Here is a 59,417-nt window from a genome sequence, read left to right as displayed (position 1 = left end):
ATATGGCGTGTATTTGCTAATCGGGAGCTAGCTCAGCTGGGGCTAATGATGTAGTATTTGTTTCTTTTGACAGCGAGAGGAGCTCATACGATGGAATTCATTAGTGGGTGGGTTTATACCGTCGCCGCCTTAGGCGGCTCCAATGGACATAGCACACGTTCTTTGATGTTGTGGAAATGATCTGACGCGCGCTTGACCAGACGGGCCAGGCCGGGGACTTGTCAAACCACCGAGAGCTCATTTCTACGTCACGGATGGGTACCGTAAAGGTCATGTCATATCTCTTGACTCTCTGATCATAGGGTTTTAACTTTTATTATTATTATGTCAAGCTTTTCGAAACTCGGCTGTTTATAACTTTTAAATATTCAGTTGGGAAAGAAATCATATATAGCGATTTTTGAAAAGGTAGTAAATGTCTATTAGAATATATCTATCTTGAAAAACGTTCTATACTCATTTCATAATCTCACAAAATTTACCAGTTTTATAAATGTATCCTAACATAAATAGTTGTCAAAACTGCTTCTTAAAAACCATAAACGTCATCTAAATAGTTTGATTTAGTACATACAAAACTAAAATGATCTACATTTTAGATCCGACGTTGGTTATATTACGATGTAGAACTGGGACATGGAAATAAATACTAAGCACACTTGATCATTTGTACTCTGTTTGCGGAAGAGAAGAAAATGAACAACGGTGAACGATATATATGAATCATATCTCTGGCACCCGCAACCGACAAAACGTACAAGATAAAAAAGGAGTCATGAACATGGTACGGGGTTGCTGTTCATGATAGTCAGACTGTCCCCTACGTGGCAGTGAATCACTACCTAGTTGGTGGAAAGTCTCCATGGCAAAGTTCCGCACCGTCTTCGTTCAGGCCTACCGCCAGACTAAGACACAAGCAAGAGTGAAACATGAGCAAACGCCCGACTTCATACCAAACACAAACACATGTGAGTTTAATTTCCTCTAAACCTGTAACATCCTACTTTTTAGAGCATTTAAAATACAAATTTTTTAAATTTTTTCTTTAAATTAAACGTACTCTCCTTTCCTAAAACATTCAAAACCATTTAAATCTACGTATATGTTGTATTTGATTGCTCTAGCTTCCTTTCCTTCTTACCCTTAGGAATATTTCCTTCCTCTAAATCCTAAAATTAATATTTGAATTCTATTCCTTCATCCAAACCTTTATTAAATTTCTTTTGAATATTATCCAAATACAATAATCAAATCCTTGATCCAATCCCTCAACATCAAATCCCAAACCCTCCCAAAAGTCCCATTCTTAAATCTAAACTCAGTCCATATCTCAAACCCACCCAAATTTGAAATCCAATTCAGATTTGGATTTAAACTAAATAGAAAACCAACTTAAAGCGTAACGGGCCGCAACTCCCCTTTCGGCCTACTCTCTCTTTCGGCCCAGTTGGCCTTGCACCCTCCCGCACACACCTTGTGTGGCGGAACACCTCGAATTAACTTGGCTAACGCACATTTAAGTCGCCTAACATGCGATCATATGCTTTAATCAAGTTAACTCGACGATCCGTCGGATTTCATCCGATAAAACCACTTATACAGGACCGAGTTAGCATAACTCACACGAATGTGAGTGGTTCCAGAGAATACAACAGATCATCCAATTAACCAAGTTCAACAATTTATTCCACACTGGCTTGAAAATTCAGAGTTTTACAGGATTCAAAAGCAGCGGAAAAGGTAAAACAGAGCGGCGGAAGCTAGAGTCGGGTCGGATGTCCCTGAAGAGGCTGATCAGGACATCAGTGATCCCGCTCCTCACCGTCCGAGGAAGGATCCCACTCGACCGTCCAACCAGGAGGAAGCTGGGGCGGCCAAGTGCCAACAGCAGCAAACTCAGAAGCTTCAACTTCACCTGAAAGTGATGCCACAAGCAAGGCTGAGCTGCTAAGCTCAACAAGACTTAACCGACTAGTGGGAAACTACTCCACCAACATCTAGACATGCAAGGCTCTTTGGCTGAGGGGTTGGTTTTTGCCAAAAGCGACTACAGTAGTCCTTGCTTTCAATATTTTAGCTCAGATTCTAAGTTCATTAACCAGTCTACATTGGCAACTTATGCTAAACAAACATAGTTTCCAACAACAATGTATAGAACAAGCATCAAGTTCATATCATCATCATGTTCCATCTTTACTCAGTCTAGCATAGCGATCAAGCAGTCTCAAACTGTGAGAGGCAGACGAATCGATTCGAGTTTCTTAACCATGCATGGTGAACCTAATCTCACGACATCCGCGCACCACAAAGGGTCGCTTCCTGTGTCGGCCGTCCCCATCAATTACCAGGCGCGTGTCAGGTCCAAACTTCCCTTGGCATGCAATGCTCCACAGTCCCGATCTCTTATCGTACTGTGACCGCACTTGCACCCACATGATGCACCATGGGAACCTCGTTCCAGGGACAGCAGGGGTATAAGCCACGTCCTAGTTCAATCAGGTACTAGGCTTCCCCATCCCATACTAGGTATGAGATTAGTACTTTCAAACACTTGATCACGAACACCAACACTTTCCGACCTTAAGCAACTTCATATAGACAGACGGGGCGATCCACCGACTACCAAAAGAGTTCACCAGGCCCTGCCCCGTCCACCGTCCTTATAGTTGTAACCAGAAGGAGAACAACCAACTCCTATAACTCGCGAGTGACAGGAAATCACTCGACTTTTACCGAGTCCTATTAAGCAATGCAACTACTCGGACTTATCAACTAGTGTTCAGATCAAGGGAACTAAGTCATGCATCTACAGTTTCAAACAACTCCTGTAACATAAATGCACATACAAACGAAGGAAGGCATATGCAAGTTTAGAAAATTGGGGTCATGCTCCGAGGCTTGCCTTCGAGCGGGGTGGAGGCAAACGGGTCCTCTGCGAGTTCTGCTTCAGCTCCTACGGTCGGCGGCTCAGTTAGTGCTCCGTCTTCTGGCACCGGATGCAGCTCGTAGGTGCCGTCGGCGAAATTTAGTTCTACACGTATGCAAATGCAGGGGTTAACACTTAGACGGTTATTTCAACAACACTTGCAAGCTTTAGCCCAGAAACTTATAGCAAAGCTACATGAAAGGTGTGGAATTCCAAGCTTCAGTTGATAGAGAACAAGACAAAAGGGTCGGGTTGTGAGAAACTTCTGATCTGACCCTCAGACCTAAGGAATAACTGTACCGGGGTCCTCAGACTTAACACAGAGAAGTCTTCGAAATTTTACATAGATACCCTTGGGTCAAAGAAAAAGATACAGCCGAGCCCTCGGGCGAGGCGGATAAGGGTCGGCAAAACAGATAGGGTCGGGCGAGACGGAAAAAGGGGTCAGGCGAAACAGACAGGGTCGGGCGAGACGGAAAAAGGGGTCGGGCGAACCAGGTAGGAGGTCAGCAGCTTACCTTTAGGCCTACTGGTGAAGTCTTGGGGTCAGGAAGGAACAGGCTCAGGCGGAGCGATGAAAGGTGCTAAGGTTCGGGCGGCGGCGATGTCCGGCGGTCCTCCGGCGGCGGCGGTGCTTCTTGTTGACACAAGTAAGCTCTAGCACCGTGCGGAGGAAACAAGCGGCTGGTGGGTTGGGAAAGGCGGGTGTTGAGCGGGAAGGGGAGTTCCTCAAGAGCTTAGGTGGCAGCGCTTGAGCACGAAAGAGGGGAAGATGCGGCAAGGCAATGATGGCAAAGGGAACTCCAGTAGGGTCTCTGGTACTCCCTTTTATAGCTGCGCGGAAGAGAGAGTCCGGGCAGCACGAGGATCAGGTCGATCAGGATGGAGTGCTCTGCCGTGGCGGCGATTGGTCGACGCCTTCATTAGCCGATGAAGCGGAGCTTCGAGGATAGGGTCTTCGGTCATTGGGCACTGAAGACAGAGCTTATGCAGGTGTGGTTTTGCCGGAGAGAAGGATTGGTGAGCGCGAGCGCAGTCTGGTCGCATCAAGCGGCGGATTGGGGGCGGTGACTCAGCTAGCGTGTGGCAGGAAGGAAGGAAAGGGCACTGCAGGCGAGGTGACAGGGTGAGCGGTGACGCTAGCAAGCGCAGACCAGCGACTTTGCCGGGGCATGCTACTGGCGAGCCGGGAAAATGAGTTGTCACTGCTGGATCTGCGGTTGGTGAAGGCAGCATCGTCGTGGGGCGCGCGCGTGGGCAGCGCAGCTGTGGTGGAGACAGAAAAGCCGGAAGGCATTGGGGCGCGCGGCCGAGGATCTGGGTGAGATGATGAGCGCGAGAGGCAAGGCGGTCTGGCGCGGCAGCGGCCAATCTCTGGTCACAGCGGCGACAGGGCACCTGGCGCGGCCGGCGAGGTTGTGGGCGAGACGAGACGAGGCAGAGAGTTTGCAGGGCGCTTCTACGCGCGATTGGGAAGGAGGCGCGCTGATCCGTCTGGTCGTGGCCGGCGACTGGGCGAGGCGGGGCTCGTCGGGGAGGTTAGGCCACGCGGCGGAGAAGTTCTGAAGCAGGGCGCACGCTTGCTGTGGCGCGCTTGACCCGAGAGATCTGTGGGATCTGGTTGTGGGTCCAACTTCCAAACTCTGGCTTTCTCTCTCCCAGCTCCCAAGTTTGGAGGGACACTGGCTTTCGGGATTTAGAGAGAAACAGCGGGTTGTTGGGTTTCAGGGGTCGGGGCTGATTAGAACTGCAGATTTGAGAACTCGTCTTAAGATTAACTCGGCTGACAAACCTGAGTCGTTACACCTTGGCCCGGCTCCTCCTCTCACAGCCCACAACCACCACCAGCCCAACACCCCGCCTCCTAGCCCACCTCTCCTCCTTCGGCCCAGCACCATGGCCCAGGCCTGCTTCCTCTCACCGCAGTCAGCACCGCCGCACGTCGTCGCCCTCTGCCGTGCGCTGCCTCGCTCCACCGCACCACCTTTTACCACACCACACGCCTTTTTACCTCGCTGCTGCTCCAACACGGCTCCCGCCGCACCACGGCTTCACTCTGGCGCCTGCCACCAGACCGCTCTAGCACGCCACTGCGCCTGACTCTGCCGCGCCTGCACCCAGTACAAACCCCCTCCCCTCCTCGCCCGCCCCTTGGCGCCCAAGCAAACCATTCCTCCTTTTTCTCCCTGAAACCGGCGCCAAGGCACCGTGGCACTGTTCCCGACCATTTTATCTGCCGACGCCATCCTCATCCTCACCACCGGTACATGCTCCCTTCTCCTCACTTCCTTCGTTGCTACAGCAAGCCAGCCCACCCTTATCTCCTCCTCGGCAATGTGGCCACCTCCGGTGCCTCCCTTCCACCTATAAATAGCCCCAGCCTCTCTTCCCGACCTCCACACACCAAGCTCTAGGAGCTCAAGCTCCGGCCTCTTTGTGGCCACACCCTTCCCATCTCCCCCTTGCCCTTCCAAGCCCCAAAATGGGTTGCCCGCATTTCCCTCTCGCTCCCCATGCCCTTCACCCGGGCTCTAGTGGTCGGAGCTCCCAGATCGGGGAGCTCCCGAGCTCACCCGCGCTCCTCCCATGGCGGGCAGGCGCAAGGTTGAAGAAGCAGCCGGGGCACCGTTTCTCTCCATGCCGCTCCGTACCCCTCCCTTTCGGATGCTGCAAGCGAGCCCCACCTAGGGGTGATGGCGTTGTCCTATCCCCGTCACGCCCCTCCGCTTGACTCCCCTGCGCCCGATTTTGGTGGACCCACGACCCAAGGGCGGCGTGGTCCACGGGTCGAGGGAACATGCCCATGGAATAGTGCCACGCACCCCTATCCACTCTCGTCAGCACCTATGATATTGCGAGAGCTACCTAGTAAGTGCACACAAACCCTTACTTGGAGCCCTCCGCCTTCTCCAAAAATTTCCTAAAAATTTCCAAAAATACTACATAATATTCTAAGCCTGCCCATGCCTTTCTTTTCCATTTTTAATCTCATATGAGCCCTATTCTATCTTTTTACTAAGATCTTAGAGCCTCAACCTTTTTAGGAAAGATGTCGCACCACCTCCACCCGCCGCCGTGCCCTATCCCCTAGGTGCCGGGCCGGGTCAAAGTCGAGTGCACCGTGTGGCCTCTAGCACCTTACCCGCATCGTTAACAGCATCCAGCCAGCTGTTCCTCACTACCCTATTGTCGCCGCTAACACCTATCGATGCCGCGCATCCGCTGGAACTTATCAGAGCTCCACTTGCCATAGGGTAGGGCCCCGGGATAAAATCGAGCTCATTATGCAAGTTTTCTAGCCCCGAAGTACATCCACATCACTTAGCACCCATATCATACTCAGAGTCCCTTCCAAAACCCAGCTGTTATGTTGCCCGATCCAAACCTCATATATCCACCAAATCTAGCCGATATGCCGCCCAATTGAAACCCTAGATATCCACAAAACCTAGCCGTTATCCCAAATATCATCCAAATCCTAGCCAAAATGCTTCCCAATCAAAATCCTAGATATCAATAAAACTTAGCCGTTATGCCGCCCGTCCAGAACTCTAGGAAATTCATTAGTAATTTGCTAGAAATTCTTTAGATTCCAACCATTCCATCCATTAATTATTTAGAAGCCCATTTCCAAATAACTAATGTATTATTCCTCTTTATTCGGGGATTATTCATTAGATATCGAATAATTCCCAAAACCTCCATCCTTCATTCCCTTTCATTTTCCTTAAACTAGATACTGATTGTTAGAATTGTTTGCTTGTTTACATGCTGGTGTGAACCGAGGATGCGACCAAGACCCGCCCGAAAGCCAAGGATCCAGAAGATTAGAAGCTGAAGGTCCGGCCGTCCAGAGGACACGTAGAAATGCTAGCGTGACCAGGCTCTAACAAGAAGCGGAGAATCCAGAAGGCAAGAAGCCGAGCCCCTGGTCAACATAGAAAATATCGATGAAGGCAAGTCCTAGCACCCACCCCTTGATCATATTTTTATCCTATGTTTACATAGATAATAAAATATACCAAGATAATAATTGGACTTGCATGATTTCTTGAAACCATAGGGACAACCACTCTATTTTCTCCCTCGCCTTGACTTGAAGCCGATTCTAGCCAGAAATCCTATTAATGACCCCGGTCATGACTAGATCGATGATCGAGTGTCATTTAGAAATAGAGCTCCTTAGGAATATCTCAATCATGATGTTTTTATGGAAATCCTAGAATACTTGAGTTTATAATAAAATCTACCAAGTAAAGAGTTAGAAACCATTAAGGATAGGACAAGGGAGTAAGGGGGCAGCCTCGGTAGAGGATCCTGTCCCAAAATCTTACTCCGGTCCATAAGGACCAGCTCACGGGAAAGTCTTTCTAGTGATACGTGCAACCATGCGTGCTAAAAAGGTACAGCCTTCAGGAGTGCCTAACCATGTGAGGCCTTGATTCACACCCTACCAACGGAACCTAGTAAACTATCCTAAGGTGCCATGGTGGGCAACAGGTAGACTGGAGCAGGACCTTCGCAGAGTCTCAGGTCCGGTTGGCATGGGTCATAGGTTGAGGTCAAGAGGACCAGGTGGCATTGTATGCCACATTATGATACATCTCTTTTTCCCGAGATAGTGTCCTTGTGTGGACGTAGTATGGCCCCTGCTTAGACCCCAGCCGTATCTGTGGATGGAGCTAGGAAATGTTGTCTAAGAATAGACGCCGGTGGGTACGGGTCTCATAGGTCAGTACCGCCTGAAGTTAAGGTATGAGCTGACCGAACGTATGGGTAAAGTGTAAACCTCTGCGCAAAGTTATAATCTATCTGGATAGCCGAGACTCATGGTTACAAACCCACATAGTCAAAGCTCTTATCGATTAACCTACAACTTGAGTGTGGTAAGATGGGGCCGGGGCCCTGAGAGATTAATTTGAAATAAGGTATAAGCCAGCCCAGAAGGGTTCTGACGGTCTCTGGTGCTCTTTAAAACTTGGGAACTGGCAGGTAGGGGAGGTAAGATTCCCCCTCCAGGACCAACAATATAATAAATATGCCTTCTTTCTCTAATTTTTCAAAACTCACTCACCCTGTATAAAATGAGTTTCTTCTGGTAAAACAAAACCTCATAACCTTTTCTTGATCATCCATTCATATAATATAATTTCAATTCTACAATTTGATGAGTACCAACCATAAGTGTACTCAGCCTTGCTTTCATTTTTATATGTTTAGGATTCCCGGTGCTATGGTTCATTCAGTGGAATAGGTGAAAACTGTTTTCTATTAATTTATGTGCCTTTTATTTGTTTTAATACTGAACTGTGATCGCTACCTTGAGGGCTACATTCGCTAACCTGAAACACCTTCCAGAGCTAATTCGACGAGTCCGGGCACGTATCCGCGTAGCCAACGCTCAGATCGAAGAACAGGCCCGGAGCCAGTCAACACACTCCAGGTTACCCGGCGGCCCCGAAGTCGATCCGCTCATAGCAGACCCGGTCATCACCAAGGAGACCACGGTAACCACGCAGGGGGGCGGACAGACCCCATTCGTGAATTTGAGGTTTTCATTGCTGAAGCTGATCACGCCAGGACAATCACTTTCCTCAAGGAAGAGTTTGATGACACCATGGACACTCCGTGCCCCTTCTATAAGAACACACGTCACAGTCTCTAGGACTGTGTAGTTGTCAAGAAAGAGCTTGGCGCTCCGGTGAAGTACAAGCGACCTCGACCATAACAACTACCGTGAGGACGACAATCGTCACGACAACTGCCGCCACGACGACCATGACACCCCTTCATCATCAACAAGATTATCAAGCCAGGCACCTATCCCCTGACCAAGGAACATCGAGCACCTGCGGCATTTCTTCCTTTAAGACTCAAAAGCTATGTTCTCTTTTTTCCTTTTTCAAATAAAACCTATGAGGTCATACCTACTGCTTTACTGTTCTTTTTGCCCGAGCTATTCCTAGCACTCGGAGGCTATCCGATCGGTTCAACAAATCACTCTCTTCAAAGCTCGGGGGCTTCCCCCAATCACCGACCTCTGGGTCTCTCATCTCCCAGGCGCCGATCTCTGGATCTCTCATCCTTCTCATCCTCCTCTCAAGGCAATATGATTGACTCGTACGCTCGGCGTCCTAGCTCGCGGGACCTAGACAACCTTGCATTCATCCCTCCTACAAGCTAGAGATCCAGGACTCAGCAGGACGCTGGTCAAGCAAGACTAGGTGCTTAGCGGCTACAGGCCTCGGCTGCATGCTGTCCTATCGTATACACCAAGGGAGGGATGGAGCCTCTTTTTCTCCGCATATGATTAAATCAATTACTTCACATGTTTTACCATTCAGATTGATACACCATAAAGTTCAATTTTTACAGGTCCAAATCATTAATGATGTTCTCTGCTACATCATGGTACTGGTCTGCCAGCTCAGGAAGCAAGTCCACATTGAAGTCGGCTGCGACTCGTGTCACCACACGCTCCAAGGGCAGTCGCGGAAAGTGTGTTGCCAGCAGTTTGAATAAGTTCTTGACGCACTCCACCGTGGTGTCCTTCAGCAGCACCTTCAGCCAACCCGGTGCAGGCTTGAGGCGATCCAGCAGTGGTGTTGGCACAGTTGGGTTAGCCTCTGGTTGGACCATGTCCATCACATAGCCAGCCGCCTTGCGCAGATCCAAGTGCGGGGGATGCCCAGATATGCTTCATAGAGATGAATAAATACCACAATATCTAAAATCGAGTTGGGATTCAGATTTACCAGCTCGATCTTGTAGTAGTGTAGTAGACCTCGGAAGAATTCTCCACACGAGATCCCGAACTCGCGCTTGAAAAAGGACGTGAAGACCACCATCTCTGTCTTGTCCTCTGACTGAAAATCTTGGCTGGCAGTTGGCTTCCAATCTAGCAGCACCTATGGCCCGAGGAGGCCCCAGTCGGCGAAGTGCCTGGATGCGCTCCTAGGTCATCATGGACTTCACCCACACCGCCATCGGATCTGGAATGTTCGCCTGCGTCATTTTTTTTGGTCACCAAGCCTTGTGATTTGGATCTAATGGACGCTAGGGTTTTAATGTGCATACGGCGGCGCGACGGCTCGAGCGACGGTGGCGAAGTGCGCGCGAGCAGATTGGGAATCGCGGTGGCGCGGCCTAGGGTTGACGGGTGCGGTGGCGATGTGCTCTGTGGACTGAGGTGGCAGCGTGTGATGGTGCACGCGTCGGACGGAGTCCGCGGGTTTTCTGTTACACTTTCAGCGGTGTCTACAGCTCTGCCAGCCCTCATCCTTGGGGGCTGGGTGCCTATTTTTGGTCGGCGTACCTCCGTGGCTCTGCCAGTTCTCGTCCTCGAGGGTTGGGCGCCTAATTCAGGTCGGCATGCCTCCATGGCTCTGCCAGTCCTCGTTCTCGGGGGTTGGGCGCCTACTTCTGGTCGTCCTCACGGGCGAGGCGCCTACTTCTGGTCGTCATGCTTCCGCGGCTCTGTTAGTCCTCGTCCTTACGGGCTAGGCGCCTACTTCTGGTCGTCATGCCTCCGTAGCTTCACCCTTCCTTGTGTTCAGGCACTTGGACCTGCTATTGGGATCAACTTTTTCTTCTTTTTTGACCATTGGACCGATTATACTAATTGCTTCAATGCTCTGGGGCTACTCCTATGGAGTGCATCTTGCGACGCCATCCATGTCCTTCATTTCGACCTGTTGGATGCTTGACAGTCATCAAGTCGACACTCAACTTCGCTCTACGCGGATGGCTCTACGTTTGCTCGGATTTTCTTCTTTTTTAAGCATTGCGCAGCCTCTTCGTCACTATGACGCCATCGTAGTTTGAACCAACTACATTTTAAGCTTTGCTGCGATAACCTCAGGTTCCTGTTTGCCTACACATTGCTCGGGGGCTTAAGGGATATGGGTATCCCATGGGTTCCTACCGACCAGGATACTGGCCGGACCTGACAAGTGGGCCCACCCGACCAGAACGCACGAGCCGAGGATATAAAGTTACTTGGAGAAGACATCAAGGCAACAAGATAGACCAAATCTACTCGAATATTGCGGAACGCGTATTGTAGTCCGACTCAGATTACTTTTCATGTAACTACTGAGTAGATTAGATTCAAATTGACTTGTAACTCTTGGTCGTCTGCCTATATAAGGCGGCCAATGGAGCCTCCCGAGGGCAATCCAACCCAATGAATCCCAATCCCATCTATTCCACGCACCAGCGCAAAGCAATACGATCTAGCATACAGGACGTAGGGTATTACTCTCCGGAGGTCCAAACCTGTCTAAACCTTCGTGTTCTCGTGATTACCTTCAAGTTCTTAGCCTTGCAATCGCCCTCACCTATAAATTAACCACTTGGGTAACCTCCTGGTGGACTGCCGGGCTACTAAATCCGACAATAACTATATTAGCCTACTGATCTAGTGACTAATACTGGTGTCAGCGGGACCTTCAGAGTAAGGCCCCCACAAAACCAAACAACATCAGTTTCATTTCTTCAAAGTTCTTTTCCTTGTAGATATGTAACGAGATCTTTAAACCCAAATAGTAACCAATCCGACATAAGAATTCTAGAAGAATCTTGTAGCGATTGATTAAGAAAAATTGGGACCACCTTTTGGCTAGTGAATGAAAATGTACGAAGTCTTAGCTAGGGTTCTCTATTTCGTTCTCACCCTTTTTTCAATCCTTGTCAAAATCACTGAAATTCGTGAAATTTTGGCTAAAATTCGAATAAAAAAGGTGGCCTATCGATGAAAAGTCCAAAATTTTAGTAAAAAATAATTTCGTTCACCATCGAAAAGACCAAAATTTCAGGCGAAATTTTTATCACTGGTCTCAACCCCTTCTAAAACTACAGCGCACAAATTAGTAATTACAAAATCACTAATAATAAAATAACGATGGGCTGGAATGGAAAAATTAGTTAACTGATAATCAATCATATTATAGTATACTCCACATGTTTCTTTATGTGAATAAGCATGAATGCATGATACAAATGCAATTTTTCTAGGCAAAAAAAAAGGTGCGACGATGCTGTTCAGGAATTATACATAAGCAGCATACAAAGCAGTTATGAGATCTATTAAAGGTCATTGTCATCCCTTGTGTAGATTTCCCTTTTTATTTAGCATTTTCATAATTTGCGCAGCACAATTTTTGTGGCACTGGAAGCTATTTAGTTAACAAAACTTATGAATGTTCTAGTTCAGTGTGAAATTCCACATTTGCCACTACTGAAAACTCCAATTCTCCTATGGGTGACAAAACTGATAGGGAAATTCAAAATACCAATAGGGAAAAGAAAAATAATTTCCTGACGGCTAACTGACATGGAATAATTGCTAGAAATAAAGTGGCATAGGTGGCCATCGAATCAATGGATGGACGGTCGGGATGAACTGGGTCATGCAGGCCTTGCGGCTGGGCTGAAATAACGGCCCGTTTAGCAAATCTAACATGTGTTATAATTACCTAAAAGTATAAATACAAATAAATTATCAAAAGGATATATTATTGCATAAAAGTTACAATTAAACTATTTTCATAAATAAATATATGTAACAACTTTGTATTAATTTTTCATGAAAAAAGATAAAATTACCTATTGATCTCATTGAATCTTGTTAGAGAGACATGTGCTCCAAAATGAACACCGAGATACATTTAAATTCTCAAAAGTATATATCATTGCACAAAAAATATAATTAAACTATTTTCATCAATAAACATATTAAAACATTGTTATATTAAATTTTCGTAAAAAAAGGTTAAAATTAGCTACTATCACCTTGAATCTCACTAGAGAGCAACAAGTTAACTATAAACATGTACTTTCAAATGAACACCAAATGAAGCAAAGTGCCACCTCAATTCGATTTTTCTAGTGGATTATTTTTTTGGAGTTATGAGAATGTATTTTGTTCCCTAACCAAAATTTAGGATTTTTCAAAAAAATGGGTATTATTAATTTTTGAAAACTATAAATAAAAACTAGAGTGCCAACTATACAAACATTTGAATTTTGCCTTCCAAATTCGAATGTGGTATTCCAATGTATGTATGAAGTGGCACATATACAATTTAATGATCAATCTTGCAAAACAATAAAGTTAAAACGTGAAGTAATCCCATTACATAGGTAGAAATAAATTTATGTTCTCAAAAAAGTACATTATTGCATAAAATTATAATTAAAATTACTTTTATCAAAAACCATACTTAACTAAGGTTATGTTAAGTTTTCATGCAAAAAAACATAAAGTTAGGTACTAACCATAAGAAAATGAGTAATTCCATGCGCTGCAAGTACACAAGGAAATGATTAATTTCCCTGTGAGTTTGATTATTTCCCTGTGCGTTAGGAAATGCGAATTTCCCTGTGGGTTTGGTCATCTCCTTGTGCGTTCTTTACGAACCGACAAGGAAAACGAGTAATTTCCCTGTGGGTTTGGTAAATTTCCCTGTGCGGTATTTTAAAACCGACAACGAAATGCGAATTTTCCTGTGTTTGGTCATTTCCTTGTGTGTTCTTTACAAACCGACAAGGAGGAAATTCCGTTTCCGTGTGCGCGCAGTTTGCATGCGGATGACGATAGCAGTAGCACAGGGAGACGTGCTCTGCTCGAATAGGAGCAGGATGCATGGCGGCCTACTGTCCTGCTGCCCATTCTGTAGCCTGGTGCACGTGCATGGACTTTTCCGTTGTTGAACTCGATCGGGACAGTTTGTACCAAAATTAGGAGTACTTGGGTCACATGAGGCGGCGAGCCATTCAAACCTGCGAGGCCAGTCGATGCCGAAGTTGCAGTCCACGTATGCATAGTTCTAGAGGAGTGTTGCTGGCCGTGCGCCGTCGATTGGTCCATGAGACCATGACATTGGGTACCGCCGTACCGGAACCTTACACCTTTATTTTAATTAATAATATTCCATACGTTATTTACAAAGTACTACAAACTTATTCCTCAAAAATTTAAGTAATTATAAAAATATGACACCAGAACTGAATTTCCGTCGATAAGACTGAAAAAAAACCCCCTCAATTTTATTGCATTGGCTGTTTCACCGAAAGCGTGCAACTCTTGCTGCGGACGAAGTGGGATTTCCTCTTGTACACCGTGGTCGTTTTCATTTTGCATGACTTGACCTGAACATGTAATAGTATATTCCGAGCTGCAAGAAGCTGTCGCCGTTCTTCCTTCAGCAATCAGCACGCTGTACGCGGATTTGCGACTGTGTAGTCTTGTGTGGTAGCGCGGCACTGCCCCAAGTGCGACGCGCGTGCGGCCACTGTCCTCTCCATGTATCGAACTTGCCGGCCAATCGAGAGAGATGGCCGGCGTGCGGCGACTGGCGAGGAGAGATGACCGACCAAATCATCCGATCGGAAGGGCTCAGTGTCCATCTGTCGAGATACGGCGATAAAGACAAACCCAAGTCTCCATCGGCATAGATGCACAGTCATTCACATTCGTTATGTCAGTTAGTGCGTTTATGAAGATATTTAGACCGGTGCAGTGGGCCCAAATTAATTATCTTACCCTAATCTTCTGGCCCTCCGTTAGTTCTCGAGGTTTCTTGCTTCATACGTATCTCGTTTTCTAGGACGTGCTCCACTCCTGATGTTACTGCTAGCAAATATCGCCGACACACGATCCTTGTTTTTTCTTTCCTTTCAAGAACTCTCCTTATCACTATGGTTGTGATATTTACGAGGCCTACTAGTAACTTTTACTGGCAGGTCTTGTTTAGTTGCCCAACCAAAATTACTGTAGCACAACTGTAGTATTTCGTTTGTATTTGTGAATTATTGTCCAAATATTGACTAATTAGGCTCAAAAGATTCGTCTCGCAAAGTACAACAAAACTGTGCAATTAGTTTTTGATTTCGTCTACATTCAGTACTCCATACATGTACCATAAGTTTGATGTGATGAGGAATCTTCATTTTACATAATGCCAAAGTTGAGATTTTCGGAATTAAACATGGCCTAATTCAGGACGAAGCCTAACTGTCACAAATCACATCAACTGATCACCCACGTACGTCGGTGTTCGATTGGACCGGCAATGGCCAACCTTGAAGGAGTAGGCCCGTAGCATATGCTGTTCCGCGCGCTGCTATCTTGACGTCTACGGTGGTCTAGCACGGCGTGATGCATTTGTGGTGGTCGATCGACTGACTGGTCGTCGGACACATGTATCGTGTCTGTGCTTTCGACATCAGGTTAATCGGAGTGATTTCCACCATTGCATTGCAAGGCCCGGCCGGACCACCATGGGTGCGGATGGAGGATGGTCGGTGCACGCGTTGTCAGAGAGCACGGAGAATTCGGTGCCTGGCCCAGTCGGATCCTCGCGCGTCAGGGGAAGCCAATGACAGTGTTTAAGGTTTCCTCTGGACCCTGGTCCCCTGCGCTGCAGCAACGTACCCAGCACTCAAAATAGTAGTGGCGCCGTACAGAGATAGATTCACAGCGAGTGGCGAGTGGCCGGCTGGCTGGCTGGCCGGCCTGTCACCCCCACACATTATGGCTCTAGATCATACCATATCTGCTTTTCACAGTAGATCCACCGTCCTCTGCTCTAACCTACCTGCAGCCTGCGTGCCTTCTTCCCTTTTTCCCCACCGCCGGCAGGAGTGCAGCACGGCCCGGGAGCAGATCAACTAGTGATCAAGCATTGGCAGGACCAGAGCGAGAAAGAAGACGCGCGAGAATTATTTTTAGTTCTATCTATACGACGTGAACTAGCCCGCTGAAACGAGAACTGCTCTACGCAACTTGACGCTACAAGTTTCCCGTGAGACCTCGATCTTCTTCTGAAGTTGATGTACAGTTAGTTGTCGTGTGCATAGTACGCGCGCGCGCGTCTCTTTCGCCAGGTCCGCGCTGAAGCTTCCCGGCTCCCGCGATCGTCCGAGAAGTTTTTGTTTCGTCGGGCATCGATGCAATGCAACGACAGAGCAGCTCGAGCACGACACCTGACGCGGGGACCCCCTGGAAACGGCCCGCCCAGCGAAAATGTGCCGCCGGGCCGGCGGTTAGCTTTGCCATTTCCGCCCCCGACCGGCGCGCCAACGCCGCTGGATCCGCATCCGCCTGCCTGCTGCTTAACGGGGACACACAAGCGCGCACCGTCCAACCGCCGGTGGCCTCCTCCGCATGCAAGTGTCCGCCTGCGCCACCTCGCGTGGGTACGTCACCTTATCCCGCCCCGCGCTGGCCCTCCAGGCATATGGCCCGACCCCGATGTGTGCCGGGCGTCCCCGGCCTCGGCTGATGTGACGGTGCGCATTGAGTACATTAGCTAGGCGCGGTGGAGCCGTGGAGCGTGGAGGTGATCTCGAGTCACTCACCGAAGAACGGAGGGCACCGATCGGGGACATCGGGTTGGGTCATGTGACGCTGCCACTGCCCGGACCCCGGGGCCGGCCGGGGAGTCCACCGCGCGCGCTGTCCCGACAGCGAACACGCGGCTCCGATGCGGCGGATGGCGAAGGCCGCAGGCGGCAACGCCGGGAACTAACCCATCGTCGGCCGGCCCACCAGCACCACCGCATCGGACGCCATGCAAGTGGGCGAGCAGGGGACCCTCGTGGATCGGCGAAGGGCCGAGATATTTAGCGACGTCTCCAACCAAGGTGACTGGTGTGGGCTCGATCTATCCCCTCTGCGTACTAACCGCCTCCGGGTCATCCGGCGATATCATCGTCGCGCTACATGCCTAGCGACTAGCTTGTCGGCCTTTCGTCGTCGATCGTATGTACTGCCGGCGAATTCCGGGATGCATCTGACGGCGTGTTTGCCTGATTGGGTGTATGCGTACGTGGTTTTGCATTGGGTACGTGCGGTGCTTAACGAGAGGAGACACTCCACGTTGGTCTGACGATGCATGACTTGGATGGCACCGGCCGGCGCCGATCGGCTTAGGTCAGTGTCCGAATCGAGTATTGTACGTGCCGTTCTAGGCAACGTGACATGATATGGCCTTTGAAGAAAGGACACTCTCATGTGGAGTTGTGTACCGGTGCCAGGCGTGAGGCGTCGTCTCTGCTGGCTGGCTGGGCATTGCATCTGCCGCCGACGACTTAATTGAAGGACACCATCATCTACATGTTAGGAATCGCCGCGATTCATCTAAAACGACGCTCACTGGCTAGTCCCTGTATAGGCATCGTCGTCGTGCAACGGTTGTTGGTTATACGTCTCACACAGTATCAGCATGAAAGGTGCGCCTTATCTACCACCGCGCATATGAAATGAAGAACGAACATGGGACGTCGCGTCGTCATTTTGGTTGCCTCGAGAGGACCGGCCCAGTGATCCGATCGGGTAGACTGATTAGACACCGGTCCTAGCTCCAAAACAGATGATGATCACGTGAAACTTTAGCTTTAGGCCACCGCTCGCCATCGCATCGTTAATGCTCAGTATGATGCCGTCGATATCTTTGTACAGATGACGATGATTTTCTGTTAGTGCAATGCATCTTTCACACCTAACTGACACAGTATATACAGGTTGCGGAAATTAGTTAAAAGAGAGCCAGGGCCCTCTCCGTTTCGTGGCATTTGGCGGCAACATCCTACTAGCAGAGGCTAGCACCAGTGCATGCCCCCTCTTCTGCCGTTTACGTTTCTTTCACCTTTGCTTTCTCGAAAGTTCAGGTGTCCCCTGTGATAGCTAAATAAAGGCGGTTGCTTCCCTTTCAGTGGCAGCTTAATCACTCAGTATAGCACGTTGCACGTGTTCAGGTAACGGATTACCGTCCTGGTTCACACTGTTCAGGTAGCTCATGTAATATCTGTTATCTACAGTGGCTTCACCTTCTTTTCTTTGTTTCTGACCAGCCGATCTGGCTCATTGGTGGAGTACTAGAGTTAGCTTCAAGTCGAAAAGGTGGTCAAACAAATAACAGCACAAATTGAAATTAAAAAAGTACTGTGAGAAAACGGAGTTCAGTTCTTCTGTTACAGGCCATACATGTGGTTACTAGTTAGTATCAGTGCTACTATGTGAAACATTTCTTTTTCACGATGTCGATACGTGCTCTGCAACATTCGTTCTGATCCGATTTTCACTGAAAATGAAAAGTCATTCTGTTTTCATTTGCAAAAGCCATCTGCCCATCTTTTTGGGCCTAACATCGAAGGGCGGGCTACACATTTCCGGCGCAAAACCCGCGGGAAGCTTCGGCCTGAGCGGGCCGCGCGGAGCCGAACCCGGGCGTGCGAGCGGATCGCGCAGAGGAGTAACTGGGCCGCGCGGAGCAGCAGCGCACGGGGCGGGCCACAGAGAGCAATTGGGCCGGGTGAAGCCCCCCGCGAGTGTCAGGAGCTTTAATTTGACGGTTCCTTCTGATTGGTTTGGGCACGCACACACATCTCTCGAAGCACTACGTGGATTAAAACAGGATAGCTTCAAAAACCTATATCTATACCTTATCTACAGTTGTTTCTTCCAATATACCTTTATCTATACCTAATATTTTGATTACTTTGCAAAAAAGTCCCTCAACTTTTTCGTAATCAACTCGCAAGCCTGAGAGTTAAATTGTTGTAGTTAGTTGATGATTTGCAAAAAAATTCCTCATCTTTTTCGTAATGGCTGCTGAGCGCGAGGGCGGGAATGGAGCAGCAATCGAGTGCCTGGCGGAGTAGCGCGGTCGGTGCTAGGCCCGAGGGATGGTCCTGGCGTAGCTACGCCACCCCACGTGGGGGATGGGGGTGCCGCAGCTTTCGACGAGGGCGGATTGGCGGCTTTCCCAGCAGTGGCGCTGGAACTTCCCGCAGTGGCGGCACGTCACATCGCTGTTACCCTTTGCCGAAACTTGAAGCTAATCCCAGCGGGGGAGGCATCACAAGTATAGCAGTGGCAGCCTGGCACCTGGCACTGAGCTTTCCCTCCATCTCCCCGCCGCGCCCGTCGCAGCATTCGCGGACCTCCTCGTTGGTGAGGTCGCCGAATTGGTTGATGCCGTATGCTGTTTCCCCAGCGGCTGCGGCGTTGAGCTTGACGACGACGCGGCGATTGGCCTTGAACAACTTGTACCAGCACTCCTCCTCGCCGACGTCTCTGTAGGTCTTCCCGTACTTGGCCTTGCACCCAACGAACATCCGGCGGGCCTCCTCCTCGTACGATTTCTCCCCCATCCGGACCCCGCGCCCACCGAAGATCTTCTCACTGGCGTGGCCGTTGAGACCGTTGAGGCCGGATGAGGTCACCCCGGCGACGTTGGCCCGGGCGACGCGGCGGCGGCTGTTCTTGAACACCGCGTACCGGCACTCCTCTTCGCCGGCGTATTTATAGCTCTTCTTGTACTTGGCCTCCACTCCACGAACATACGGTGGGTCTCCTGCTCTTACGTGTCCGGTGCAGCCGGCGACACCAGCAGCAGCATCAGCAGCGCCGCCGCCATGAGAGCAGCCGTGGAGCCCCTCGTCGCCGCAAGCCCGCAACCACGAGGCCAACGACGGGAGAATAGGCCCATTAACATTTCGGCCCATCTATTTCAACTTGTAATAGTCATGGCCGGAGCTAAAAGGCCCACTACCAGCCCATTCACCCAGCTCATCTCGCTCGCTCTTCTTCTCTTTCCTTCTTTCTCCCCTCTCACCGTTGCAGGTCCCAACTCAGATCTCCCGACCTGCCACCACCCCCGAGCTCCCCAAACATCACTGCCTCCTCCTTGCTCCCTCCCCAGATCTCCAGACTCCAGATCTCTGCTCCCGCCCCCGCCCGCCTCTCGCCCGCGACGACCCCGCCGCCGCACGCGGCGGCCGCGGCGAGATGCTCCGCCTCCGGGCGTTCCGGCCGACGAGCGACAAGGTCGTGAAGATCCAGCTCCACCCCACACACCCCTGGCTCGTCACCGCCGACGCCAACGACCGCGTCTCCGTCTGGGACTGGGAGCACCGCCAGGTTCAGCTTTCTTCTAGGGACTCTCTAGCGCTCGGCCAATTTGATCTCGCTATACAGAGCCCGCTTTGAAGCTTTGTTTGTGGCTCATTTGATCTCACGGTGCTTTGGAATTCCTTAGGTGATCTATGAACTGAAGGCGGGTGGCGTTGACGAGCGGCGCTTGGTTGGTGCGAAGCTTGAGAAGCTCGCTGAGGGAGATGGTATGTGGCGCACTAATTCTCGTTTCGATTGTAATTGGTGGTTTGGGCATGCCAGTGGGTCTCTATGCTCAGTGGTAATGCTATTCACCCGCTGAATTGTGATGGATGGGTGCTTAATTTGTTAAAATGGGCGTTTGTTTAACTACTAGTTACCACGAGTTAGGTCTGTCAGACATGTCATTGCTCTGCCCTTGTAGAAGATAACTTTGATTAATTTCCTGTAGTAACGTGATCCCATAGTGATGGATAAACTGTAAATTAGGTCAATAACCTTCTTCTCATGTACTCATCGCTAGTTGGAACAACACCCTGAGATTACTCTATAGTGTATTGGTAGTGTATGATTTCATTCAACTTGTACTTGGGCTTGCACTTATGTTCGAATGCAGCAAGAATTTGTATTAAGTACTGTTCTGATATAACCACCAAACTTTATGTTTCAAATGTCGTTTGCAAAACTTACTTATCTGCAACATGCCAAACCCTTGACCTCGAGATCCTTGTTGATTCTAGTTATACTGTTGTTTTTGTCATTTCTGCTTTCACATGTTTGCCATCCCTTCCACTTTTCTTATATATGTCATTTAGTTGTTATCTTCATTTTGTTCATTACCCTTTTTCAAGCCGGACAAATGTCTTTTTTGCTTACCGCACCCATTTGCAATGTTTTGTGCAGATTCAAAAGGGAAACCCACAGAGGCCATTCGAGGGGGAAGGTATCGATTTGAGTTTTCTGTCTGATAATATGATGATCATGTGCATAATACCTGTACCTGACTCCCTATGGGCCTACTGTTCTTCCCCAAGTGTAAAGCAGGTTTCCTTTTATGATGACGATGTTCGCTTTTGGCAACATTGGCGCAATTGTTCTGCTGCTGCTGAGGCCCCAACTGCAGTCAATCAACAAGCTTCCACATTCAGTGCGCCTGCACCGTCGACACGAGGAAGACACTTTGTTGTCATTTGCTGTGAGAACAAAGTCATATTTTTGGATTTGGTGACTATGCGGGGTCGTGATGTTCCTAAACAAGAGCTTGACAACAGATCACTTCTATGGTGCGGATACTTTTTCTCTCTCTAATAAGATATGTTTATTTCTACACATCTTTGTTCATTTGTTCATGGCATTTAGGTGAGCCTAATTGAATTATGAATATTGGGTTGGTTTTCTCTAATATGTCAGTTTTGGGTTGTTGATCCAAGGAGCACAATAAGCAAACCTATTATATGATTTCTGATGTTGAGGGTTTAACCTACATCACCATCGCTTTAGGCCTATAAGCCACTTCCTGCAATTTGGCTCCTTCACACCATTTATCTTACGTATCATAAAGTCACCTAATAAGATACTCTGATTGGTCAGCACCAGTGTACTTCTTTCGATATCCTGGATCATTAGGCATGGAAGATAAACAATCGTTTTCCATTATTAACGTTATGATATTATAGATATTGATTGCACTGGGTATTGCTAACAAACATTTGCATGACTGCATTTGGTACTGTTAAAACTAAAGCAATTCTTTATCAACTGTAACCTGGACCTGAACTTGGATGAATTCTAACATCCATGGACGAATGGTTCAGTTGCCCTTGACCTTTAATGGCATTTTGCATAGCACTTTTGTAGTCTAGAGTCTAGACCATTTTAATCTTAAGCCTGTTCCTTATGTCAATGCAACTTTATGCTGCCGCTGTTGGATTCTCTGCTACATTTTGACCACCTGAGACCTTGTGATAAATCAATTACCACCAATACTAGATCAAAAGTAGCTCCTGTTTGCCCTTATTCTTTGTTTGTACTCCCTCCGTCCCAAATTACTATTCATTTTAGCTTTTCTAGATACATAGTTTTTGCTATGGATCTAGATATATGTATGTCTAGATACGTAGCTAAAGCTATGTATCTAGAAAAGCTAAAACGAATCGTAATTTGGGACTGAGTATGATGCAAATGGCTTATGCTGTATTCACTCAACATCTATCTGTTGTGTAGCATGTAATTTGAAGCCTTATACTTTCATTTTTGCAGTATGGAATTCCTCTCCAGATCATCTTCAAGTGATGCCCCACTCGTTGCCTTCGGGTCATCTGATGGCGTTATCAGAGTTCTTTCAATGTTGACATGGAAGGTTAAACGTGCTTTACCCTATCCCCATTTCTTCCTTACTGGCTTACTGGAGTTTAAACTGAGCGTTTTGATCCTTGCAGCTTGTGCGAAGGTATACAGGTGGACATAAAGGAGCTATAGCTTGCTTAATGACATACATGTCTGCAGCCGGTGAGGTAACTTTTTGCATAACTATGTATTGTCTTTGACTCTGTTTGCTTTATTTCAGTGGTTACAAGTATGTTCTTTCTGTTGCTTTCATATACAGCAAACTTCTATTTGCATGTTTTGCTTTTTTGACATTTCATTGCTGTTAATTCTGATTTCGTTTCTTCAGATAGTACTGTTATATCTTTCCATTAACAATAATTGCATTCTCTTCAGGTTCATTTAGTTTCTGGAGGAAGCGACGGCCTGCTGATATTATGGAGCGCTGATCATATCCATGACTCACGTGAGCTTGTGCCTAAGATTAGTATGAAGGTACCAATTTTGGTACACTGAGTTGTTTATGGATCAACGAAAAATGAAATGGCACAGAACATTTGTATATAACTTGTAAAAAACTTTACCTAGCATGTGGGTTGGTTAATACTCTTTTTTTATATGTGTATTTGTCAAGGCCCATGATGGAGGTGTGGTTGCAGTTGAACTTTCAAGGGTGATGGGGAGTGCTCCACAGCTCATTACAATAGGGGCTGATAAAACTTTAGCCATATGGGATACTGTTACTTTCAAGGTACTCGTATTAGATATTTGCATGCGATTGTATTATTTCATATTTCAGGTAGAGCTTACAGTATCACATTTGCTGTGCAGGAAATAAGGCGCATTAAACCAGTACCTAAACTTGCTTGTCATAGTGTTGCATCATGGTGTCATCCTCGTGCACCAAACCTTGATATTCTAACTTGTGTGAAGGACTCTCATATTTGGTACATATTTCTGCCTGTTTAAAGAAGTATTAGTTGCGGATTTTCTGTAATGATCCTAATCATGGTTTATCTACACTGTTGTGCACTCTGTATTGTTACAGGGCCATTGAACACCCAACTTATTCTGCTTTAACAAGACCACTCTGTGAATTGTCATCATTGGTTCCTCCACAGGTCCTGGCACAGCATAAGAAACTGAGGGTATTCTTCTGTTGTTATTCCTTTAATGGAGCATGCTAATTTGCCATTTCAGCAGCTTTAATTAGATGTGGTTAAGCTCTTGTCTCTGATCTCGCATTTAACACATTCTGAAAATATACAATATTTCTATTCTCTTAACTCTGCCTTATTAACTGCAATGTTCTGGGTTAGGCCATGCATAGTTTGATCCCCCCCCCCCCCCCCTTCTTTTTTGCTATACTTCAAGAGATTGATTGCTGTGCCCTTGCAAGGAAAATCTCAACATTGATACTGAGTGTCTGTGGGACATGAACTCATCTCAAATATCATTATATAATAAAAAGAGAAAATGGAAGTGGCATGTACTGTTCCAAAGGTTTGCTTATTAAAGTAAACTACGCCTAAAATTTCATAGAGTTAATTTAATCTTTTAAGGATGATTAGCCACAGTTCAAGCTGATAATGATGTTTTGGTGACTTTGGTCTCATATGGCTTGATTGGTTGTGGGTAAACCTCTAGAAATCATGCATACCAGCAAGGTAACCTTTCAGCACAAAGTGAGGAACCACCTGTACCCATGTTTTTTAGGTCAGCCCTCTCATTCAATTCCAGACTTGTGTACTATTTCTTCTACCTTAATGAAATGACGCGCAGCTCTCCTGCGTAGTTCGAGAAAAAAAAAAAGCCCTCTCATTCAAGAGGATGTGTGGTGCTGGTATAATATTGAAGTGTGGATGTCAACTGGATATACCCAGAGACTGGAGTGGTATAACACTTGATATAATCTTTGCTTGATCTATTTCTTCAAACTGAATCTTGTTTTCGATTGTGTAACTGCTGGCTGCTGGTTTCTATATACAGATTGTGCAAGTGCTGATCTATATATGCATTTTCCTCAAGTGTGTTGCTAACTGACTGTATTTTGTGTTCTAGGTTTATTGCATGGTGGCACACCCCTTGCAACCCCATCTTGTTGCTACTGGAACTAATATTGGTATCATATTAAGCGAGTTTGATCCAAGAGCACTTCCAGCTATTGCTCCTTTACCAACACCGACAGGAAACAAGGAACATTCTGCTGTTTACATAGTGGAAAGAGAACTTAAGTTACTGAATTTCCAATTGTCAAACACAGCAAATCCATCCCTTGGGAATGCTGGTGTTGCATCTGATACAGGAAGATCAAGGAATGAATCAATAGATCAGTTGATAGTAAAGCAGACCAAGAAGCATATCAGCACTCCTGCTCCCCATGATTCCTATTCGGTCCTTTCAGTTAGCAGTTCTGGAAAGTAAGTGATATGCATGCCATCTTGTCATCTACTTCCCCCAATCATAAATGTATGGCAATTAGGACATCGCCATGATCTCCAATATGACACTTTGACTAGCTATACCTATAAAAATGTATTGTATTAAATGAAAGAGTTATATATTTTTAAAGTACTGTTCATAATCAATCTAGTAATGCCAGTATTGCGCTGTGAATTTATATAAATTTCAGATACTGATAGTCAAAGGTAGAAAAGGTTGACTTAGGATAAAACTAGATGCTGTATTTGGTTTACCCATTCCAAGCAGATTGTGGTTGCTACGCAACATATTGGCCTCATCTGAATTTGAATCCATCTGGTTATTGTTGCACTAGTCTTTAACCTCATGTATTTTCTAGTAGTACAAAGGTAGCCACTGGCTGTTATGAGCTGTGTTATTTTGGTCCAACCTGTCAGCTTAGAAGTAAATGCTGCTTATGTTTAATCTGCTTTGCATTTACCATTAGTGTTGTTGGAAACTTGGCGAGTCGTTTGGTTCCCACCGGTTTCATCCTGAATTTATCTGGAACAAATTTTCTGAAAAGCAAATGATTTAGGCCCTAAAACAAGATCCCTGATTTATTTGAATATTTTAATTTTTTATTACTACTTGTTATGGTTTAGGGATCAAATCATGAGAAAACAATTTTTCATTGAATGAGCTAAGCTGGAACCCATCACCATTAGTCTGGTTTGTGACCTGCTTCAGTTCTTCAAAATCCTATTTCTTGCGTACCTGTAACATCGTTAGTTGCTTCCCAGATTAAAATGAGTTTTCTAATGATAAATGTTATACTTTCCTTGCAGGTATGTAGCAATTGTATGGCCAGACATTCCTTCTTTTGCTGTATACAAAGCAAGTGATTGGTCAGTTGTTGATTCAGGCACAGGGAAGCTTTTTGCCTGGGACACCTGTCGTGACAGATACGCTTTGGTAGAGAGCGCATTGGCTCCAAGAATGCCTCTTGTTGTGAAGGGCGGTTCTTCTAAAAAGGCAAAAGAAGCAGCTGCAGCAGCAGCTCAAGCAGCAGCAGCTGCAGCTAGTGCTGCTTCTGCTGCCACAGTACAAGTGCGTATCTTATTAGATGACGGAACAGCACATGTTTTGCAGAGATCAATTGATGGTCGTAGTGAACCGGTCAGTGATCTCCCTCCCTCCTTGCCCCCTTTTCATTTGAAGTTTTAATATTTTAGCACCAAGTTGATTTTCAATTTCAACGGCTTTTTTTTATTTATATCTTGATGGAAATCTGAACTTACGAAGCACCATCATTTGTAGTTACCCTTATATTATGTCCAAAATATGCTGCAGTAGCAGCCTGTGATGGAAGATCTTCAGCTTAAAGAAGTTAAATTACATTTCATACATTGTTCTAATTTCTAACAAACTTAGCTTGCATTTTTTTGGGAACAGCAACACAGTGCTTTTTTTTCTTGGGAACTGCTGAGCTCTGGTTACCTACTTATGTGACATAATAAATTGTTTTCTCCTAATCTACGTGGTTTAGAAGTTCAGCAGTTTAATGCCATTATCCTCCAAAGGAATTAGTTTAATGTTGATGAGCGATATTGTCAAAGTTACAGTTTGTGATTTATATCATTGGTTCATTTTTTTTTATGCTTGCTCGATTGCAAAAAAAGTTCTGATTGGTGGATAGTGAGATAACGTGCTGACAATTCTTTGTATTGAATCTTATTTCATCTTTATGCTTACCTTGTATCGTCGTGTTGGTTTCATTTGGAAACCTGCTGTCTCCTTTCATATCATGCGGTACTTGCATTGTGTATCAGCAACAACAATAGCAACATAGGCGTTTGCTAGTTTGAGTTTCTTGCTTCCACTTGTAAATAACTTTGATGGACTAGTGAAATAGAAACCATTAACTTTCTGGCCATTGCCAGAAATTCAGCAGCAGAAACTTTTCTGTCTAGTTTAATAATTGTGGTATTTCAGGTTATTGGTTTGCATGGTGGTGCTTTGCTTGGTGTCACATACCGTACATCTCGTAGAATCAGTCCTCTGACAGCAACAGCTATATCAACTGTTCAATCGATGCCCTTATCAGGTTTTGGTGGAAGTGGATCATCTTTTGCTTCTGATGATCCATTTTCCTCTAAAGAAGGGCCTCCACAAAATTTCCAGCTATACAGGTATAGATTTGCATGTTGTTCTTTTGTTCTTTTTCTTTTTTTTTTCTAGAGCTTGGTGCTTCCTGGTTCCCTTGCTATCCATATAATTTATTCTGGCTGATACATTGTCTGATGTACCAGTAGAATTAGTTTATTGTGTAACACTTGCTTTCTTAGACAATGATCTTTGCAGCTAACATCTTTGTTAGACTAAAGTTGCATTGTTTGGTGCAGCTGGGAGACCTATCAGCCTGTAAGTGGCTTACTTGCACAACCTGAGTGGACAGTGTGGGACCAAACTGTTGAGTATTGTGCATTCGCTTATCAGCAGTATATTGTAATTTCGTCCTTGAGGCCCCAATTCAGATACCTTGGAGATGTTTCAATTCCCTTTGCAACTGGTGCTGTTTGGCATCGAAGACAGTTATTTGTGGCTACACCAACAACAATCGAGTAAGATATTGATCTTCTGCATATAATAACTTCAATCATAATGTTCCTTTTTTGCGTTCCCATGGTATACAAGGCCTCTTTAAGGCAGATATGTCAGTGCTATGCCTTTGTGATGCAAGCTTGTAAATAGAAATGGATGATGACATACGATGCTTATGAACTTATGATTCCTTCAATAATTAGAGTTGCTGTAGCCTGTTGGCCGCTTGTAACAAAGAATTTCAATTTTTTTGGAGACACTTTTTAGGACATTTTAAAATTTGAAATGCATTCAATGGTACTGAAAATGATAGTGCTAAGTTATTGAGCATGCAGTTGATTTGTTCTGATTACTTCCATAAATAATAAATCTTGAAGAGATTTTGTTATTTCCGTGATTTGAATTGCATATTTAGTGGAATGTGTAGTCTAGGTAGACTTGTGTTAAGAAAACAGTATTTTTCAATTTTTTATGGCTCATGCAACACGCGTTGTCCCTTGATATTGTAAACAATGTTTCCCAGGTGTGTCTTTGTTGACGCTGGAGTTGCAGCTATTGACATTGAAACAAAAAAGAGAAAAGAAGAAATGAAAGCAAGAGAAGCTCAGAGTCAGGCAGTTGCAGAGCATGGAGATTTGGCTCTTATCACAGTTGAAGCTCCCCAGGTTACTGCAAGTGAAAAAATATCATTAAGACCACCAATGTTGCAGGTACAACATTCAGTATACTGCATGCTTTAGTGCTCATTTTCTTTGTCGATATACTGACATCTGTTTTCATGAGTGTTATCCAAAGTTAGTCCAAATAATAAGAAATTCTGAACTGATGTAATCGATATGTACTTTCCTGTATGTGCAAGTTCTTTATACACACGTACACAGTTCTTTTCTTTTTGGTGTTTTGGATTTGTCACACTTGTAAAAAAAAAGACGACCCGCATCATTAGCTTTGTTTCTGAGGCACCAACCCTTCACCTTAGTGATCAATGAACGAAGACATCGAACCTTGTAAAATGTAACATACACTAAATGAGTAAGGGGCAGCACTTCAGATATATGTAGCTGGCTGTACTTATTTTTGAAATCCTACATTAGAGGGGAAGGGCCTTACCTTATCTACAACTATATAATTGCAATTCTGGATAGCATTATTCTTAGCCGAGGAAGGAACCGTTGATGGCGGAGTTATTTGCACTTGATTTTCCAGCTATATGAAGATGAGTTTTTTCTAAAAGAAAAATTGACATGTATAGAACTCCGCAGATTAGTTAAAAAAGGCCACAATCATTAAAGAAAGAGACCTTGATCCTTTCATCGTTTTGCACTTGAAAAAGAAATTTGCAAAACGGGTAAAAAAATAGTTTCACACTCCTATATCACTAGATAAAAATGTATGGAATAATACTTCAAATTTTTAGGCTGCCGTCTCTGTTTGAGAAACAGAGTATTGTATCTTGAGTGCTTATATTTGCGTAATGCAGAGAATATCGGCTGAGAAAAAAATATTTTATTGTTGTAACTATTCTACCCCTTTGCAAATTGAAGATGAAAGTTCTCCACGGCCACAAGTTATTGTCAAATCTTCTGTGAACCAAAGCCATCTTGAAAAATCAGGACCAGAGAATTTTAATTTGAGTAGTAATCTATCTCTTCAGAATACATTTAGCTAATGCGGTAATGCATTCTCCGTTAATGAGCTTCTGTGTCAATGTTATTTTTTAGGAAAATTGCCAATCCATTTGTATACTGGTGAATGATGTGCATAATGTATTCTTCTTACATCCTTCACTGTTATTCCAGGTTGTTCGTTTAGCCTCCTTTCAGCATTCTCCATCAATACCACCATTTATAGTGCCAAAACAATCCAAGTTAGATGGAGATGATTCAGTATATCAGAAAGAACTGGATGACAGAAGATATGCTGAAGTTGCTGTTGCTGGAGGAGGGGTGTCTGTTGCGGTAACTCGCTTCCCTCCCGAGCAGAAGAGACCTATTGGACCTCTTGTTGTGGTTGGTGTCAGAGATGGAGTTCTCTGGCTTGTTGACAGGTAATATATGCCCTCCTGAACATGGAACATTTCATGCACAATAAGATGCTGTTGAATTATACAAATAAATTACAAATTGTTGCCTTTTGTTACTCCTTTTGACATGCTTACCTGGATGTGACTCTGAAATGTTCCATGTTCCTTAAAAGGTATATGTGTGCACATGCCTTATCACTCAGCCATCCTGGTATAAGATGCCGTTGCCTTGCAGCATATGGAGATCCTGTTAGTGCTGTGAAATGGTATGTGTGTAGTGCATTGCCTCTTGCTGTCTTTAGGATCTAAGAATAATAATTATATTATATCCAATCATGCAGGGCAACTAGACTTGGCCGAGAGCATCATGATGACCTGGCTCAGTTTATGCTGGGTATGGGCTATGCCACTGAAGCTCTTCATTTGCCTGGAATATCTAAGAGGTAAGACCTTTGTTTTCGCTGATTTGAGCCTTGTGTTTTAGATGGCATTGTAACATGCTAGGACGTGCCTCGAGTTAACTGTACTCTCAGAGTAAGGATGTTAAGATTTAAGAACTATTGCTGGGCATTTACAGACTTTTTCTTTAATTGAATTTGTGTTGATATCCCTCAGGCTGGAGTTCGACCTTGCGATGCAGAGCAATGACCTCAAAAGAGCACTTGCTTGTTTATTGACCATGAGCAATAGCCGAGATGTGGGACAAGAAACAGCTGCTGCTGACGTCACTGATGTTACACAGATTCTTAATTTGGCGGTAGCTAAGCAAGCTAAGCAAGAAAGTCTTGCAGATGCCGTTCAGGGAATAGTGAAATTTGTCAAGGAGTTTTTTGACCTTATTGATGCAGCAGATGCCACTGGACAATCTGACATTGCTCGTGAAGTTCTAAAGAGATTAGCTGCTGCAGCTTCTGTAAAGGGAGCTCTGCATGGACAGATGCTGAGAGGCTTGGCACTCCGTCTTGCAAACCATGGGGAGCTTACTAGATTGTCGGTATGTTACTTTGACCACAATTTATGGCTAATAATTTACATTGGAAACTTATCCTTATCCATGATGATTATTGGTGATTAAGAACATAGTGGCAACAAGGTTTGGTGGCTAAAATGTCATTATACAGTTGAGAACATTTCTAGTAGACTAGTACAGCTTTATGGTACAATATAAGACGAAACAGAGTTCATGTGCAAGTGCGTACTGAGGCCTGATTTTGCTCTTTCTGTTTTGGTGTTGCATTGTGCCTTTCCTTTCGATCTCAATGCTGGAAGACACTGCCATGCACACACTCCATGTATGTGCATGAACATGGCTTGAGGGACACGCTTGACCTTACCTGTTGGAAATACAATACTCCCTCCGTTTCAAATTATAGGTTGTTTTGACTTTTCTAGGTTCATAGATGTTTGTATGCACCTAAATATAGTGTATGTCTAGATGCATACAAACATTTATGCACCTAGAAAAGCTGAAACAACCTATAATTTGGGACGGAGGGAGTACGTTGCTATCTGTGAGTTGTCACAAATTCATAGGAATAACCACTAACACCAGTGTACTTGCCCAGGGTTTGGTAACCAATTTGATCGCAGCTGGCCATGGACGCGAAGCAGCATTTGCTGCTGCAGTTCTGGGAGATAATGCCCTAATGGAGAAAGCATGGCAGGACACAGGAATGTTGGCTGAGGCGGTTTTACATTCTCAAGTAAGTTCTCTGTTGAATTGAATTTTTTCATGCATTACCCATTCCTATCAAGAGATATGGACCATTATGGGTTTTACCCTTTGCGTAATAAAGCAGTCTCTTGTCCTTCCATTCTGTTCCATTACTGTTATTGTAGTATTCATTTTTTATTTATTTTTCTTAAATTATTAATCCACAGTTAGTATGATTGTTAAATGCTTACTAGCATAATTGATTCTCCAGGCCCATGGTCGTCCATCATTAAGGAGCTTGGTTATAGCATGGAACAAGATGCTACAGAAGGAGCTGGATCACACACCAACAGTGAAAACCGATGCCGCAGCAGCGTTCTTGGCTTCTCTTGAGGATCCAAAGCTCACCAGCTTGGGGGAAACTGAGAAAAAGCCTCCCATTGAAATACTTCCTCCTGGGATGCCTCCCCTATCTGCACCTCCGATCGTGATTAAAAAGTCTGCCACAAAACCTGGCCTACCTAATGCAGCACCGGCCTCAAATGGACCTATAGGTGCTCCGATGGTTCAGGGTGCCACTGCGCCTCAAGGCACCCCAATGGTTCAGGGTGCTCCCATGGCTCAAGGCGCTCCTGCGGCGCAAGGAGTTCCCATGAATCAAAGTGCTCCTGCTCCATCGCAGGGCACTGACGAGGCAAAGCCGTCGGAAGCTACAGCTGCCGATGCAGCTCCCCCGTCTGCAGAAGCTGCTGCAGCTCCCAGCAGTGATGAAGCTAAAGCAGCACCTGGCAACGAGGAAGCCACAGCAGCTCCAGGCAACGAGGAAGCCACAGCAGCACCAGTTATAGATGCAGCAAGCAACACTGATCCTGCTGCTGCTGCTGCTCCAGCTCCTGCAGCGGATACCAATAGCACTGGTGCACCTGATGCTACACCCGTTGAAGCTGCGACCTCTGCCCCCTCAACAGAGACACCCGAGGCAACGGATAAGCCATCGTCAACTGAGGCATCGCCGCCACCTCCACCTCCAGCCTATGAATCTGTTGTATAAAATATTTTTGAGACTTTTAGCAGTGTGCCCATTTTTTTGTATGCGTGTGCGTTCGTTCCACTGTAATTTTTCCCCATACTGGTATAGGTATTTGTTGTCTGGTATTCTGATTCCAGTAGACGCAGGCAGTATGTGAGTAGCCTTGTACATCTGCTGTCTGCGTCTCACGAGAACTTACCACCATTGTGTGAGCATAGCTTGTGTTTGTGACCAGCCGAGAGGACCACAGTTCAACTTTTGCTTGATGAGTTAACCCTTCCTGCACGACTGATTCGTCCTTTGGCATCTTATTCCTTAGCCGATGTAACGTAAGTGCTGAGATATGCAAATGTCTTGCTGGGTCATCTAACTTGAGAATCTCTGCGTACCGAAAGCTCCATGTCGGCCCGGTCTGCGAGAGCAAAAAACGCTCAAATACCCACGTTTTGGGCGATCGCCCATCGGTTAGCTATCACTGGTCGAGCGAGGCATGTCAAAGGCCAAGTAGGCAACATCAAGAGCACTATTCTGACTGGCGAATAGGACGGCAGCCTCCTCGGCCGGACGGCCCGGTATTGCTGACTTTGACACGAGGAAATATGTGGCGCAACAGCAGCCGCGGCGCGGTGCAGCTGCCGTGACGTCCCCCTCCCTCACTGTCCCGGTCAGCTGTCACGTATCTGCCACCGTACGGTCGCCGCTCGTGCCGCGGTCAGGCAGCTCCAGTTCACGGAGGGTGGCTGCACGTCTCATCCGACCTCATCTAGTTTTTTACCGATGCCGGCTGATCTTTTTCTCATCTGCCACCGAACTCTCCCTGACCGGCTATAAGAAGAGGCAGATCGCCGCACGGGCTTTCTTGCGCGACTGGGGGTTCGGAGATTGCACAGGCATTTCATTTTTGCTCTCTTCGACGTGAAAAAGAACTCTTGTGTTCTTGGGTTCCCTTCCATGGCGACGAGAGCGGGCGAGGCGAGGCCGCCGGCGGTGAAGATAATCGAGACGGTGCACGTCGAGGCGGACCGGTCCAGCTTCAAGTCGGTCGTGCAGAGGCTCACCGGGAGGGACGCGGTGGCCAGCGACTGGTCGGACGGGTCGTCCGCGCGTAGATCGAACGAAGCGGCGGCGCAGGGGGCTGGATATGTGGACAGACAAGCAAGCAAGTCCTTTGCCGATCACCCCCACTCGTGCAAAGAAGAGAGCAGTTGATAGCATCTGTCTATACTCTATACCGGCAATCCAATAAGCGATCGCCTCTGTATTTGGTGCTACTGTTATGTATAACATGTTTTTTACGCGAATTTATAGAACATGGGCCACATGGCTTACTGCGGCAGCCAAATTTGTCTGTTTGCTTCATTGCAAAAGAAAGAGTCTATTTCCCTTGACACATGGATCCAAACATGCAGAATTGTACGTTTTGATTTCTCTTTTACTTCGCAATCTTTCTTCTGAGGACGTATAAAGTAAACATGGATAAGTGGACCAAAAAGTTCCTACCTAGTTATAGCCTATACACAAAGCACGCAGCATTGACAATCCGTGCCTGCAAGCTGCAAGCCTGCGACTCAGTCAAAGGGGGTGTTTGGCAGGGTTAAAGTTTAGCCTGTCACATCGGATGTTTGAACACTAATCAGAAGTATTAAACATTAGTTAATTACAAAACTAATTGCACAATCCCTAGGCTAAATCGCGAGACGAATCTATTAAGCCTAATTAGTCCATGATTTGACAATGTGGTGTTACAGTAACCATTCGCTAATGATGGATTAATTAGGCTTAATAGATTCGTCTCGCGATTTACCTAGGGGTTCTGCTATTAGTTTTATAATTAGCTTATGTTTAGTCCTTCTAATTAGCATTCGAACATCCGATATGACAGGGCTAAAGTTTAGCCCCTGTCTCCCAAACACCCCAAAGTCATCCAAATAGTACCAGAAATGTACTTCTGAAATGGATGCCGTGAAGGCGTGCAAGGAGAACACATACTAGGGGTGTTCGTTTCCTAGGACTATTAGTTCCTATCACATCAGATACTTGGATATTAATTAGAAGTATTAAATATAGACTAATTATAAAACTAATTGCCCAGATGGAGGCTAATTCGTGAGACGAATCTATTAAGCCTAATTAATTCATGATTTGACAATGTGATGCTATAGTAACCATTTGCTAATGATGGATTAATTAGGCTTAATAGATTCATCTCGTGAATTAGCACTGCAATTAGTTTTATAATTAACTCATGTTTAATCTTTCTAATTAGTATCCGAACATTTGATGTGACAAAACTTTAACCAAGTATCTAAACACGCCCGTACTAGCAAGGTCAGTCCAGCTGAGACATCCCTTGAAGTCGGTCGTTCTAACATGCGGCAGGTCCATGCAGCGTGGTGCTTTATTTGCTTGCTTGCCCCATAAGCATTCGTCAACTCAAGAAAGCCCAATAACTTCCGTACGGCGCACACTTCAACCTACGTCCTAAGGTTTCCAAAGTACTTTGCGTATACTTATGAGGTCCATGCAAAAGACATACGAAGAGGGCTATACTCCTACTAAAAGCATGTTTGTTTCACCTCCTAAATTATATAGGTTGGATTATGGTTAAAGGCAGGAAGGTAAAAGATTATCGTAGGACCACTAGGAAACCATAAATAATCTGAAATAAGCTAACCTTGGGTAGCTTATTTTAGATCATATGTGATCCCAGAGTGATATTTTACTATAGTACCCATGATCCATAATCCAATTTATATAATCTAAACAGGACCTAAGTAGAGTACGTCAACATTAAATACTAGTTCGTATTATTGGATTCAGAATGTACGTTGACATCACCCAAAAAATGTAGATTTGTTCATCTATATATTCATACAAGAAATCACTTCCAAACATCTATAGCTGGGAGTTCAATGCAAAAAACGAGAGAAGAGCACACCTTATAACATTCGTAGGATTATTAGAATAGAAGTAATAAAACGCATGCACATTTATGTAGTGAGAAAATAAAAACTTGCTAATCAATCGAACTCGGCGGGGTATGCGCAGAAGGTCTCGTTCTTGACGCAGAGGAAGAGCCTCTCGTACGCGAGCGCCATCTTGGTGGCCGCGAACATGGACCTGGCGTACTCCCGGCACGCGCGCCCCCTCCGCGCGGCGCGGCGGGCGCCCTCCGCCACCACGGCCTCCAGGCTCTCCAGCAGCGACTCCACGTTGGGCGCGAACATGTACCCGAACTCCTCCTCCACCACGATGCTCCCCTTGATGCTCGGGAACCGCGTCGCCACCACCGGCTTCCCGCACTGCATCGCCTCCATGAGCGTCAGGTCCAGCCCCTGCGGCCGCAGCGTCGGGTCCACGAACACGTCCAGCGCGTTGTAGAACGCCTTGAGCTTCCCTGGAGGCACGGCGCCCAGCACCTTGGCGTTCCGGCCCAGGTCCATGTACCGGTTCTCCCAGGGCCCCTTGCCGGCAATGAGCAGGTACACGTTGGGGTGGCGCAGCACCAGCTTGGAGAAGGCCTCGTACAGCAGCGGGTGGCCCTTGTCCTTGACCAGCCGCCCCGACACGCCCAGCACCAGGTCGGCGCCCCTGGGCACCCCGGCCTCCTCCCGGAACGCGCGCCCCAGCGCGGGGTCCGGTTCGAACACCGCCTCGTCCACGCCGTTGAGGATGACGTGCACGCGCCGGGACGGGATCTGGTACACGTCCCGCAGCATCTCCCCCGTCGAGTCGCTGATGGCCACCTGGTGCGCGTAGCTCCGGAAGAAGCGCACCTCGGAGAGCACGCGGAACACGGACTGGCCCAGGCTCTGGTTCAGCGCCGGCGACATGGGCTCGTCCTCGCCGCGGGCCAGGTCCTGGAAGATGCCCGAGTGCAGGGCCTCCAGCGAGATGCCGTGCCACGAGACCACGAGGTTTTCCACGCCCCGCGCCCACCGGTGGAACACGGCCACGCTCTCCGAGTGGATCACGTCGAAGGGGTCGTTCTCGCCCTCGGCCTCGTACAGCTTCCACGCCTCGTCGCAGCGCCACTGCCCGGGCTCGCCGTCCAGGAAGTGGAGCTGGGGGCCGTCGGGGGACGGCAAGGGCGCCGCCTCGGTGTGCGGCGGCGGGGAGGTGAACACGTGCACGCGGTGGCCACGCGCCGCGAGCGCCGTGTGCAGCGTGTGCGCGTGCCGCTCCATGCCGCCGGGCGCCGACGCCACGGGCCACTTCCGGGAGAACACGGCGATCTTGAGCTTGGCGGGGGGCGGCCTGGACGCCGAGAACGGCAGGTGGTTCCACGAGAACTCGATGTCGCGCAGGTCCCCCGAGAAGCCGGCCGCGCTGGCCCGGCGCGAGGCGGGACCCGCCAGGCCCGGGGAGCAGGAGGAGCCCGGGAAGGAGGTGCGGTGGAGGAGGAGAAGGGAGAGGAAGGGTACGAGCAGGATGAGGGAGAGGAGGGAAGGCGAGATGGGCAGCATCGGGTGGGGCGGGCACCGCTGCTTCCTGGGCCTCGGCGGGGAGGCGAGCAGGGCCATCGACCACGCCGCCTCGCGCGAGCTTACCTCTGGCTAGGCGTGCATGGACGACGCATGCACGGGGTGCGGGGCGAAATGGCGGCAAGGGGAGACGGGCAGGATTTGGGAGCGGTTCAGAATTCAGCGCGGCTTTTGGAGGAGGAGCAGTGGAGGTGGAGTGCTTTGCAGGCATTTGACTTCACTTGGGAGCTTGCTAGCTGCATCATTCATGGCTGCTTTCCATGGCTGAAGTTACTTAGGGAGGCGGCGATGCATGCGAGGGCTGTGATCGATCAGCCGTGATCGGTGCATGCAGAATTCCATTCACTTCGGTCTTCGGCAGTGTACAGTGCTACTCGACCTACGCGTAAGCTCACCCGTCTCAGTTATCACCGTTGTGGCGTTGTGTCGACCAAAACAGAGTTTCCTTTCCATTTTTTTAAGAGGTAATTGGGACCGAGAGAGAACCAACCTGTGGGCTATGGCCCAACAAAAAATAAAGGTGCAGGAGATCAAATTGGGCTTGAACCCGAGTGGTTCTCCTCCATCTGTGACAATGAGCCTGCCCAGTTTAGTTTTGTTTGCAAGCATATCAACAAGCTCTCCCCTGTTTGGTTTACTTCCCTTATATAAACAAGACGGTTTGGTTTAAAATTTTCTCAAACAAAAGGACTGATCAGTACAACTTACTACAAGGTTAAAAAAGGTCATACCATCAAGCTTCAGAGCTTATTCTATTTTTCTTATTTGAAGAAAGGGAGTATCTATGCGCCTGGAGGGTAGGACCATAGGAGTGGCAAAAAGTTCAGATCTCAAATAGCTCTAACGAAAAGTTCAAAGTTTCAGGCTTTCCAAATACCGGCCCATTTCATCTCTGACAGTAGAATCTTACCATAACATTCCATACTACTGTCCTCGAGCTATCGTACGTATCACACGCATTCAACATTCTAGTATTCTTCGCTTGTCAAACAACCCTCCAATACCGATTGTCTTAGCTCTCTCTAATTTATTCATAGGAGTTTATGATACTTTCTTATCTTTTGTTCGGTTATGATATATTTTAATTTTAACACTTTCGAAAGACTGATCCGGCAGATCTTGAGGTTGGCAAAGTCAACACATACACTATTATCAACGGGCACGTCATCTGGCGCTGAAAGAAAAATACAAATTGCTATATGTATTTTTTTATCACACTCAAAGTTTTCCCACTTGCATAGCACATTCTTTGGCTTGTGGTTAATTAGTCGAGACCATAGTTTAAGCTATATGTTTCACGTGAAAATAAATATATGTATACATCGTTTCCTTTATATATGTGTACATATGTAGTGCGAATGGTGATGCCCATAATGTGTTTACACCATGACTTAGTTTTTTTTATATTAACAATGTCAGAAGTGGATATTTGGTTTTTTTTAAAATGACAGAGGTAGGTAATATTGCTGCAGATTTAGGAGTTCAAATGGTGGATGTGGGTGTTTAGATGCAGATTTATGGATTATTCTAGATTGTTTTCCGTAATGACATAAAGATTTTTGATCGAAATGGATTACTCTAGATTGTTTTACATAATGACATAAGTCGAGGATTTTTTATCGAAGTTAGTAGGGGAAGCCTCTACCTATTTTTTATAATTTTTTTTATTCCAGATCCGTTTATTTTGCTCCCACAGTGAGTCGAACCTGCGCCTGCTGGATGCTACTCAGGTGCTCTAATCACTATGCTAGAGACCCTTTCACCATAAGTCGAGGATTAATTAGGTTACTTTTAATAATAGCATAGATTGGTAATTTAGATGATAATTGAAGGAATCATTTCAATTTTTTTATAATGATATAGGTAGGTTATTTAGATGAAGATTAAGGGATGCCTTTAGATTATTTTTCAAGATGGTAAAGTTTGGTAATTTTTTAGGAAACGTGTGTGTGTGTAATGGCTATTATTATCGATTACGTACAATTAGATTCTATCGAATCGATTGATGGTATTTTGTAAAAATTATGAGGATCACTAAGATTTTTTTTCTAGCATGTATCTTGAGAATTAATATGAATGTTTCAAAAGGATTCTACAATTAGTAGATTCTTATAAAAAAAAACTTCTAAGATTTATTTTTTAGCGCATCTCGTGGAAGATTTCAAAAAGAATGTTTAATTAGTAGTTGTTGTAACAATCAAGATGCACATAGAGTTGTAACAAGGGGTATGACAGGAGAAGCAGTTGCATTATATTAACGTTGCTTCCAGATCATTTCAGAGAGAAGCTAGACTTTTACCAAGCTCCAACTTGTTGGATGCATGGAAAGCAAAAAACAATAGGGACTTCCGAAATCCACATGGGCGGGTGATAAAAGCCGTGTGTGTTTGACATCGTTAACCGTACGGCTGCTTGGATCCGATGGGAATGCCGCACTGCCGTTCTGGATTGAGAATGCACGTCCGATTCCTGACGAAACTCTGAACTTTTAACAGCTCGCGCAGTGAAGAATATAGTACGAGACAAGGCAGGCGATGTCTACTGGTTCTTCCCTGTTGTGTTTCGATAATGCTACTATTGAAATGAAGAAAGAAAAAATTGCATCGCCCAACTCGATCAGTCAGATTCCTCGAGGGGATAAAACTAGCGTTCCTCAACGTGAGTCTCGATCGACTCATCATCTCTCCCCGCCGCAAACGCCGCGGCCTCCCCCGATGCCAAGTTCAACTCCTCGGAAAGATTAAACAAGCTTTTAAAACCTTATTGGCCTCAAATCAAACGTTGATCCCTCCTTGTAAATCTGTAATTTTCTTGCAACCTCGCAAGTGTTTCGTGTGATGTGCGCTTAGATCGATTGACGATTGGCGCAGACGATCGACGTGCAGGGCAAGGCGTTTTAGGATTTTATTCTCTTTCCCGAAAGTTCTGAATCCTGACACCACGATTAAATCTGATTCAATGTTTTATGATTCGGAATAGTGCGAAATTGCGAGTAACGACATCGTTGAACAGTAGTAATCCAGAGATCAAGGGTTATAGAATAGGGCAATTTGGGCATTAATAGCACTGACACCAGAAGAAAATAAAGATGGTGTGATATCGAGTACCGAGAGAGGTTTACTACTAAAACGAGTCATGATGTTGAGCAGTAGCAAATATATAATTGTTTGCAGGCATGCGACCGATCGATCTCCTCCATTTGCAAAGCACTCCGAATTCTTTGTGACCTCAGCTCCGATCCGGCGTTGAACGTTGAAAGATTTTGGGCCGCCTCTCTGATTCATTATTAAGCAAAGGCCAAATGCAACTCCGATCCCGACGCTCGCTCACACTCTCCAGTGCACTGCGGTCTGGTGTGTAGTGAGTGAGCACTGAGCAGACCTAGCCATGGTTCTGTGCTTCAAGCTCCTCTTCGGCCCCACGGCCGCCATCTTCCTCTCGGCCGTCGTCATCCTCTCCTGCTTCACCAACGTGCCGTACCTGCAGCTGAGCTACACCGACGACGACGACCTCCGCCACTCGTCCTACCTCGCGGCGCCGGCTCCGCCGCCCAAGTGCGACATCTTCCGGGGCGAGTGGGTGCCGGACCCGGACGCGCCGCACTACACCAACGAGACGTGCGCCTTCATCCAGGAGCACCAGAACTGCATGTTCTACGGCCGCCCGGACCTCGACTTCCTCAGGTGGCGATGGAAGCCGCACGGCTGCGACCTCCCGCGCTTCGACCCGCACAGGTTCCTCGCCGTCGTCGGGAACAAGACGATCGCGTTCGTCGGCGACTCGCTGGCCAGGAACCACATGCAGTCCCTCCTCTGCCTCCTGTCCAAGGTGAGTTATTAGCAGCTAATTACAACTTTAGTTAGTTGATTCTTGAGCATGGGCAAGGTTGGAAGCTGGCTCATGCCATGGATTTTATTTGCAGGTGGTGTCGCCCAAGGACGTGTCGGTGACGGACAAGACGGACCCGAACAAGATCCTGCACTACGAGGGCTACAACTTCACCATCTACCTCTTCTGGTCGCCGTTCCTGGTGCGATCGGAGGAGGTCGGCGGCGACCGCCCCGGCGTGTTCAGGCTGTACCTGGACGAGCCCGACGACAGGTGGCTGTCCGCCTCCTCCCGGTTCGACTACGTGCTCCTCTCGGGGGCCAACTGGTTCACGCGCGAGTCCTACTTCTACGAGCGCGGGCAGCTCGTCGGCGGCATGTACGTCCCGCTCAACTTCACCAGCAGCCTCACCAACCAGTACTCCCACCGGATGGCGTTCCGGACGGCGCTCCGGGCGCTCGCCGTCGCCCGGTTCCGGGGCAAGGTGATCCTGCGGACGCTCTCGCCCATGTCGCACTTCGAGGGCGGCGCGTACAACGCCGGCGGGGACTGCCGGCGCACGCGGCCGAACAGGGACAACGAGACGGCGCCCATGGGGGGCGTGGAGCTGGAGTTCTACACGTCGCAGCTGGAGGAGTTCAGGGAGGCGGCGGAGGCCAGGGTACTGGACGTGGCGCTCATGGACCCCACGGCGGCGATGCTGATGCGGCCCGACGGGCACCCCAGCCGGTACGGGCACTGGCCGGACGAGAAGCGGACGCTGTACAACGACTGCATCCACTGGTGCCTGCCAGGGCCCATCGACGCCTGGAACGACATGCTGCTCCACATGCTGTCAGATTCTAATTAACACGCACAATTTTAAGGTGGTTTTGCTTGCGTCCATTAATTTGGTTTAGTTTAGTTTTGCCTTGATGTATACATACAGTGTCCTCTTATCTCTGCATGATATGATGCTGGACTGAGCACATGTTTACCCCCTTAGATTTTTTTTTGTACTCTTTTGTATGGGCGTTGGTCAAAGTTGCTCCAATTGTAATTTGGAGCATCAAACACCGTAATTATATCGGATTGTATGTAAAAGGATACGTACAATAATTTTCTTACCGCAGTTGTTTAGGCCATTTGTTGTTGATGCTTTCCGACGTCACTCTGCGATCACACCGTCCACCTTTTTTTCTCGGCCCGCTGGACCAGAAAATAGTGGGCTCGTATTGGGCCTCTGGACAGTGGGGGGGTTTTCTTCTTCTTCGTCCCTCGCCGTGGGGTTTCTGGTCGGCGGCAGCCGGCCGTCTCGCATAGGGTTCCGGGCTCCCGGCAGCCGGCGTCCTGCCATCGGCGGCTCCACAGCCGCCGGTGTCCTCGCCTACGGCTACTCCGGCCCCCAACAGCAACGCCATCCCCGTCCCTCCATCCAGGTACCTCTGAACCGCCGCCGTCCGCGGCAAGGGAAGCAGAAGCCCCTGCAGCCGTGTTGCCGCCGTTGTCCTTGCCTAGGCAGCACCTCATCGTTGACTCCCTGGACGCCGGTGACGTCATCTACGGAGCTCGTGCTGTGCCCTGTGTGTGCTACTCATGATCATCCTAAATTCCTGATCCTGTTCTTGGATTTTCTGCTTTTCTTGGAATCTCTGATTGATTGGTATCGGGAACTTCCAAACCAGAGGATACATTTGACGGCTAATCGCTTGAGAATTGACAATGTGCCTAAATTACTCGATTCCATCTCAGATGGTTAGGTCGGCCACATTTATGTGGGTGATTGTTTGAGGTGGTATGCGAGAAGTGGAATTCGAATTTTCATAATATATAATTGGCAAGTATTCTTCTAATTTGGCCTTGTGCAATCGAAGCAAGGCCGTTTCTAGCCCTTGAGCTGTGAAGCTACAAAAGCTCTGTCCATCATCTTAACAGATGAGGCTGTATTCTGGCCTTTCATTTCAAAAATTAGACCTGCAGCAATTTGTCTGAATTCAGATTTCCTGAGATAAGTATATAGTATCTATTGCTTGCTAGAAAGTTTGTTGGTGCGATAATAAATTTTGAGAAACATGTTACCTCTTGCAGGGAAAATCTGACAAGAAAACATTTCACTAGCCAAGAAGCACGCACAGCCGTACTTCATCCATGGCAACCCCCCTGTTGAGGTTGTCGGTTGGACAAGTGTTGCGTTCTGCATCTGCTATTGTCTCCAGGCCATTAAGTGGTTCCCACATCCTCAGGATCGATGGCTGCTCACACTTGAAAGAGGCGATCCGCCATGGTGAGGGCACTGAATCGTGCGACTTCAATGTTGGTGACCACACCTGGCTTCTCCTGTGTTATCCTAATGGAAGCAACTCCAAGTGCAGGCGCCACTTCGCTGTCTACCTCAAGCTTGTCAGTGATACTGAGGATGAACCTGTCCGAGCATAATCCCAGTTCAGTCTACTCGATCAGCTCGGTAAGCCAGTGTTACTGCGTGACGTTGGGATGCACAAGTTTACACATGGAGATTCCTGGGGCTTCCATGATTTCATCTGTAGGAAAGAATTGGAGAAATCGGAGTACCTTAAGGATGACCGCTTTGCCATCCTGTGCAATGTTTCTATCATAACTGTGAGAAAATGCAGTGACAATTGGGCCTTCATTTCTCAAGATCTTAAATCTGATGAGCCACCGGTGTTGAGTTAGGACTGTATCTTCTTATTCTGTTGGGTCTTAGTCTTACCATCTCGCAAAATTAAGCTAGAAGGCCTCTATCTTTTATATCAATTTAATCCTCAGCTTCTTTTGATATGGTGTGCAGCCAGGAGTTCTATATGCTGGTCTGCTTGTGGGGTTTTGTCAATATTCTACCCCTAGCTGTCTTCAGTTTCCTTTTGAAATCCTTAGGTCGTGTAACTCCATTGCTTTCTACTACTTAATAGTAGAGCTCCTGCTTAAATAATGAAACATTGTTTCCTAGTGGCTCACTCCAAATTGTTTTGAAATCGATGCGCGCAGTGGAGGGTGTTATATGTCTCTATGGAGTATGGATGCAGCGGTGAGGACATAGTTTATAAGTTTTTCACGCGTGCCCTCTCTTTTGTGTAGCATTGTGACAGCCTTGGCAACTATATTAATGCTGTGGATGGTTGGATCCCTTCTTCCTGCTTAGCAAAATAATGAAATTGTTTGATTATGGCTATAGATTGATTGAAGAACTGTTATTGCATCCATATTAGTGCTAGTTTTAAATTGGGTAAGTACCATCTGGATTATCCGTTTTACATTGCTATGCTTTTGTATAGGTCGTTTTATTAGTTAGGATGGATCTGAATCCTCTGCATCTTGCTTCGAGTTTCGTATCAAAGTTCTGTTTCTCCCCTGTTGTTTCTTCATTGTTACTGCAATGTTTTTTTGGCTGTTTTGGTGCTTACATGTTATGCAGACACAATGCACTAGTTGTGCTTATTGCTATACATGATTTTGCCTCGTATGGTCCTTATTTACATCAACTGTTGTTTCATCCTGGCTGATGCTGTTAGCTGTTCCAAATTGTTTTCCTGCAGTGAACAGTATCCTGTCTACCATCCGCTAAATGTTTTGCTCCGATAAACAGAAATTTTGCTTGGAAGTTAGTTTCATGATTTGGCCTGCTCCGTTGCTCCGGTTATTATGTTGCTTATCTTTGTTTTTCTCCATTACCCGTACCTGCAGTGCCACATATCAACATATGTTATGTGCGCTGCTTAATGCAATCTAAGCATTTGGTCGACGCTGTAGTGAGTTCATTTCAGTTTCAGCTGCACAATTCTCTGTAATAGCATCTTTCAAACGTTTTTAAACCTCCAGATCCAGCTAAACCTTGTATGCATAGCGAAGCTGATCGCAGCCCATATGATTATGTGGGCCGCAATGGTTACGCCAAGTTGGGCGGTAGAGGGTCCGTGGGCTGTTGGTGGGCTGTTCCGAGTCTCTTGATAGTTTTGTTCCGTTCACAAGTTCATTCAATCATAATCTCTATGCATGATGATGGTAGGAGACGTCAATGGCTGTTCCAAGCGTTATTAGCAAGTATTGTATTGTCCCTTCCGATTTCAACGAGGGGACAGTCAGAGGCTTGAGGATAAACCCTGCATGGTCTGAAACACTGCAAACAATACAATGACTCCAGTAAGATTCCAGATAAAACCAACAGCTGGCTGCCACCGCCAGGGATCGTGTCCCTCTCGTGGAGCTCAAGTCGCACGCCACGACTTCTCAGGACAGCGGGCAGGTAGGTAGGACGAACCTTTGCTTCCGTTGCCTGCCGTTCGGAACCAGGCAGTGTCTAGGTTTGATCATCATCTCCAGTCTCGCCGCACCACGCTCGACCGCTATCATAGAAACCACGTTGGACAAATGATTGGATTGCGCTCGAAAACCGGCCCCATACGTCCCAATAATCGCAAACGCAAAATCTGCGTTATCCATCGGCTGCGGGGTGCGGCAACTAACTAAAATCCGGAAAAGCAGCCGGATGTGTGCCTTGACCAACGGAGGCAGCAGCGTCGTCGTCACAGGCCAGCTGAGCTCCATTACACCGCGATCGCGTGCCCATGTTCAACACGCCACGGGAGGATCACCTGCACGCAGACGCAGTACATCCCAGTTGACTTTTTAACGCGCCAACGACCACTGCACTTCGTGCGCTCCACCACGCCGGCCGGCGGCCGCGGACGCCAAGGCCAATCGTCTTGTTCACGGCCGGGCAGCCGCATGCAGTGGTGGTGCCTGTTCATTCTCTGCCGCATGCAGCCGCCGGGGCAGTCACTTTTTCAGGCTTTTTGTTTCACCGCTCGGTTTTACCACCTCCGTTTCCACCGCCGATGCGACAGGAACAATCACGGTTTCGTCTCGTGCAGTCGTGCTGGTCCAGCCGTCCAGGGCTTTTGTTTGCTACCGGTAAGTACTTCCCGACTCTACCAGACTACCCCAGATCCTGCGACTACGAGCCAATTACCCCAAGCGTGGCAGTGTCAGCGCCAGGCGGCCAGGCTCATCCTCCAAATCTACCCGGCCCAGCATAGCCGCATAGGGTGTCGGTGCGCCACACTGTGCTAGGCGACACCACGTACGATCTCTTTTGGACGCACATCTCAGGCGGGTTGTCTGGATATATTTTTCTATATTTACCAAACAGTAAGAGATAATCATGGTTAATCGATGCTTGCCGTTTCTTGGATCGGAAGCTGGCCCGGGCGATCATGCTGCTGGGCCATGGCTGCTCTCGGAACAGGGGGGCACGGCCGCGCAAGTGGGTGGATCAGTGGATCAGGGTGAAGCTCAGCTCAGCTCAGCTCAGTGCTCACACTTGACGAGTACGGACGACAGCATCAAAGCTAACAATTTAATCACTTGATTAGTTTACCTTTTACCCGTGCTTTAGGAGTGGGCAGATCTTGGGAGCCTCCTTCCACGTGCAGGAACAGTTATCCCCGGGCGCGGCCCCCATGTGGTGACCAATGACAGTACCAGCTCGGAAATTTACGCCGCTGCCGGCCGGGGCAGCTAGCTCTGCAACCGCCCCAACCATCGAAATTCAAACATCCAGGGATGGCCCGGAGCATCATCTTTTTTCTCCCTTTGTTTCGCTTTCCCCTTTTTTATTCTTTGAATGGCCCTATTGAGCTGAAGTGCTGAACTCCACTAGTACTGCACCAAGTGACCAATGCCTTTCCACTTTGTGGAAGAAGCATACTACTAAGCACTTACTGTAACACGCGCGTGTCTCGTGGCCCCTCAATTTTATCTTCCCTTCAAATCTACCGGAACAATTTACTTCAATTCAATGGAATCTCGTCTCACCATTGCGTCCCACTTGACTTGACCCAACCGTTCGTGAGCATAAACCCACGCCAGCTTCGTACTGTACTGATGCAAGATCATCGGTGCTCTGGGGTTTAAAGGCTTTATATCCCGATCTAGATCCTGCTTAGGATTAACAAAAATAAAAAGAAGAAAGAGCAGCAGGATTATCCCATCTCTCGTAGAGTGAAAACTCGGCCTGCACAGGTTGGATCATCGATTATTTTAATTTTTAGCTCCTGCTCATGTGCATTGTTTAGCTGTGCAACCATGCACGCATGTCGCACCTGCCGAATCCCGGCCCCCATGTGCCATGTACAAACATCCCCACGAGAGCCACTGATGGTGTCGATCACGCATAGAACTGCGGACTCGCTAGGCCGTGCCCCTGTACAGCAACTCCGCAGCAGCCAGCAGCCCAGTGGGCGGCCGGAGATCAAACGTGCCTCTCGGTCACTCCCTGGCGGAAATGGTAATTTGTTCCTTGAGCTTTCTACCCCGCTCACCACCTTCCTGCTTGCTGCTGCTACCACTAATTCTTGGGCCGGCCGAAATGGGGAGCACTCGATGGAACCGGCTTCGGATGCAGCGGATCTCCCTTGCCCAACCCGCGACTCGATCGATCCCAGCTTTTCTGCCATGTGCCGCCCTGTCGACGAACACCAACTTACCTGCTCCCCCTGCCGCCTTGTCGCGTTACCATCACCGCCGTCGACATCGCCGTGGAGCCCTCGGTGGAAACATTATCAGGCGTAAACACCGCTGGATCCAATGGTACGACGCGAGCGTTGCGCGCGCGGGCCGTGTGGTGCGTGTTCATCTTCATCTTCATCATGGTCGCACGCGGCCATGTGCCGCCCTGCAGCGGCAGCTCCTGCCCTCGCCGTCCCTACGGAGCGTGCATGCAAGAAACGAGTCGCTGACCCGGCCGGCCCTGTCAGAGAACCTTAGTAGAGTTGTAATATTTGAATACCTAAAACTAAAACTGATTTTAGGTATAGGAGAGAGAAAGATTGGCAAATTTGAACTCTTCTCCGGCAGCATACCTAAAACCAATGACCTATATTTCTCTTAAGGACAATTTGTGAGTAAAACTTTATTTATAGGGTCAATCTACAAAATCCACTCATCTTCTCCGCTTCTTCCCCTCACCCTACGCCGCCCTCCACTCCCACCCTCACCGCCCTGCTCCCTCCCCCGCCACCCTCTGGTCGCCCAGCGACGCTCACTGGTCCAGACGACGGGTGCCGCCGCGCGGGCTCCGACCCGACCTTAGCGAGCTCCGCCGCTCCCCTTGCCAAATTTCTTCCTAAGCTCTAGCAACCGCCCTCTCCACCACTCGTCGATTCAGCCACGAAGGGAGCTTGAGTGGGTGGCGGCTCGTCGATTTGGTTGCCCAAGGAGCTGGAGGGGGCCGCTGCTCGTCGATTTGGCCTCCTCGCCGCCTCTCCCCCTCCTTCCCGAGGCTCGAGCACATGCGGCAAACTCCGACGGCCTTGCTACGGGGTGGCCGAGCAAGCATCGCCACGCGGGGAGCTTTGTCGGTATAGCCACAGGACAGATGACGAGCGTCGCCGCGCGAGCGATCTTCGCTGGTCTAGCCACAAGACGAGCAGCGCTTGCCACCGTGGGAGCGACCTCCGCCAGCCCAGCGATGGGGCGGGCAAGCGAGCACCGGCGCACAAATGCGGATGGCGGCGACGAGGTCCGACGACTGGCAATCCGAGAGGCAGAGGGGTGGGGATGGTGGCGACGAGATCCAGCGACCGAATGAGCGGTTGGGGGAGAGTGCTGCGGCGGGACAGGCACGAAAATGTCCGTGCGTGGGTAGTTGGCCTCTCGCGTGGAGAATAAAGGAGAGAGAAATTTAGATCGTAGTCTAAAAAATTTAGGTACAGCAAACCAGGTAGGTCTGCTGCTCAAGCAATTTTTTGCTGATTTTTTTTTGAAACAATTTTTTTACTATTTTTTAGGTATTGTGTCCAGTTTAGATAATATACGGGAGTTGCTCTTACGTTACCAAATCTACGAATCCACCCTGCTCTTTCACGGGGGGCGGGGGATAATTTCTTCCTTGGGCGGTTTCACGCGCCCGGACGACGGACGCCGGCCCGTGGTCCCGGCCCGTGGGCAGGTCCCGGGCGACAGCTGTTCCGGCTACCCACGCCACGTAGCCTTGTCTCGTTGCATAGTTCCGCCAAACAATCTCGGCGAGGCGTCGTGAGCACGGCGCAGGAGGAGCCATTTCCCTTTCTCCGACGGATGTGTGTTTGTCTTTGTGTTTTTACCTTTAGCCTAGGGCATGTGATGCTTGCTCCTCTCGTCCCGCGTCACTCTTTCCGGTGTGGAATGGTTGCTCCCATCTCACACGGTTTTTGCCGTTGCACAAACTTGCACATCAGCTGATCAGCACATGCACGGTTGCTCATCTGGTTCCGCCCATTCCAAGCAACAACAACACAGCTCGCGGAGCTGATCGCTTGCTCCATGCCTCGCCTCCACATGGCGACGTCCGCTACCGCGCCGAACTAAACAGCCGGCCGGCTTGCAACGGAACGGACGGCGACGCGCGTCCCCGTGATGGCAACTCGGAGCTAATCGCGTGTCACGGCGCCGATTACCACTCTTTCTGTTGTGGTCGGTAGCCCAGGCCGCGGCCGACCGGAAGCATCTCCCTCAAACTCCACCCGGACAAACATGCTACTACATGCCTCTCAAACCCCGCGCGCGCGCATGGCGCCCACTCCCGTAGTCCCGTAAACACAAAAACTAACCGCTGTTTTTCATCGGTGGGCGTGCGCATCATCGACCACTGTTCTTCTCCCTTTGTTTATCGACCTCAAAACGTTGGGTTCCCATTCGTCGATTCCTCTGCAGTTGTACAACCAAAAACGCTTATAAAACGAAGCCGCGTATAAAAGGATAGAATACGGCAGGATAACACAATCGTTTTCAGATCTGCAGGCCCCGGTGCCGTGTTGGTGCAGGGGCACGACCCGATCACTCTCGTCGAAAGACAGCTCGATTACATTACAGCTCGGCAAGTGGCGGGAGATGGACCCACTCTAACAGAGGTCATGCGGGGGGTGCTTATGCTTAGCCTAGGCAGGCGATAAATATTTGACAGGGACAGACATGTTCGCTTGCGAGCCAGCCCCACTTGGCAGTATTATTGAAACCGGCCGCGCACCTACTCGCTTTCGCGTGCCCACCGCCGTATTCAAGAGGAGCAAAAGGGGCCTCGGCCTCGGCGTGGATGGATAGCGCGTTCAGATAGCAAAGGGAGCGGCGCCGGGGGCCGTCGTCCTCTTCTTGCTTGCCGGCGTGCCGATGCTCGTCCTGCTCCCTGCAGGATTGCTAACGGAGAGCGGGCGCATGAGAGATTGCTAGCGGGTAGTAGCTAGAAGATATATTGGAGGGGATCGATTGAGTTGGAGGGCTCAGCTCTGGCGGATAGATTGGGACTGTTAGGATGAAGCTCCACTGGATGCTGCGGTTCCTGTTCGGGCCGGTGCCGGTCTACTTCTCGGCGCTGGCCATCCTCATCGTGCTCACCAACGCGCAGTACTTCGGGCTGGTGGGCGTCGGCGTGGCGCCGCGCGCCGCCAAGCTCGCCTCCACCACCCCCGTGGTGAGCGTCATGAAGTACTGCGACATCTTCCGCGGGGAGTGGGTGCCGGACACGGAGGCGCCCTACTACAACCACAAGACGTGCCACATGATCCAGGAGCACCAGAACTGCCTCAAGTACGGGCGCCCCGACCTCGGGTTCCTCAAGTGGCGGTGGCGGCCCTCCGGCTGCGAGCTCCCGCGCTTCGACCCGCTCCAGTTCCTGCAGTTCGCCCGCGGCAAGTCGCTCGCCTTCGTCGGGGACTCGCTCGCCAGGAACCACATGCAGTCGCTGCTCTGCCTCCTCTCCCAGGTGCGTCTTGTATCGTATTGTGGACTTGTGGTGGTTTTCCCGATTTCAATTTCCTCTCATCCTCTTTGGGATTAGATAGAATTCGCAACAGCAGCGACTGAATTCGCTAAAGAACCACCTGTATATCCGCAGGTGGCGTATCCCAAGGACGTGTCGGCGAACCCGACGGACCAGAACAAGGTGTACCACTACCGGGCGTACAACTTCACCATCAGCATGTTCTGGTCGCCGTTCCTGGTGCGCACGCGGGCGCCGGACAACGACGGGCCGGCGCACATGGGGCACTGGAGCCTCTACCTCGACGAGCCCGACGAGAGCTGGGTGTCCCAAATCTCCCGCTTCGACTACGTGCTGGTGTCGGCGGCCAACTGGTTCTCCCGCCCCTCCCTCTTCTACGAGAAGCGGCGGCTGATCGGGTGCAGCTTCTGCAGCCGGCAGTACGGCGTCCCAGACCTGACGCTCTACTACTCGCAGCGCCGCGCGTGGCGCGTGGCGCTGCGCGCCATCAACGACCTGGAGCACCTCCGCGGGCGCGTCATCGTGCGGATGCTCTCCCCGATGTCGCACTTCGAGAACGGGACGTGGGACCAGGGCGGCGACTGCCGGCGCACGCAGCCGCTGCGGGCGAACGAGACGGCCATGGAGGGGCGGGACCTGCACTTCTACACCGCGCAGATGGAGGAGTTCCGCGCGGCGGAGAAGGCCGCCCGGGAGAAGGGGCGGCGGCTGATGCTCATGGACGCGACGGCGGCCATGTTGATGCGGCCCGACGGCCACCCCAGCCGGTACGGGCACTGGCCCAACGAGAAGGTGCAGCTCTACAACGACTGCATCCACTGGTGCCTGCCCGGGCCCATCGACATCTGGAACGACATGCTCTTCCAGATGCTCCTCGCCTAGCTAGCGCAGGCAGCATAGCAAGATGGACATCTCAAAATCGCCGGTAACCGTGCACAGATTCGTTTTGTTTTGCTCTGTTTTTGTTTAAAAAAAGGGGAAAATTTTGACAAGCAAAGGATTTTCGTTCCTCCCGGAAGCCGAGATCGCACCTCTCTGTTTGTGTTCCTGTGTTGTCGGTCGGCGTGAATTTTTTTTCCCTCTCCTCTTCGTCGGTCGGCGCCGTGAAAAGGAACAATCGAGAAAGAGAAGGCCGCAGCAGCAGACCAGCAGTGGGAGTGCTGGTGCGCGCCTCTGATTCTGTACATGGCTGGCGCACGCAAGCGGTCGAAAAGGCACGGCCATATTCGAATCCAATTTGAAACAAAAGCTACTCCCGCACGCCTTTAACAACATCACGTCCGGGTGCCGGATCGGGTTCCTGCCACCGTCGCAGTTCCAGATCTGGGGCGCGTACGAGACCAGGGAGTAAAAGCGCCGCGCGGCGTAACCCTTCCTCCATCGCGTCGCGGCGGTGCGGTGGTGATGGTGTACGGCGTCCGCATCTGGGACCGGGAGTAGGGAGCGGTGGATCGCAGCACTGATGGCTCCTGGACCGCACGACGGCACGACGCGAAAGAGGACCCCAGCCTAGCGCGACGCCCGCAAGGGTGGCTGCTGGCTAGCGAGCGGAGCGACGACCACCGCACGCCCCACGCTGCTGGCTGGAGACAGTGAATGGGGTGCGCGTGAGCCGTGTGACTCCTGACTGCTCCTGAGTCCTGAGCGAGGATGTGCGGGGGTGGGTTGGTTGGCGTGCCGTGCTCGTGTGCATGCCAGTGATGGGTGACGCCCGCACGCCGCACTGAGGCACAGCCCACAGCCCAGTGCTGGCCGCTGCTGTCCGGCGGCGTTCTAGAAGCAGGCCTGGCAGGATCGCTTCTCAGTTCTCACGGCGGGGGACGCACGACCGGCTCCGATCGTCTGTCTACTCTCGGCGGCTGACGTGCCACCTACAAAATCAAATCAAGCGGAGGCTAGCCCGTACTCCTGAGTCCTGCCGCTCCATTCCTTTCAGAGTGGCAGCTCCGGATCTCTCGATTTCAAAACATACACACGCCGACAGGCGTGGGGTCCTCGCTACATGTAAGTTCATTGCCCACAATGGGCGGCGATGGATCGGGGCCCACTGGCTGCCAAAGTCGGATGGACCATTTTGGTTCTGGGGTGCACGACAGAAACGGAGGGAGAAGCCAGCGTAAAAGAGTGCAGGATGGGCAACCTGAAGATTTTACTCCTGCAGGAGTACGTACTGCTCGTGGCATAATTGGATGAATGGATGGATCGATGACTTCGAGAGCAAGAGTGTCGTGGACTCATGGCGGTAGACGCTAGTGGTGCTGGTGGCAGGAGACGATTGCGGGGGCTAGCTCCGTCATTTCGGGGCAGGCAGCCGGATGGAGCTAGTGGGAGGAGCAGGGACCGCCCCGTGTAGTGCTCGCGTCCGCTCGATGTGCGGTTTTGCCGCGCACCGACGCTTTTGGCCGGCACTTTACTGGCGCCGGGCGCCGAGTCTAATCACTACACGCGGCTCGGTTAATGATGATGATCATCTGCCGGGCCACGACGACGGTTTGCAGGAGCACGCAAAGTCAGTTCTTGGATGGAACTGTTTGCGCCTCCGATCCCATACCTCGTTGCATATAAATAGCCCACATAGGCCCAACTTATCTTAATGGGCCTAGGATGATCCATTCCCCGACCGACGAAGAAGCGGCTGCGAGAAACATCAGATGATCAGATGCAGTGTTCACGATGACACACCATCTCAATTCTCAAACAAGTTCGTATAGCAAATCCAAATCCATCCTCGCAGGACATTCATGAAACAGTACAAATACGTCTTTCTTTGTGGCGCTATCTCCGGCCGTCCGGCGCGCTCTTAATTATGCGGCAAATCAATGCAAGCTGCAGGGCACGTAACGTCGTGCTCGTGCGCGCGCGGCGGCTTACTGCCCCGCGGCGAACGCCTCGACGGGGAAGGTCTTGGTGACGCCGGCGAGGCTCTTGAAGTGGATCTTTCCCGTGGGCGGGTCGTCGACGATGATCTCGTTGACGGGCGGCCACAGCATGAGCTCCTTGGCCTTGACGCCCTTGAGCTTCTTGATCCTCTTGGCCTGGACGTACCCGGTGACCTCCACGTCGTAGCTCACCTGCTTGCTCACCAGCTTGAACTGGTGCTCCACCTTCTTGCGCTGGTTGATCCACATGTACCCCGTGGCGCGCACGAACCCGACCTCGATCACGTCCGCCAGCGGCAGCAGGCCCAGCGGCAGCCCGAACTCCTCCAGCAGCGACACCGCCATCTTCAGGCCCTCCTCGTGCCCCTTCTTCACCACGGCGCCCTCCCTGTCCGCCATCAGTTGTTGATCGGCTCGGTCGCTCAGTTACCTGCTGAGATGATGGATTGGATCGCTTGGCGCGGTGTGATTTGCGAGTGCTTGTTGGGAGCTTATATAAGCAGGCGAATCAGGAAACGCCAAACGAATTTTTTTTTCTTTTGAAGGATGCAGGCCTCGAATTGATCGTTGGGTTTTTAGGAGCTTAGCATGCGGATTCTCGACGACGGGATGACCGAGCGATGCTACATGTCGGTAGCGTGGCGCAGGATTTGCATAGCCTAGTCCGGAAGGCCGGCAATGTCGCCAGTACAATGCTTTGTCCATGTCGCTCCCAAGAAAAGCTTGCAGTGATCGTTGACAAATAGTTCAGGCTTCCCTTCCGTCACAACTGGAAGCGATGAAAGAATGTCACAAAATTATCACCGATATTGTTATAGAAAAGTACCTTAGACCACATGTACCCTTGCTTCATCAGAATTCAAATAGCACAGCTCAACTTAGAAACCAAAGTCAGAAATGGTTGTCAGGAATTGCCTGGACTGGGTTCGTGATGATATTCAGAAGCTGACAGATCACAACGAGCTTTCAGCCATCAGCTCTACTACAGCATCGACATTGAAACGGGCATAGCAAAACACACATTTAGATCAAACCACTTATTTTTATTCTTGCCAAATATAAGTTCAGTGCCATCACACACCAGTCCTACACTCAAGAGTTCACTGTTCTTCTCAAACAGCAGCGATACATGGCCTAAGAGTTCAAACGCCCACACTTAGTACTTCTTAAAACCTAACCGCTGTTAATGCACTGCAGATCGATATGAGCTTTAGGAAGACTGTCGCAGCTCTGGGCGCACAAAGTCTGCATCAGCAGTGACTGAGATGTCAACGGTGGGCCTCAGCTGAGCACATACTTCAATGGCACCATGGACGGGATCAGACATGAAGTTGCTAATGAGGTCTTGGTTGATTGGTGCCTTCTTATCAATAGTAACAAAAGCTTGTTGAGTCAGGATGTAGTCAAAACGGGGCGCCCACTTCCTTGATCCCAGGCGAGCAGTAGTGGAGCAGTTATCAACCATGAAGGCCACCCCGCGAGCATGCATGAATGGGTTCAATGAGTCTACAGACTCAATCAGGCTCTCATTGATGATCTCAGAGTAACTGTGGCCTTTCTTTCTAAGCACCTCAATCTGCAAGCGCACAAATAGAAGAAATTGTAACATTTCACTAACAAATAAAAAAAATCAATTCTTATTTTCCATTTTTGGGTACAGGATCCAACCTGAGCCATCATTAATGCAACATACACTCCAGCAGTGAAGGGATGCAACGGTCCAAGATCACCTTGTGGCCTGGTTGAACGCACCCTTTCACCCACCTTCCACATACGTGTTTGATCAATTTTGCCCATGGGGAAAGCAGGAAGCCCTTCCTTTTCCTATTAACAGGAATAAAATAAGATGAGTCAGATATTTTATTGTTTCATTGGAAGAAATATTTTTTTTGAAAACTCCATGAAAGAAATATGATTTAGCATTTTTAAGTGGGTAGGAAAGCATACATAAAATCTCCTCCCAGCCAACACTACGCTTCTAATCTCACTTCCAGAAGAAACATCTTCATAGCACTCGTACAAAATGTCCATGCATGGGTAAAATGCCGCACTATACGCCTCAAGGAACTGCTTCTTTCCCTCTTCGGTCAAGGAGTTGTACACTTCAAGCATCCCCTGATAACATGGGAAGATATGCAATGTGTAAAGCAGAAAAGATGAAAAGAGACATTAGAAAGACAAGAAAAGCTCTAGGTACCTTCTTCGAAATAGTTTTAGAGATGATTCCAGTGATACTCTCCACAGTGTTCTTATATGCTGAATCCTCATCCATTCCTTGTTCTGTGTATCGCCTGAAAAGAGCCTCCACCATGCCATGAACAGCACCGAGCAAAATACCTGCATAATAAAAATTAGCCACGCACTCTACAAAACTTTATTAAGGCAAACAGGAAAGTAGATCACCTCGCTCTCCAAAAATATCGCTCCGGTACTCCTGCTCTAGAGTAGTAGCAAATGTGAAAGGAGAACCTAGAGCAACTGACCACCCCAAAGCTACATCCGTAGCCCTTCCATCAACATCCTAAGTACAAAGTACACAAGGATGTCAAGAGAAATTCAAAAATACATACTTGAAAAAAAAACATGTGCCTTGATGAAAGTAAAAAAGTTAAATAGTAAACTGTTTAGGCAATACCATGTGTAGCATACCTGGTGAACAGCAAAGCTAGCATTGATACCAGCACCATTTATCTCTTTGCCCTGAACATAAAGCCTTCTAACTGATGGGCCCATTCCCTTGGGGCAGACAGCAATCACACTGATGTTTTTAGGGAAATCAAGGCCCAGGGATTGCAAATGTCCAAGGAGAAATCCGTGAGACAAACCAAGAATACTGTTGGGTTTCATGTGTGAGAAAATTTTCTCATAGTTATCAGCCTGTAACAGAGCATTGAAACACCATGAATCAAATTTCACAGCAAAACTGCATATGAAAATGAAAAAGGACGCACAAATTTGCTGGAACAAGAACAGAAGAAACAAGTATAAAATATATGCATAAACTAACAAAAACAATCACTTTTGAAGAAACAAAAAAAGGCACTGTTAAGACAAAATGACTGTGAACCATAAAATTAGCTGGAGAATGTCACGTTGAATATGGCTTGTCGTATAGGAATTTATGCCACTGCACAACTCTTTCAAACACACTAACAATCTCAAACAGATAAGAGTATGAATAACTAGAACTGGTCTCATTTCAAAGTAATATAAGTTAAATAATAATAGTTTAAATCAATACAAGGTACAACACTACGCCAGTGAATGATCATAGAAAGTACGTATATAAGCATATGAATCACCAGAAGCAAACCTGAGCAGAATCTGATATCAGAAGCAGCACAAGATCACTGCCTGATACAGTCTCCCATATATCACCCAGTGTCCCACTCTCTTCAGTGAATCCAGCTGCACGGGCTTCTTCGAAAGATTTGGAACCTTTCCGGAGACCAATCTGAAATCAAAACAGAATCAGAGAGGTAAGTAGTGCTTACTACTTAAGTACTTTTGATAAACCCATAATCCCAAGGGAACAGACCAGCAGATATTTTAGCAACCATGACAGTTGAGTCAAGAAGAAATGAAAGAACATTTGATGGACCATTCAAGCAATGATTTAGAGCTAAGGTCCGTGAGAACATTTAACCTTATCTATCAGGGCTAAGATATGCTGTACTGGCAGAATGCACAAGGCCTAACCTTAACAACAATGTCTGACTTTGCCTCAACAAGTGAGTCTCTCAAGTTCTGAGCTTGTGCTGGACCCTGCAAAATATACATCAGCTATGTTATTGCCTGCACATTGTTTTATTGATGGAAAAGATCATGTACAAAGGTCAGTAGGAAAAATCTTGATGGGGACAACTACTTATAAACAGGAAATATCAAGCAAATAGAGATTGTGCATTAACATCTACGCAAAGTGGATAATTCTATTGATGCTCCTGTCTTCTTTCTGTAACAGAGGCATTCGCTGCATCCCACTCCAACAAACATAGCAACATCAATATTTCTTCATACTAAACCAAACTATATCTAATATTGAGTAGCACTAGCACTATAACAGTATCCCTGCAACACTCGAGCCCAAAAGCAGGGGCCAAGTCAGATCATGTGTGCTCTGGTGATGTGTCAGCCTGACATTAGTAATTGGAAGCAAGTAATACTAGGCTACTATTTGCCCAAAGTGAAAAACACCATCAAGCAAATTGGCCCTACCATTTTTCATCTGCTGACCAAGGAGCGCTCGGCCAAAAATATTAACAGACTTAATCTAAATATGCCATCAGGCAGCAGGGATGTTGTCTCCAAGGATACACAATCACTTGGGCACTTATAACGAATTCTATCTATATTCAAGCAGAATATCCCAATACAGACAACAGAAATAAACGAAGGTGGCAACGAGGTTCATTCCGTCAGAGAACAGAGTTTGCAGAATTTTAACCTGCGAGCCCCAGCCGATCACACCGATCTGTTTGATCCCCTTGAACGCCGTTGGCAGCAGCGGGAACAGATCCCTCCCACCTCTCACAATATACTGCAACATAAAGCCCCCAAAATCAGCACCAGGTGCGGGTTCGCACGAACCAATCACAGAAGGACTACGGAAGACAACAGCACGGGGCACAAATCAGACCTCCTCATGGCCCGCAAGGGACACCTTCTCCTTCTTGAAGACGGAGGTCTCGAAGTCGAGCGAGGGCATGGCGGTGCCGATGACCGACGGCGACGAAACCTTCGCGGTCACGGCGCGGCGGCGGCCCGCGGAGGCGGCGAGGGGGCATGGGGCCTGCGCGGTGGGGAAGGAGACGGAGGCAGCGGCGGCGCCTGGGGCTCCGGAGGCGGCGGGGTTTAGGGTTTTGCGGGTGATGGCGAGGTAGGTGGTGGAGGAGGTGGCCGCCGCCATTTTGGGACTTGGGAGGGAGGGACTAGGGTGAAGCGTGACTGCGTGAGGGTGGCTGGAAAGAGGGGATTCTTGGAGATGCGTCTGTGGGCTTTTTATGTGTGGGTCTGTAGGGCTGAAAGGTGGCGACAGTAGGAAAGTCGCATCGCTATTGCTATGGCTACCGACAAGTCAGCATGATGGTAGTTTTAGCGATCTAAAAAAAAATCCATTTGGGGGAGTAAAATCCATTTGTTCCGGTCAAACATTCCATTGATTATTGTAATGGAGATTTCTTCCTAGAAATATTACTATGTAAGTGTTGTGCTCTAAAATTATTTATTCTAGTCGGGCAGCTGCCCCGGCATGTTTTAAAAATTCAGTGAGAAATCAATATTATATGCATTGTTCTGCAAAGAGTAAAGATCCCGGCATATCTTGTAACTTTTCGTATGTAAACTGTGTTGGCGCTTTGAAGAAAGTTTTAATGCTAGTATTGTATTCATATGCAATATCTATGATTAAATGCATAAAATTATTTCTATATGTCTTTTTTTTTTACTAAAGTCAGCAGGGGAAGTTTCTACCTATTTTTTATGTAATTTTTTATTCCAGACCCATTTAATTAGCTTTCACAGGAAGTCGAATCCAAACTTGCTGAGTGCTACTCAGGTGCTCCAACTACTAGAGTAGATATTTTTTGCTGTTCTATATGCCCTTGGCGGCACAACACAAATGTGGATAAAAAATTGTATGATCACACCCTCCTAGCCTTCCTCTCATTAAAATGAAACAATAATGTATGAAGAAACAAACCTAAGCTAGAGTCGATGATTGTATTTATTTATTTTATTTCCAACAACATCGATTGGAGTATTCGACTGTACACTTACTGGAATCATCAGCGTCAGTATGCATGGACTACTTGTGCTCGTAGATATAAATATAAAACCCTTTATTCCGGGATCATCCGGCGACCATTTGCGCAGGCCACGTCCGATCGCGGCGATCCAGCCGTCTAGAAGCAGCAGGCAGGTATGACGTGAATTTTTGCAAAAAAAAATCATTCAAGTTTTCGTTAATCGACTTCAGGTTCAATGAGGTTCTTCGTAAACACCCCTAATCTCCGAGATATTTCAACAGGAAGAGGAGAAAATTTCGAAATCACATTGATTTCACCCGTCCATCGATTTTGCGAAAACCCCCCTACCTCCTTCGAGCCGCACCGCGTGCCTGTCCCCGCCTCATTGCCTCCTCCCATTCCTCTCCTCTTCTTCTCCTACTCCTCCCTGCCATTGTCTCTTGGCGCTGGACGAGGACCCGATGCAGTGGCAGCTATCATTGCAAAGTTAAGCAGTAGACAATTGAGAGAGGGAGAGAGGGAGTACTGTGCGTCACTATAGAGCACAATATTCGGTACTGTTAACCTATTTTACCGTTACCATTCGACCCTATGCTCTCATCTGATCCATTCATATGATAAATAGACAGATCGTGGGAACAGATACCGCTTAAGTTGCAATAGCATTTACAATTGCATTTAATCTGAGTCTCTCGATGCCGCGCCGCCTGCTATCTTCCGGAAAAAAATATTCAACTCACCTTCCACTATTTGAGATTGGCGCAAAACTGCAAACTACAACCAACGGATGAGATCGGAGCTAAGGGGGAGAGCACCGTGAGCACGCATGGCTTTGGTGGTGGACCTGGTCACGTGTCGCAGTGCAT

General features: G+C 48.1%; 6 protein-coding genes and 1 pseudogene across 7 annotated transcripts; 3 read left to right on the top strand and 4 right to left on the bottom strand.

The window, feature by feature from the left end:
• Positions 1–18,745: 18,745 nt before the first annotated feature.
• Positions 18,746–19,350, bottom strand: LOC117856419 (uncharacterized; annotated as a pseudogene).
• A 200-nt stretch (positions 19,351–19,550) lies between these two features.
• Positions 19,551–32,147, top strand: LOC117855807 (uncharacterized). 2 transcript variants are annotated; one of them, XM_034738192.2, is made up of 21 exons: positions 19,551–19,853; positions 19,972–20,053; positions 20,730–20,769; positions 20,861–21,109; positions 22,086–22,185; positions 22,265–22,339; positions 22,548–22,646; positions 22,786–22,902; positions 22,983–23,098; positions 23,200–23,299; positions 24,213–24,571; positions 25,400–25,730; positions 26,547–26,743; positions 26,957–27,175; positions 27,679–27,865; positions 28,955–29,202; positions 29,352–29,444; positions 29,520–29,621; positions 29,794–30,172; positions 30,744–30,881; positions 31,104–32,147. In XM_034738192.2, exons 1-21 carry the CDS (start codon positions 19,722–19,724, stop codon positions 31,881–31,883), a joined length of 4,143 nt encoding a protein of 1,380 aa, XP_034594083.1. In that variant the 5' UTR covers positions 19,551–19,721; the 3' UTR covers positions 31,884–32,147. The 2 variants fall into 2 exon arrangements, with proteins under 2 accessions (XP_034594083.1, XP_034594084.1); XM_034738193.2 differs by lacking the exon at positions 19,551–19,853 and having other exon boundaries at positions 19,974–20,053; positions 20,871–21,109.
• A 2,549-nt stretch (positions 32,148–34,696) lies between these two features.
• On the bottom strand, positions 34,697–36,509 carry LOC117858310 (uncharacterized). Its single transcript, XM_034741357.2, has one exon. It carries the CDS (start codon positions 36,383–36,385, stop codon positions 34,883–34,885), a length of 1,503 nt encoding a protein of 500 aa, XP_034597248.1. The 5' UTR covers positions 36,386–36,509; the 3' UTR covers positions 34,697–34,882.
• Positions 36,510–39,535: 3,026 nt separating this feature from the next.
• LOC117858459 (protein trichome birefringence-like 19) lies at positions 39,536–42,948 on the top strand. Its single transcript, XM_034741529.2, has 2 exons — positions 39,536–40,174; positions 40,269–42,948. Exons 1-2 carry the CDS (start codon positions 39,734–39,736, stop codon positions 41,022–41,024), a joined length of 1,197 nt encoding a protein of 398 aa, XP_034597420.1. The 5' UTR covers positions 39,536–39,733; the 3' UTR covers positions 41,025–42,948.
• A 6,180-nt stretch (positions 42,949–49,128) lies between these two features.
• On the top strand, positions 49,129–50,943 carry LOC117856698 (protein trichome birefringence-like 19). Its single transcript, XM_034739069.2, has 2 exons — positions 49,129–49,907; positions 50,040–50,943. The coding sequence occupies exons 1-2, from the start codon at positions 49,458–49,460 to the stop codon at positions 50,805–50,807; spliced, it is 1,218 nt and encodes a 405-aa protein (XP_034594960.1). The 5' UTR covers positions 49,129–49,457; the 3' UTR covers positions 50,808–50,943.
• Positions 50,944–52,680: 1,737 nt separating this feature from the next.
• LOC117856699 (uncharacterized) lies at positions 52,681–53,683 on the bottom strand. The gene has a single exon (XM_034739070.2). The coding sequence runs from the start codon at positions 53,201–53,203 to the stop codon at positions 52,793–52,795; it is 411 nt and encodes a 136-aa protein (XP_034594961.1). The 5' UTR covers positions 53,204–53,683; the 3' UTR covers positions 52,681–52,792.
• Positions 53,684–53,826: 143 nt separating this feature from the next.
• On the bottom strand, positions 53,827–57,781 carry LOC117856695 (ketol-acid reductoisomerase, chloroplastic). Its single transcript, XM_034739068.2, has 10 exons — positions 57,444–57,781; positions 57,252–57,344; positions 56,504–56,569; positions 56,118–56,258; positions 55,454–55,681; positions 55,208–55,325; positions 55,002–55,141; positions 54,752–54,919; positions 54,473–54,628; positions 53,827–54,380 (listed from the first exon to the last, which is right to left on the bottom strand). The coding sequence occupies exons 1-10, from the start codon at positions 57,711–57,713 to the stop codon at positions 54,015–54,017; spliced, it is 1,746 nt and encodes a 581-aa protein (XP_034594959.1). The 5' UTR covers positions 57,714–57,781; the 3' UTR covers positions 53,827–54,014.
• Positions 57,782–59,417: the final 1,636 nt, after the last annotated feature.

This window comes from Setaria viridis, chromosome 5, assembly GCF_005286985.2.
Source record: "Setaria viridis chromosome 5, Setaria_viridis_v4.0, whole genome shotgun sequence".
In the NCBI taxonomy this organism is placed as follows: Eukaryota; Viridiplantae; Streptophyta; class Magnoliopsida; order Poales; family Poaceae; genus Setaria; species Setaria viridis.
This window is presented reverse-complemented; position numbering and strand designations above follow the sequence as displayed.

What these genes read in the sequence shown, in the direction of transcription:
- LOC117856698 (XM_034739069.2), top strand. Translation starts at nt 49,458, where the DNA reads ATGAAGCTCCACTGGATGCTGCGGTTCCTGTTCGGGCCGGTGCCGGTC. An exon ending in TGCTCTGCCTCCTCTCCCAG is followed by an intron (nt 49,908 to 50,039) that starts GTGCGTCTTGTA and finishes GTATATCCGCAG; the next exon opens with GTGGCGTATCCCAAGGACGT.
- LOC117858459 (XM_034741529.2), top strand. Translation starts at nt 39,734, where the DNA reads ATGGTTCTGTGCTTCAAGCTCCTCTTCGGCCCCACGGCCGCCATCTTC. An exon ending in TCCTCTGCCTCCTGTCCAAG is followed by an intron (nt 40,175 to 40,268) that starts GTGAGTTATTAG and finishes TTTTATTTGCAG; the next exon opens with GTGGTGTCGCCCAAGGACGT.
- LOC117858310 (XM_034741357.2), bottom strand. Translation starts at nt 36,385, where the DNA reads ATGGCCCTGCTCGCCTCCCCGCCGAGGCCCAGGAAGCAGCGGTGCCCG.
- LOC117855807 (XM_034738192.2), top strand. Translation starts at nt 19,722, where the DNA reads ATGCTCCGCCTCCGGGCGTTCCGGCCGACGAGCGACAAGGTCGTGAAG. An exon ending in TGCCTAAGATTAGTATGAAG is followed by an intron (nt 22,647 to 22,785) that starts GTACCAATTTTG and finishes GTATTTGTCAAG; the next exon opens with GCCCATGATGGAGGTGTGGT. An exon ending in TCAGTTAGCAGTTCTGGAAA is followed by an intron (nt 24,572 to 25,399) that starts GTAAGTGATATG and finishes CTTTCCTTGCAG; the next exon opens with GTATGTAGCAATTGTATGGC.
- LOC117856695 (XM_034739068.2), bottom strand. Translation starts at nt 57,713, where the DNA reads ATGGCGGCGGCCACCTCCTCCACCACCTACCTCGCCATCACCCGCAAA. An exon ending in CGATATTTTTGGAGAGCGAG is followed by an intron (nt 55,142 to 55,207) that starts GTGATCTACTTT and finishes TTTATTATGCAG; the next exon opens with GTATTTTGCTCGGTGCTGTT. An exon ending in TTGCATTAATGATGGCTCAG is followed by an intron (nt 54,381 to 54,472) that starts GTTGGATCCTGT and finishes GTGCGCTTGCAG; the next exon opens with ATTGAGGTGCTTAGAAAGAA.
- LOC117856699 (XM_034739070.2), bottom strand. Translation starts at nt 53,203, where the DNA reads ATGGCGGACAGGGAGGGCGCCGTGGTGAAGAAGGGGCACGAGGAGGGC.